Source organism: Antechinus flavipes, chromosome 6 (assembly GCF_016432865.1).
Source record: "Antechinus flavipes isolate AdamAnt ecotype Samford, QLD, Australia chromosome 6, AdamAnt_v2, whole genome shotgun sequence".
NCBI classification, from domain to species: Eukaryota; Metazoa; Chordata; class Mammalia; order Dasyuromorphia; family Dasyuridae; genus Antechinus; species Antechinus flavipes.
In genome coordinates this window covers 251,399,786-251,466,239 of record NC_067403.1, presented here as the reverse complement: position 1 = coordinate 251,466,239, position 66,454 = coordinate 251,399,786, and the positions used below count along the sequence as shown (strand labels likewise).

General features: G+C 36.0%; 2 protein-coding genes across 2 annotated transcripts; both read left to right on the top strand.

The window, feature by feature from the left end:
* The first annotated feature begins 856 nt into the window (after positions 1-856).
* Positions 857-1,855, top strand: LOC127541683 (vomeronasal type-2 receptor 26-like). The gene has a single exon (XM_051966898.1). The coding sequence runs from the start codon at positions 857-859 to the stop codon at positions 1,853-1,855; it is 999 nt and encodes a 332-aa protein (XP_051822858.1).
* An 11,137-nt stretch (positions 1,856-12,992) lies between these two features.
* LOC127541681 (vomeronasal type-2 receptor 26-like) lies at positions 12,993-37,022 on the top strand. The gene is made up of 6 exons (XM_051966897.1): positions 12,993-13,031; positions 14,081-14,265; positions 17,264-17,555; positions 32,387-32,605; positions 33,584-33,707; positions 36,046-37,022. Exons 1-6 carry the CDS (start codon positions 12,993-12,995, stop codon positions 37,020-37,022), a joined length of 1,836 nt encoding a protein of 611 aa, XP_051822857.1.
* Positions 37,023-66,454: the final 29,432 nt, after the last annotated feature.

The window sequence follows — 66,454 nt, the reverse complement described above, 5'->3', positions numbered from 1 at the left end:
TTTGGGCATCCACTCTCATTCCAATTCCTTGCCACTACAAAAAGAATTGTTAAAATATTTTTATACATGTGGGTGGTTTTCTCTTTTTCATGATCTTGTTGGGATACAGACACAGTAGATCCACTGCTGGATGCACAGTTTTGATAGCTTTTTCCTCATAGTTCCAAATTGCTCTCCAGAATGGTTGGATCAATTTACAACTCCACCAAAAATGTATCCGTGTCCCAGTTTTCCCACTTCCTCTCCAACATTTATCATTTTCTTTTCATGTCATCTTAGCCAATCTGTAAGATGTGAAGTGGCACTGCAGAGTTGTCTTAATTTGGATTTTTCTAATCAATAATGATTTAGAGCATTTTTTTGTATGATTAAAAATGGTTGTAATTTCTTCTTCTGAAAATTGTTCATTTTCTTGGACCATGTGCCAATTGGAGAATGGCTTGTTTCTTTAACCTTACATTCAGAGAAATACAACAAAAAATCTTTTTAACCTAATTTTTAAAAACCAACTCTTGACCTTCCTCTATGGTATCAGTGTTTCATTTCTGTTCTTAAAGTATTGGACTGTGTATAAAAAGACCCTTATGGACTCATTGTAAGGGGTTTCAAATTAATGGATTGCAGGGAGTTTGAATTTTTGTTTAGCAAATCTGATATGAAATAAATAATTTCAACACATTATTTTATCTATATGTGGAGAAACAAAGAAACTGAAATGTATCTTTATTTGATTCCGCCTTTAGAACATTTTTCCCTTGTTACTTAGGAAGGAGTCCAAAAATGAGATGGGGCTCAGTATGAAATGAATAACACTGTGCTTTATAGCAGACAAAAATCTGGTCATCTGGGATATAGCATGATTTTATTGTTATTCACAGATGCAGAGGAGTGCCTGCAGTGCCCTGAAGATCAATATCCTAATAGGGAAAGAGATCGCTGCCTCCCCAGGACTGTGACCTTCCTGGCCTATGAAGAACCTCTGGGAATGACTCTGGCCTGTGCAGCCATCTGCTTCTCCCTCCTCACTGTGTCAGTCTTGGGGATCTTTCTGAAGCACAGAGACACCCCCATAGTCAAAGCCAATAACCGCAGTCTCAGCTACACTCTGCTGGTCTCCCTCAGCCTCTGCTTCCTCTGCTCCTTGCTCTTCATTGGCCATCCTACCACAGCCACCTGCCTGCTGCGCCAAACCACATTCGCAGTTGTCTTCACAGTGGCCGTTTCATCCATTTTGGCTAAAACCATCACTGTGGTTCTGGCCTTCAGGGCCACCAAACCTGGGAGCAGGCTCCGGAACTGGCTGGGATCCACACCATCTTACTCTCTCATTTTCACCTGCACCCTCATCCAAATGTGTCTCTGTGGCATCTGGCTTGGAACATCCCCCCCGTTCTTGGAGCTGGACATCCACTCTGAGCCTGGCTCCATTATCATCCAGTGCAACGAGGGCTCCCTCCTCATCTTCTACTGTGTCCTGGGCTACATGGCCTTGCTGGCCTTAGCGAGCTTCACCATGGCTTTCCTGGCCAGGAACCTGCCAGACACTTTCAACGAAGCCAAGTTCCTGACCTTCAGCATGCTTGTGTTCTGCAGCGTCTGGATCTCCTTCCTGCCCTCGTACCAGAGCTCCAAGGGCAAGGCCATTGTGGCCTTGGAAGTCTTTGCCATTTTGACCTCCAGTGCTGGGATTCTCACTTGCATCTTTGCTCCGAAGTGCTATGTGATCCTTCTAAGAATAGAACAAAATACTCGGGGGATACTTAAAAAGAAAGCAACTCCCTCAGAAGCCAGGTCTTCTAAAGCTCGCCAATCACAGTCAAGGAGCTCCTTTGATCCAGTCATAATAAAATGTTAAAGGCTTCTCATTCATTTGCCTCTGTTTTCTCTGATATTCACCATTGGTTTTTATTTCAACATAATAGCCTTTTGCAAGCATTCTATTGCCTGATGTAAGAATAAAGGTAGAATGGGATCGCTTGTTATTTTGAATTAGTTTACAGATAGCAGATTATATGTGAATGACATTTTTCAATATTGCTGGAAAATAATTGTGGAATTTAAGTAAATGACTGTTTGCTTTCCAAGCCTCAACTTTAATAAGTTCATCCAGCATTCTGAATCATTGATGTGTTGCTTGGAAAATTAGAACTTTAATTTCCCCCCAGTTTGCTTGAATTATATTGTTAACAAATATTTCTGAGTGAATTGAACCTATCTATGATAGAAGATTTATGGGAAAATGGTAATTATTTTGCTGAGTTGAATGGTTTCTAACTAGTGAATATGGACTCGAAATTATTTAGCCAATCACTTTTCCATTAATTAATGAATTGTAGAGTGATCATTGGATCTAGAAATCTGTTCCAAAGCCTTATTATTTCCATCAAATACATCTTGTAACAATAGCTTGGGCATATAAGTAGTTGATTGCCATGGAATAATAAAAATGAGACTGTAAAAATGCAGGAATAATACTAGTCTTTTCTTTCTTCAAGAAATGGCCTTCAACTAGAATATTTTAGTGGTCATATTATTTATTCGTTGTATCACCTATTATTACAAACTCTGAGATCTTTGAATATATATCCGGGTTTAGATACTTCTAAGGAAAATTGATGGCTGAAATTCTGTGACTTGCTCTTAAAAAAAAAAACAAAACACCACTATGACTACCAACAACAAGGTATAGGATGTAGTATTTTATGTAAATGCACTAATATTTGTTCAATAAAAAAAAATTTACAAAAATTCCCCTGCCAAGATCTCTTCTTTCTTTTCTTTCTTTTTTAAAATGAATATTCCATTCAAAAGCAATAGGAGATTCCCCAGGTTGATAATAGAGAAATTTACAAATCAGCGCTCTTCTAGAAATAATATAAAACAAAAGTAAAACTCTGAAGAGAAGAAGGACAAAAATTCAAGAACTGATTCCTAGGTAATTCTAGAAACTGTGTCTAAATTTAGTGTCCCCAACCTGGCATTCCAGACATTCTCAGAACTCTTGGATCTCCTCTCCTCTCATTCCCAAATATGCCACAAACCTACAATTCTTTTGCCTTCTACACATTTAGAAACTTTTGAACTCAGTTCTTTATGCTTTCTTGACAGGAAATGAGTGTCATCTTACTACCAGACCAAGTGGAAAATATGTCCTGCCATGAATCTCTAGTTCCAAATTCTCTTTTCTAGGCCAGAAAATACTCCATTCCCATTAGCCAGGGAAAACCTTAATTGTCTTACTTTCAGAAGTAGACCCATACAATTTCCCATCCCTGTGTCAATGAGGTTTAACAAATCAAGGTTGATCAAGAAGAGGACAAAATGTGTCTATCACTTTTTACAGATGATGTGATTTTTTTTTCCTAGGAAACTCTAAAAAGTCAACTGAAAAACAAATTGAAATAATGAGTCATTTCAGCAAAATGGCAGGATAGGAGATAAATCCATAAAAATCACTAACAATTCTGTTTGTCAATCATCAAATGATGTAGGAAGCTAGAGAAAGACACATTTTTTGTTAATAACATTATAGACTGTACAAAACATTTGAGAGTCTGAGAAAACTCCTCACACAAATACAGAAAGAATTAAGTAACTGGATAAATTTTAATTGTTCATGATTAGACCAACCAAGATAATTCAGTAAAGAGAACACTTTCATTAATTCATTTATGATGTGATATTACCAGAATATGAAGTAAACTTGGGCAGTTTGATTGATATGTGAGTAAATAAGTAAAGGTCACACTAGGAAAATCAGTTTAGAGATTATCAAATATTCAAATATCTAATACTATTTAAACCTAATTCATCTGAAGAAATATCTGATCTGGAATGTGAAGGGAAATGTGAAAGAAAATGTCAAGAGAAAAGGGAAGGAAAGAAATTCACAAACCTCAAACCATATTTTCAACTATACAAATTGAAATGATTTGATATTTGTTAACAATAAAAAGGTAAATCAATGACATAGGGAAAGGGAGACCCAAATTCAATTGAACTTGGTAAAACTCAGCTTTTAAGGGTTGAATGTAAAGAAGTCTGAGCCCTCCAGAACTGACACTTTGGAATTTTGGGTCAGGAAAAGACTTTTGACAGTCTCTGGAACAGTAAATGACAAATATATCAATTGTTCCAGAAATCAATTGAGATTATTCAGTACAAGGTCAAATATTGAAGCAGAATCTTGAAAAATCAGTGTATACGATGGAAAGATTGAACTCACTGGAACAGATGCTGCTATAGAGCAATATTGTAGTCGAAAAGAAAAGTACATGGGAGAGAAGAAGATGGACGGATAGTATCATGGAGACAAAGAAGAATTTGGGCAATCCTTGAGAGATAATGGAGGAACTTCCGGCCAAGATGGCGGAGAGGAAATACACTGTTGTGTAACCTCCGTGTTTTTCTCTCACTATTCATTTCATTTCATGCCTCTGAATTAATGCTCGACTGAAAAAAAAACATACAATTACTTACCAAGAGAAACCATCCTTGAGACTCGTCAAGAAAGGTCTGTTTTTGCGCGAGGGCGGCGACGGTATTTGAATCGGAAGCAGTCTGCGGGCAGCAGCTGCAGCGAGAGCACAGATAGCAGCTCAGAGCCGAGTAGAGCGGAGAGGGGGTGGGGCGTGATCGCAGCCGTCTCTGCGGGGAGAGCTTTGCTACAGGATTAGATACTTTGCTCCGGCAGCAAGTCAGCAGCCCAGCAGAGAAGCTAAAAACACCGGGGGTGAAGAATACAACCCCAAACAGCTGGAGTCTCTCGGGACCTGGCCACCCCTCCCCCACAGTGTCTCAGCCCGCTCGGATCTCAGAGCGCTCGGATCTCAGCGCGCAGGTGCCATAGCACAGTAGGACCCGTGCCTCACGAATACCCTGCCCCTCCCCCAAAGAAAGCAGCCTCCATTCAAGGGGTTTTTTTCCTTCTGTTTCTTTGATAGTTTGTCTTTGATAATTAGACAGAATGAGCAAGAAACTGAAAAAGAATTTAACCCTGGACAGCTTTTATACAGATAAAGAGCAGACTCCAAATCCTGAGGAGACTAAAAACAAACAGTCTCCAGGTGAATCCCCAAAGGAGGAGATCATATGTTCCTCAGCACAGATGAATCTCATGGAGGAAATTAAAAAGGCTCTCACAAGGGAGCTAGAAGAAAAATGGGAAAAGGAGAGGGAGGCTTGGCAAAAGAGCCTGGAGAAGTCAGTTAAAGAGAGAGTGGATAAAGAAACCAAATCCTTGAAAAATAGGATTGGTGAACTGGAAAACGAAATTGGCGAAATGGAAAAAAATTCCACAGAACAAAAGAACTCAATTAGACAATTAGAAAAAGATCTTTAAAAAGTGAGTGAAGAAAATACCTCACTGAAAATCAGGGTCGAACAATTGGAATTGAATGACTCGAGGAGACAAGAAGAATCAGTCAAGCAAATCCAAAAAAATCAAACAATGGAAAAGAATGTGAAATACCTTCTGGGGAAGAAAACAGACCTGGAAAACAGATCCAGGAGAGACAACCTGAGAATCATAGGACTTCCAGAAAAGTATGATGAAAAAAAGAGCCTGGACACTATTTTCCAGGAAATTATCAAAGAGAACTGCCCAGAAGTCATAGAAACAGAAGGTAAAATAGACATTGAAAGAATTCATTGATCCCCTACTGAAAGGGATCCTAAAATCAAAACACCAAGGAATATAGTGGCCAAATGCCAGAACCCTCAGGCAAAGGAAAAAATACTGCAAGCGGCTAGAAAAACCCAATTCAAGTATCAAGGAGCCACAATAAGGATCACCCAGGATCTGGCAGCATCCACATTAAAGGATCGAAGGGCCTGGAATATGATATTCCGAAAAGCTAAGGAACTTGGTATGCAACCAAAAATAACTTACCCAGCGAGATTGAGCATCTTTTTCCAGGGAAGAAGATGGACATTCAACGAAATAAGGGAATTTCATCTATTTCTGATGAAAAAAGCCAGAACTTAACAAAAAATTTGATCTACAAGCACAGAACTCAAGAGAAATCTAAAAAGGTAAAGATTAATCTTGGGAACTATATTTCGGCTATAAAGATGTATAAAGAATACATGTATACCTTGTTCTAGAAACTAGATGTGGAAAGGACATTGTACCAGAAAAAAGGGAAAGTGGGGGTACTACATTTCATAAAGAGGCAAAGAAAACCTAGTATATCTGAGAGAAAGAATGGAGAGGGATGAATATAGTGAGTATTTTACTGCTTTCAGAATTGGCATTAAGAGAAGAATTTTAGACATATTCAATCTATGGTAAAACTTCTCCCACCTCATTGAAAAGTAAGAAGGGAAAAGTGAAAAAGGAAGGAATAAGCTAAGTGGAAGTGAATACGGTAACTGGGAGGGAAAGGGGCAAGTTGGGGGGGGGAACTCTAAAGGGGGGGAAATACTAAAAAAGGGAGGGCTGTGAGAAGCAAGTGGTGCTCACAAGCTTAATACTGGGAAGGGGGGTAAGGGAGTAAGAGGGGAGAAAAGCATAAACCGGGATTAACAAGATGGCAAGTAATACAGAATTGGTCATTTTAACCATAAATGTGAACGGGGTAAACTCCTCTATAAAGAGGAAGCGGTTAGCAGAATGGATTAAAAGCCAGAATCCTACAATATGTTGTATACAGGAAACACACCTGAAGCAGGGTGATACATGCAAGTTAAAGGTAAAAGGTTGGAGCAAAACCTACTATGCTTCAGGTGAAGCCAAAAAAGCAGGGGTAGCCATCCTGATCTCAGATCAAGCTAAAGCAAAAATTGATCTAATCAGAAGAGATGAGGAAGGGCACTATATCTTGCTAAAGGGTAGAATGAATAATGAAGAAGTATCTATATTAAACATATATGCACCAAGTAGTGTAGCATCTAAATTCTTAAAAGAGAAATTAAGAGAGCTGCAAGAAGAAATAGACAGTAAAACTATAATAGTGGGAGATCTCAACCTTGCACTCTCAGAATTAGATAAATCAAACCACAAAATAAATAAGAAAGAAGTCAAAGAGATAAATAGAATACTAGAAAAATTAGATATGATAGATCTCTGGAGAAAATGTAATGGGGACAGAAAGGAGTACACCTTCTTTTCAGCAGTTCATGGAACTTATACAAAAATTGACCATATATTAGGACATAAAAACCTCAAACTCAAATGCAGTAAGGCAGAAATAGTGAATGCATCCTTTTCAGACCATGATGCATTGAAAATTACATTCAATAAAAAGCCACAGGAAAGTAGACCAAAAAATAATTGGAAACTAAATAATCTCATACTAAAGAATGATTGGGTGAAACAGCAAATTATAGACATAATTAATAACTTCATCCAAGAAAACGATAATAATGAGACATCATACCAAAATGTATGGGATGCAGCCAAAGCGGTAATAAGGGGAAATTTCATATCTCTAGAGGCCTATTTGTATAAAATAGAGAAAGAGAAGGTCAATGAATTGGGCTTGCAACTAAAAATGCTAGAAAAGGAACAAATTAAAAACCCCCAATCAAACACTAAACTTGAAATTCAAAAAATAAAAGGAGAGATCAATAAAATTGAAAGTAAAAAAACTATTGAATTAATTAATAAAACTAAGAGTTGGTTCTATGAAAAAACCAACAAAATAGACAAACCGTTAGTAAATCTGATTTAAAAAAAGGAAAGAGGAAAATCAAATTGTTAGTCTTAAAAATGAAAAGGGAGAACTCACCACTAACGAAGAGGAAATTAGAGCAATAATTAGGAGTTACTTTGCCCAACTTTACGCCAATAAATTCGACAACTTAAATGAAATAGAAGAATACCTCCAAAAATATAACTTGCCTAAATTAACAGAGGAAGAAGTAAATATCCTAAACACTCCTATCTCAGAAAAAGTAATAGAACAAACTATTAATCAACTCCCTAAGAAAAAAACCCCAGGACCAGATGGATTTACATCTGAATTCTATCAAACATTCAAAGATCAATTAGCTCCAATGCTAAATAAACTATTTGAAGAAGTAGGGATTGAAGGAGTCCTATCAAACTCCTTTTATGACACAGATATGGTACTGATACCTAAACCAGGTAGGCTGAAAACAGAGAAAGAAAATTATAGACCAATCTCCCTAATGAATATTGATGCTAAAATCTTAAATAAAATATTAGCAAAAAGATTACAGAAAATCATCCCCAGGATAATACACTATGACCAAGTAAGATTTATACCAGGAATGCAGGGCTGGTTCAATATTAGGAAAACTATTAACATAATTGACTATATCAACAACCAACCAAACAAAAACCATATGATCATCTCAATAGATGCAGAAAAAGCATTTGATAAAATCCAACAGCCATTCCTAATAAAAACACTTGAGAGCATAGGAATAAAAGGACTTTTCCTTAAAATAGTTAGGGGCATATATTTTAAACCTTCAGTAAGCATCATATGCAATGGGGAAAAACTAGAATCTTTCCCAGTAAGATCTGGAGTGAAACAAGGCTGCCCACTATCACCATTATTATTCAATATTGTATTAGAAACACTAGCCTCTGCAATAAGAGTCGAGAAAGAGATTAAAGGAATTAGAGTAGGCAATGAGGAAACCAAACTATCACTCTTTGCAGATGATATGATGGTATACCTAGAAAACCCCAGAGATTCTACTAAAAAGCTATTAGAAATAATTCATAAGTTTAGTAAAGTAGCAGGATACAAAATAAATCCCCATAAATCCTCAGCATTCTTATACACCACCAACAAAATCCAAGAGCAAGAGATACAAAGAGAAATTCCATTCAAAATAACTGTTGATAGCATAAAATATTTGGGAATCTACCTACCAAAGGAAAGTCAGGAATTATATGAGCAAAATTACAAAAAAGTTTTCACACAAATAAAGTCAGACTTAAATAATTGGAAAAATATTAAGTGCTCTTGGATAGGCCGAGAGAATATAATAAAGATGACAATACTCCCTAAACTAATCTATTTATTTAGTGCTATACCAATCAGACTTCCAAGAAAATATTTTAATGATTTAGAAAAAATAACAACAAAATTCATATGGAACAATAAAAAGTCGAGAATCTCAAGGGAATTAATGAAAAAAAAATCAAATGAAGGTGGCCTAGCTGTACCTGATCTAAAATTATATTATAAAGCAGCAGTAACCAAAACCATTTGGTATTGGCTTAGAAATAGATTAGTTGATCAGTGGAAAAGGTTAGGTTCACAAGACAGAATAGTCAACTATAGCAATCTAGTGTTTGACAAACCCAAAGATTCTAAATTTTGGGATATGATTTCATTATTTGATAAAAATTGCTGGGATAACTGGAAATTAGTATGGCAGAAATTAGGCAAGGACCCACACTTAACACCACATACCAAGATAAGATCAAAATGGGTCCAAGACCTAAGCATAAAGAACAAGATTATAAATAAATTAGAGGAACATAGGATAGTTTATCTCTCAGACTTGTGGAGGAGAAAGAAATTTGTGACCAAAGATGAACTAGAGACCATTACCGAATATAAAATAGAAAATTTTGATTATATCAAATTAAAAAGCCTTTGTACAAACAGAACGAATGCAAACAAGATTAGTAGGGAAGCAACAAACTGGGAAAACATCTTTACAATTAAAGGTTCTGATAAAGGCCTCATTTCCAAAATATATAGAGAACTGACTCAAATTTATAAAAAATCAAGCCATTCTCTAATTGATAAATGGTCAAAGGATATGAACAGACAATTTTCAGATGAAGAAATTGAAACTATTACCACTCACATAAAAGAGTGTTCCAAATCACTATTGATCAGAGATATGCAAATTAAGACAACTCTGAGATATCACTACACACCTGTCAGATTGGCTAAGATGACAGGAAAAAATAATGATGAATGTTGGAGGGGATGCGGGAAAACGGGGACACTGATGCATTGTTGGTGGAGTTGTGAACGAATCCAGCCATTCTGGAGAGTAATCTAGAATTATGCCCAAAAAGTTATCAAACTGTGCATACCCTTTGATCCAGCAGTGTTTCTATTGGGCTTATACCCCAAAGAGATACTAAAAAAGGGAAAAGGACCTGTATGTGCCAAAATGTTTGTAGCAGCCCTGTTTGTAGTGGCCAGAAACTGGAAAATGAATGGATGCCCATCCATTGGAGAATGGCTGGGTAAATTGTGGTATATGAATGTTATGGAATATTATTGCTCTGTAAGGAATGACCAGCAGGATGAATACAGAGAGGCTTGGAGAGACCTACATGGACTGATGCTAAGTGAGATGAGCAGAACCAGGAGATCATTATACACTTCGACAACGATATTGTATGAAGATGTATTCTGATGGAAGTGGATTTCTCTGACAAAGAGACTTAACTGAGTTTCATTGGATAAATGATGGACAGAAACAGCTACACCCAAAGAAGGAACACTGGGAAATGAATGTGAACTATTTGATTTTTGATTTTCTTCCTGAGTTATTTTTACCTTCTGAATCCAATTCTCCCTGTGCAGCGGGAGAACTGTTCGGTTCTGCAAATATGTATTGTATCTAGGATATATTGCAACATATTTAACATATATAGGACTGCTTGCCATCTTGGGGGGGGGAGGGAGGGAGGGGAAAAAACGAAACAAAAGTGATTGCAAGGGATAATGCTGTGTAAAAATTATCCTGGCATGGATTCTGTCAATACAAAGTTATTATTAAATAAAATTAAATTTAAAAAAAAAAAAAGAGAGATAATGGAGGAGAGAAGGAGTTGGTGTCCTGTTGTCTGAGTCACAGAATGAGACACAACTATATAACAATAACAATATCCACCACAATAGTAACAGTATCATGGACAAAGTAATTGAACTAACTTTTAACAATTTTCTTAAGACAAGATCACCTCAACTAGTTACATTTACGAGTGAATCCTGCTTTGTGGGTTTTTGTTGTTGTTGTCCTTTTGTTGTTGGTGGGTGTTTTTCTGTTTGGGCAGGAGGCAGAATTGTTTGTTTTTAGTATTTGTGAGGCCAGTTGAGATTAAATGACTGGTCTAGAGTCATACAACTAGAAAATGCCTGAGGCCACGTTTGAAGTCAGGCATATGAATCTTGCTGTTTCCAGGATTATGGTGGCCCCGTGCTGCATTTTTATTATTGTATTGTATTTTTTATTGTATTTTATTAGTGGAAGAAATGACACTTTAAACATGAGGAGGTAGGGAGTCTTAGGGTGCCTGCCTCATCAGCTCCTTTTCCTGTTCATTTCAGGTACAATGGAGTTGAAATTGCTACTGAGTCATGTGTCTATTTCTCCTGATTTTGTCCATGGAGTAGTGTAGGGAGCAAGATTGAGAAAGACAGTTAAGTTGTCATGTTGGAAATTTTCCTATTATTTATAACCCAGGTACCATAGCCAGACAGGTAGGAAGTGCTAAGTGACTGAAGCAGGTTTGAACTCAGGTCCTTGTGACTCCAAGAGCAGTGCTCTATCCATTGTACCATTCAGCTGTCTCCTATAAGTGAATTCTCTTATAATTCTTTAGAACAATTTACCACAATATTATATGATGAATTTGAAAAAAATGGATTAAAAAGCTAAACAAAGGGGTTTTGTGACACAAATATCATTTTGATCCCACAACTAGACAGAGTAAAGAAAGATTTAAAAACCAAAGATTAATAAAAAGATCATCATACCAAAGTTCATTAATTTTTTTCAGTGCTATATGAATGAAATTTCCAAAGTATCATTTTATGGAGATTAAAACAAAATCACATAGAAATCATCTGGAACAACAAAAGCCAAGAGTATTCAGACAATCCAAAGGTCAAAAAAAAACTATGAAAGCTAGTTTTGCAACAGCAGATTATAAACTAGATGATAAAGTAGTAGTGGCTAAGAAATAAAGTACTAGCTCAGAGGACTAGATTAAAGACACAATACACGTATTGTATGTATTACACAATACAATCTAAGGACGTTGGTAATCCAGAATATATACAGACTAAGATATATATACATATATATATATACAGACTAAGATATATATATACATATATTTTTGCTTATGTATATATTTGCACCAAATGTCTTTGAAGAACATCTCATTTCATAAAAAAATAGGGAACTGAACCAAATGTACGAATATAAAAAGTATTCCTTAGTTAATAAATTGACAGAAGATATAAATAGGCAATTTTCAGGAAAAATAAAGTTATTGCTGGTTACCTGAAAAATTATGTAAATTATTATTAATTAGTGAAATAAATATTAAAATATTTCTGAGACATCATTTTCACTTTCCCACCCAACATATACAATGATATTTTGGTGTGTGTGTGTGTGTGTGTGTGTGTGTGTGTGTGTAGGAGTGTATGTAAAAAAGAATAAAAGGTAACTTTTCCGAGGTCCATATAATATTTTTCTTTACTATCTTCAACAGTTAGATCAATTTTCAAATCCCTGCCTATTCTACCTATTCTTGGGACTTTTCTAGATCAGGAATTGGCTTAAGTATTTGACTTAATTTCTCATTATAGATATACACTTAGAAATACATATAATGTTTAATAAATAATTTGAATTCACACTGATTTTCATTAGGTTAGCTTAAAATTTGCTGGACTAAGTGTTTTTAAGAAATTAAATTGATTTTAAAAATTGAATGAGAAGGATAGTGGAAAAAATGCCAAAATAAATGTGGCCTAAAGAACAAAGTATTGGGAGAAGATTCTTCAGCTTAGAAAAACAAGGATGAAAAAAATTCTTTGAAAATTAGAAGACAATAAAGAACAATTTCTCTATGACACTAATGAATTTGAAAATAAAACTAATAAATATAAAATTAGAAAAAATATATATTTCAAAACAACTAACCTTTAAGACATTGATGAAAGAAGGCTTAAGCATCATTAGTACACCAGAAAACTGACTAAAATGGTTTCTGGACATTATATTTCAAGGAATTCCAATCAGCCAAAATGGCAGAACAAAGAGAACAGTACAGCAAAGTTCTTCTAGTATGTCCCTTCAAATATCATTAGAATAATCCCTCAAATTAAATTGTCCATTGGGCTGGTCAATGAAATCTTAGAGTTAGGGATTTTTTCCCAGGCTAGACCAGTTAGACCCTGGGCTGGGGACTGACCCAGAAAAAAGCCTCACCAAGTGTGGGTCCAGGATACACCTGTGACTGAGCCTGTAGCAGGTATAGGATCTCAGAACTCAGGTCTGTAAGAATATCTTGCCTTTTCTCTTTGTGAAATTGAAATCAAATTTCTGCCCAGGTTTATTTTTCTTTGAAGTTTTCTTGAAGATGTTTTCAAATCATACTCTGTGTCTGAAATTGTGTCCTGAATAATCCTTTCAAAATAATTGCTCTTTCTGAAAATATTCTTTTTTATCATTCCTTCTTACCATCTAACAATTCACTTTTGATTTAAAGATCTGTTCTTAAGGAGGGAATTTCTAGGTTGAGCTAGCATGTAAAAGATAAAAGAGTATTTTGGGCATTTCAGATCCCATCAAAGCTACGAAGGTTCCAGAGACAGAAAACAAGCAAGGAAGTTCCAAAACTTTTTTTTTTTGTTAAGTTTGGAATTTTTTAAGATGAAGGACACAGGTGCAGAATTGCTGGGCTAGTTGGTCCTTGGAGAAACTCACTCTCGGACTCTGGTCAAAATATTTGTTTGACTTACACCCAAGAGATGAGAAGAACCACTTTTCCTTATTCATCTACAGGGAACTAGATGAATAATATCCAGGAGGCAAAAATGTCAAATAAATATGTCCTGCTCACTCAAACGTTTGCCTTTATCCCAAATAGCGGTTCACTTCATGTCTCACATTCTGCTTTCCCAAGGAGAAGAGAATGTACAAAGCTTGAGCATCTATTAAAAAAGACAAATGTTTAGCAATAGAGCATGTGCCTATTGATGCAAGAACTATGGCCTCCAATCACCTTATACTCCCCTAATCCTTAGCTCTTTAGAGATCTGGAATATTGACCATGGGCTTGGGGAAACTGAGACTCTCATCCTCTTTATTATTTGTATTTCTGATTTTGCAGATTTTCTTATCTGAGTACCAGATGGTCAAGAATCCTTGTCACATAGAAAGACGTTTCAATCCCATGTATAGAAAAGAAGGGGACCTAATCATTGCTGGATTCCTCTCCCTTTTTGTGAAGGTAGAGATTCAAGTGAACAAATTATTCTTCCAAATATGTCCCTTCAACAGTTATGCACAACAAACGTAAGTAGTTACTTTCCCACCCTCCCTAATATAGGCAATATTAATCCATATTTCTTATTGACTGCTTTGTTGGTAGAGTTGTGTTTTCTTTATTCTCAGAACTTTGGTTAAAGCAAAGATGTGGGTTCAAAATTGACTAGAAATCTAATATTCAAGCAGTTGATAAATGAAAAGTGTTGTTAATGTGCAGTGCAGCAAACAGAGAGAGACTATTCACCCCTATTCTATATGGCATTATAAACCAGCACAGATTCATCTCCAGAGGACAAAAACTCACCCAGTACAAGGAGGGGTGAAACACATTAGGGAGGTCCTACACTCAAAATTGGAGTTTAGGTATCAAAACTGTGTTCTCTAAGAATGGACATGGTTAAGACCTGATTACTTGTTCCAAATAGGGGAGGAAATGTTCACAGTTGTGTTCATATGTGATGAAAATCTCAAGGTCATTTATGGATACTTGACTTGGGTGAGATTTGTGTAAAGATATTTCTGAATTATAACAACATGAAACGGGGAAGGGGAAATCTAACATTCATTATCTTAGGCATCAGAAAACAGAACAAATTCAGAATACTGCATTGGGTTCAGTTTTATCTAATCCAAAGCTTCAAGCCTTATCTTCCCAACAGAGAGCTGCTAAAGGAAAGGAACAACATGGCTTATCTTTATTTAAAAAGTTTGATGGGTGTTAGGACCATTTGATTTAATGATTCCTATTGATGTTTTACCAATATCAGAATAATATGACAGCACATCAAAAATATCAAACAATATGAACTTTACAATATCAACAAGTGCCATGTATCTCAAACTACTGACAAGATCCAATACTTGTACTGAGGTTTTTCCTCATTTTATGTCTAGTAAATATAAAGTATAGGGCAATTTTTGACATTTGTTTTCCCTTGCCATTTTTGTGACGTTTTAAATAAAACCAAAGGGACCGCTCAACCACTTTCTATGTTCCACACCCCATCTCTCATCTTCATGCTTTTGTCAATGCTGTCTCCCATTGTAGGAATGGAATCTCTCCGAGGTTCCATATCTCAGAATTCCTTTTCTCATTTAAAATTCAATTCACTTGACATGAAGATGTTCTTGCTCTCCCAGAGCTATTGATGACTTTCTCCAAATCATATTTTATCTTCTTTGTTGCAAATATCTGTTTCAGATAGTGATACATTTTCTTTTCTGGCCAAAAGAAAAGAGCTGTTTTTTTCTTCTCTCTTTTGTCTTTCTATCCCTATGACTTTCAAATGCCTGAAGTCTAATAGGAGATCTCATCAATTCTAGTAAGCTCATTGGCATGAATTCTTAAACATTTCAACATCTACTCCTTGTGAACTCTAGTTTCTCTCTTCCCATTTACTACATTGAGTTGCAGATCATTTCTTTTGCTATTCTTCTTTATGATAATGGCCATCTCTCCTGACAGTGGTGATTAGTTTCTTCTCCTTGGTACCGTATTCTCTCTAGATTTTAGGGACTGTTTTTTCTCCTTTTTTGTTTCTCGTTTTTTTGTTCTCCTCCTTTTTTTGTTTTTCTTGTTTGTTGTTTTCTTGTTCCTCCTTCTTTTGATGGAGCCTTTTGAGATCACACTGTGCAGCTGTAGTTATACTTCATCAATGTGTCTAATCCCTTCCACTACTTCTTTTGATTATCTTATCAGTTCCCATGATTTACTTAGTAGCTCTATGTGGATGTTTTTCAGATTTTTCTATCCTGATCTAAACTCTCTGATGTCTTTACAACTGATATCATCAATAGCCTCTCAGATATCTTGAACTAAATGCCCAGGAGACATCTTAAGTTCAGTATATCCAAAATATAAAGCATTATTTTTTATCGCTAACCTCTCCATACTCCTATTTTCCCTCTTACTGTAGAAGGCAATACCATCCTTTGATGCCCTTTAGCCCTCAGCCTAGGACTGACCATAAATTCTCCCTTATCCCTCACCATATCTATTCATGATTGTCCCAAGGCCTGTCTCCTTCAGCTTGGCAATGTCTCTTACATATATAGCTCCCTGGCTGGCCCTCTCTTTTTCTGCCTCCCACAGTCACTGGGCCTCTCTGTTTCTGTTTTTCTTTCTTTGTGTCTCTATCAATTTTCTATCTTTCTGTCTCTGATTATAAGCTGTCTTTCCCATTAAAATATCATCATTTTGGAGATAGGATTTTTTTTCCCTTCTTTTTGTATCCTGACTACTTAGCACAATACCTAGCCCAGAGCAGTGTTTAATAAGGGTTGATTGATTGATGATCTGGTTCTCAATAATCTATCTTCGAAGAGAGGAAGAATATTTCCTTGCTTGAGTAAGGGAGAAGGATAGACTTCAAGGCCAATGAATATGCTGTGAAAATCTCAGCTTTGACTAAAGTAGCTATTTCAGCTAGAGTCAAGTTAGTACTGAATCGTGAATCTTTCAGTATTACCCATGACATGGTCATGAAATCTTTTGAAATATATGTCTTCTACTTACAATCCAATATATAATTTAAAAAATCATTGTAAGGCATCTAGCAGATATATTACCAATAAAATCATGTATTCTTAGCTAACATGTTTTGCATGGTAATCTCCTCATTGCAATCTGAGAAACAGAAGTCCTTTCTATTTTTCTTGAAGATAATCAGTGAGCCAGTCAGAATTCTTTTTTCAAAATGAGACATATTCTAATGTCTAAAGTATATCCATCATTTGCGTGTTTGTGTGTGTATGTGTGTGTGTGAATGTGTTTGTGTCTTAATGTGTGTGGTCTTGAAAGAATCTTACAGGATATAGTTCAAGTCTGTCATATTACAATTGTGGACACTGACACTCATGGTGGTGAAATGATGTGCTCAGGACCACAATTTTAATCAATTTGGGGGGCAGGATTTAGGATAGGAATTTCTGACTCCTTATCTGACACTCTTCCTACTACGAAAATTTGCTGTTTCTTTGAATATAGAGTTTTTCTTTTTTTTTTCAATTTTCCCTCTCACTTTAGGTCAATGTTCAAACAATATCACTATTTCCTTGCTCTTCAGTATGCTGTTGATGAGATCAACAAGAACCCCTATTTGCTGCCCAACAGAACTTTGGGATATCAGTTACTCAATAACTTCCATCTGGAGAAACTAGCTGTGGAGAGCTCCTTAATATGGCTATCAGGGAGAGGTCCCATTATCCCCAATTATAGCTGTGATAAACAATCCAATTCTGTGGCTGTCATTGGAGGGATGTCTGCTACACTTTCCATGGCCATGGCCACCATTCTCGAACTGTATAAAGTTCCACAGGTAAGAGAAACCAATACAGTCACTCATTTTCAATGTCATCTTTATATTTAAAGCAGCAAATTCTTTATAAAATGTTATGGTGTAGTATCAATAAATCAATAACCAATTATTAAGAAGTCCTCCAACATGTTCTGACAAAACATGATAAAAAAAAAGGAGGAAACGGTCCTTTCCATCTGGGGAATCATTCTGTATGCTAGGTGAGGTGATGGTCTGATGATTTTGAGCCAAGGAAAAATCTAAAGATGACTACACTTCACCTTTTTATACTTGTATAAAACTCTGAAGATTTTAGATAAAAGAAAAGATTTCTTTTTTCTCACTTCCAAAAATTCCCATGGAGAGGTCTCTCTTCCTTTTCATTTTGAAATTGATTTCTGTATTTTCCCTAAAAGCATGAAGCACTACTACTTGTCTTCATCAGTATGTACTAATAAAGAGCATCCAATTCTCTGTTCACTGAGATGTTCCAATCAGGGAATTCCTTGGGAAATATACCTAATAGTGATTATAGGGCCTATAACATATTGGGATTGCTTTGGATTTCTGAAGTGCTGAGAACCAAGCATTTCATAAATGATCTTCACACATTCTTATTGTTATTGCGAGCAATGTATTCCTTGTTCTGCTTGTTTTGCTCAGCATCAGTTCATGTAAATCTTTCCAGGTCTTTCTATAGTTAATATTTAATATAGATGTTAATATACTAAATGGTACAGATAGCTTTGTACTATTTTTGGTGTACTTTAAATTGCTCTTCAAACTGGTTGAATCAGTTCACAATTCTACCAAAAGCCTTAGTATCCCTATTTTCTACATCCCCTCTCTTATGTTTGTCCTTTATTCCTTCTCTCAGCCAATTTAATAGCTTTATGGTAGTATTTCATCGTTAGTTGAATTTACATTTCTTTAATCAATGAGAGGATACTCACTAAGCATACTACAGTGAGAACCATAGATAATTTATTTAAAAATGTATTTGCTTTCTCACTGGGGGTATAAGAAAGAGCCTTTTCATAATTTCTCTACTGAAGGAAAAAAAATTGCCATGAATGTGGGTCATATTTTATACATTTTAATATGAATCCAAACCTATTATATTATATACTATAGGATGGGAAAGTACTGTTGTCCTATCTTCCCACTTTATGGTATGAAGCATGTGGGAATTAGGCAATATTTTGTCTCTCTTTTTTGTTAATTTATTTGTTTTTAATACATATTATTTCTGAATCATGTTGGGAGAGAAAAATCAGAGCAAAAGGGAAAAACAATGGGAAAGATTTAAAAATAGAAAAAAGAAGTGAACATAGCATGTATTGGTTTACATTTAGTTTCCTTAGATTTTTTTTCTGGATGCAGATAGGATTTTATGTCCAAGTCTATTGGTGTAATGCTGCTATTTTAGTTTTCTGGAGGTCTTTGGGCAGCCTTCCTTTCGGCAGAGTAATCACCACAAGAATAGTCAGGTAGTAAAGTCCAAAAGTCTTTATTGTCTTCTTCACTAGGGGCTCCACTAGTTTTCTGGAGGGCCTTCAGACAGGAGCTGAACTTAGTGGAAGAAATGCAGGAGGCCAGGCCAGCCAACATGAGATGGAGTTGAATTTGGTCCAGTCCTTGCTGGCAGTTATATACTCCATTATCATAGTTGTGAATCTTGTGGACTAAGTACATGTACCGAATTAGAGAACTATTAAGCATCATGCTAAACTAGATAACCATTGTCTTTATCAAATCCACCGACTTAGCACCTTGTTTCAAGTTCAGAGTTCTGGCCTATAACATATTGGGATTGTTTTGGATTTCTGAAATGCTGAGAACCAAGTGTTTCATAAATGATCTTCACACATTCTTGCTGTTATTGTGAACAACGTATTCCTTGTTCTGCTTGTTTTGCTCAGCATCAGTTCATGTAAATCTTTCCAAGTCTTTCTATAGTCAGCTTGTTCATTATCATTTTTACAGAACGATAATATCCCATTACCTTCCTGTACCAAAGTTTATTCACCCTTTCCCAAGGTGATGGGAATGCACTCTTATTCCAATTCTTTGTTACCACAAAAAGACCTGCTGCAAACATTTTTTTGCAGATGTAGCTTCTTTTTCCTCCTTTATAATTTCTTTCATATAGACCCAGTAATGGTACTGCTGGGTCAAAGGACATGTACAGTTTTATAGCCCATTGGGCATAGTACAGATCACTCTGCAGCATAGTTGGATAACTTTACAACTCCACAACTAAAGCATAAATAACCCAGTTTTCCCACATCCCCTGCAATACTTATCATTCTCTTTTCCTGTCATCATAGCCAATCTGAGAGGTGTGAGATGGTACTGTAGAACTATTCTAATTTTCAATTCTCTAATCAATAGTGATTTAGAGCATTTTTTCATATAATTATAAATGGCTTTAATTTTGACATCTGAAAATTGTTTGCAATGTTAGCATTGCCTGCTCTATTCAGGAAAGAGTCTGGTTTCCTAGAGTTTGGCTTTTGAGCTGGAACTGGAAGTTGCTCTACTGATTTGCTCCTCTACTGTGTCATAACTGAGCGTATTAGTGGCTGATTTGCGGTGATTCAGCTCCTCTCACTGGCTTTCCCACAATCTATCTAACCTAGACAGAACGCCTCTTTCACCCTAGTGAGACTGACCTTTTTTGAAGCTTTTTTAGTCCATTTAAACTGGAGAGTGGTTTCATTCCATTGGATTCTGTTCAGACACTTTTTTTTTATTTAATAGTTTTTGAGGAAACTGAGAGAGCTTGAGCAGCTTCTTTATTTTGAGGAAACTGATAGAGCTTGAGCAGCTTCTTTACACTTCCATCTTGCCTCCACCATCTGGTACAAAAAGAAAAACAATATTTTCTGAAACACTTGGCCTGAAGGGTTTCATCTCAAAAAGCCAAGAGTTTGCGAATCTGGATGGGGATATGTGTTATGAGCCAGAACTTAAAAGCAGGTGCTGTCAGTGGAATTGATAGAGACTATAATGATCTAATTTATTTTTTTTCCTTTTTATATTTTTATTTTACTTTGAGACAGTTAGTATTGTCAGAATATAGATATACTTCACTTTTTTTTTTGGTATAACTTTTTATTGACAGAACCCATGCCAGGATAATTTTTTACAGCATTATCCCTTGCACTCACTTCTGTTCTGATTTGTCCCCTCCCTTCCTCCACCCCCTCCCCCAGATGGCAAGCAGTCCTTTACATGTTGGATAGGTTACAGTATATCCTAGATAGACTATATGTGTGCAGAACCGAACATTTTTCTTGTTGTACTGGGAGAATTGGATTCAGAAGGTATAAATAACCCGGGAAGAAAAACAAAAATGCAAGCAGTTTATATTCATGTCCCAGTGTTCTTTCTTTGGGTGTAGCTGCTTCTGTCCATCCTTGATCAATTGAAACTGAATTAGCTCTCTTTATTGAAGAGATCCACTTCCATCAGAATACATCCTCAAACAGTATTGTTGTTGAGGTATAGAATGTTCTCCTGGTTCTGCTCATTTCACTTAACATTAGTTCATGTAAGTCTCGCCAGTCCTCTCTGTATTCATCCTTCTTGTCATTCCTTACAGAACAATAATATTCCATAACGTTCTGTAACATACCACAATTTACTCAACCATTCTCCAATTGATGGGCATCCATTCATTTTCCAGCTTCTAGCCACTACAAACAGGGCTGCCAAAAACATTTTGGCACATATAGGTCCCTTTCCCTTCTTTAGTATCTCTTTGGGGTATAAGCCCAATAGAATCACTGCTGGATCAAAGGGTATGCACAGTTTGATACCTTTTTGAGCATAGTTCCAAATTGCTCTCCTGAATGGCTGGATGTGTTCACAATTCCACCAACAATGTATCAGTGTCCCTGTTTTCCCACATCCCCTCCAACATTCTGCATTATCTTTCACTATCTTTCTATCCAATCTGACAGGTGTGTAGTGGTATCTCAGAGTTGTCTTAATTTGCATTTCTCTGATTAATAATGATTTGGAGCATATTTTCATATGTCTATAAATTGTTTCAATTTCTTCATCTGAGAATTGTCTATTCATATCCTTTGACCATTTATCAATTGGAGAATGGTTTGCTTTCTTATAAATTAGAGTCAATTCTCTATATACTTATTTAATTTAGAATGGTGCTTAACAGTTCTCTTGTTCAGTACATGTACTTAATATTTACTATAGTTCTCCAAGATTCAAACCTTCAATAAGAGAGCATATATAAGCTAGGAGCCTCAGCTAGGATTGAGTCAGGGAGATTCAGAAGCAAGAGAATCCAGAGCACTCAGGCCAGAGCTCAAGCTCTCAGAACCAAGGCCAGACTTAAAGACTCTCCAGAAAGCTACCCAGACCTAACAAGGAGATAATAAAGGATCTGGACTATAAGAAATCAATCAGGCCACAGGAAAGGAGACAAGACTTGGAAAGAGAAAATAAAGCATATGGACTTTAATCCCTGGCTGTATTGGTGTAGTGATAACTGAACTAAAACGAAGGCTCTCTCCAGAGACCCCAAGAAAACTTCAACAGAGAATATTACATTTTAGAGTGAATATTACATTTTGGCACCAGAACATGGGGCCAAAAACTTTCATCTGTGACCCAGAAATTTGAATGAGTACACAAATAGACAAGGAAACTTTGTTAAGGACTAAAGTAGTATTTCAACTAATGGGACAGATGTTTAGAAAACAGCATTGTTTTCCTCTTCAAGGAAAATGTGTCAAAATCTTGGTCAGACTGATGAAAAATCAAGGTTTGATTGTAACTTGGGAGCAGATCATTGAACTTTTAGAAACTTTACAATACATATCTCCTTGGTTCTCTAAGGAAAAAGAATTGAATCTTGATGAGTGGAAATTAGTAGGAGAGCAACTATGTCAATTCTTTAATGAAAATTTACCTGATTCAGTTTCCAAAGAAATACTTTATACATATAATTTAATACAACTGGTTTTAGGAAATTATATGAGTTATAGAATAAGGAAAAAGAAGAAAGAGCAGGAGGGGGAGGATCCAAATAAACTATCTGAAAAAGATGAAGAATCAGATAAGAAAGGAGTTAAGTACAATTCTGAGTGTAGTACTTCACAGCAGAAACCATTAGGGCATCCCCCAGCCCCTGACCTACTTCCCTCAATTAACCTTTCATGGGTAGAGGTAGAAGGAGGAAGGGGAGAGGCAATAACACGATCAGCACCACCTATGAAGCAGTCTGTGACAAGATTACAAAATGCCCTGGTTATGGCAAAAAATGAAGGACAGGATGTATCTGATTTAATAAATGCATACTCAGTGATTGAAGAACTTGACTCTTCAGGTCAACAAAGGAGAAGATGCATTCCTTTTGATCTGAAAAAATTAAGGGTTTGAAAAAGGGTTTCACTCTTTATGGGGCTACATCATCTTATGTTAAGATGTTACTAGAGAACTGTTCGGTTCTGCAAATATGTATTGTATCTAGGATATACTGCTACATATTTAACATATATAGGACTGCTTGCCATCTTGGGGGGGGGGGAGGAGGGAAGGAGGGGAAAAAAAGGAACATAAGTGATTGCAAGGGATAATGCTGTGTAAAAATTATCCTGGCATGGATTCTGTCAATACAAAGTTATTATTAAATAAAATTAAATTAAAAAAAAAAAAAGATGTTACTAGAGAGTTTGGCGTATGAAATTTTAACACCCAGTAATTGGAAATCCATAGCAAGGACATGTATTAGAACCTGGACAAAACTTGTTGTGGCTTTCAGAGTATCAGCAATTATGTAGGATTCAAGCCCAACTCAATAAGCAAACTGGAGTTATTATACAAATCACCTTTGACCAACTAGCAGGTGAAGGTCAGTATGCAGAGAATTCAGCACAGATTAATTATCCCCTAGGAGCATATGAACAAATTGTCACTGATACTATAAAAGCTTGGGTACCATCCCCAGGAAAGATCAAGAGGAAACCGTCACAAAAATACAGCAAGGTCCCAATGAACTCTTTGCAGATTTTGTGGGACATCTGCAAACAGCTATCACCAGAACCATTGGAGAAAATGCAGCTATAAGAATTATGATCAGACAACTGGCTAAGGAAAATGCTAATGAGATTTGTAGAAGAATTATATGGGGACTACACAAAGATGCTCTTTAGAGGAGTTCATAAGTTGGGGTGCCAAAGTGGGCACAAGTGCTTATTATACCCAGAGTATGATGAACATGGGATGACAGAGACCCTCCTGGCAAGGGACTTCTAGAAAAAGTCATTGATGTTTTCAATGTGGAAAAACAGGATATCTCAGAGCCCTAAGAAGGCAAAGCAATAGAGAGGACAGGGTGAGAGAAGACCTAAAATGCCACAAGGACTTCCACTGGACCTCAGAATGTAGATTGACCCAGGGAAATGAGAGGCAAGGTCCAGCTCCAAGATATCATACAAAATTCAGGTGGGGCATGATGGCAGCCAAAGGTACACCTTTAGAAGTTCAGGGCTCTGGTGTGATCAATCAGTCTACAAAAAAATCATGTGGCAGAAAGGAATTAAATGATCTATCAGCCAAAAAGCAATCAGATGACAGAAAGGGATTATAATTGTGGAGAATGCAGGCTTTTTAACCGAAAAGAAGGGCAGTGTTCAGTGAGAGCAGGTCCAATATAATGAGCAGCTCCAATGTAATTGCCAGATGATGAGAAGAGATTTAGAAAGTAGTAAACAGAATGGACTAGATAGGTTAACTGCTTGGGAGAAAGCATCTGTTTGTATTAATACAGATGGAGAAGGAATCAGATGGGTGCCAACAAGCAACTGGAAAGAGACAAAAAAAGAAAAAACCTCAAAACAAAGGAGAAGACCTAAGAACAAAATCTGCAGGAATCATTGGATTCCCTAACAGAGGATAAGACTATTGCAGGATTTTGAAACTTGCAGGAATTATTGGATTCCTGGAGCATGAAGTAATGGACAATAGATTCCTTTTGCACTATTTCTAGGACTTATAAAGATGTATAATTCCTCATGTTGATTCATGTTATTTGTTACATCACTACTAGACTGTGTTACTTTGTGCTTATGTAATTTATGTAATTATGTGTAATACCTCTCATATTGATGGATTTATGTATACCTATTTTAAGAGTGAGCCCCTTCAAAAACCTGCTAATCTGATTTGATTTCCCATTTCCTTTGGTGTTTTTAACTCCCTTCCTGAGATGCCAGGGAGGGCATTATCATTTCGTTTTTTGGTGTTTTCACCCATTTTTGAGCAGTCAAGAAAGGCATGTTTGCCTTCTTTTTTGGGGTTCCTCCCCCCCCACTTGAGAATTATCCCCTAGGAGTATATGAACCTCCTTGAGAAGTCAGGGAGGGTCATGACCACCTATGTTCTAAAGCAAAAGAAAGCGGGAGATATTATGGGCCAGAACTTGAAAGAAGGTGCTAAATCAGTGGAATTGATAGAGATAATAATTATCTAATTTAGCATGGTGCTTAACAATTCTCTAGTTCAGTACATGTACTTAGTACTTACTATAATTCTACAAGATTCAAACCTTTGATAAAAGAGCATATATAAGCTAGGGGCCTCAGCCAGGATTGAGTCAGGGAGATTCAGAAGACAGAGAAGGGAAGAGGGAGTTCAAGCTCTCGGAACCAATGTGTGACTGAAAGGCTCTCCAGAAAGCTGCCCAGCCCCAGGAAGGAGATAATAAAGGGTCTGGAGTATAAGAAAGCTAACAAGGCCACAGGAAAGGAAACAAGACTTGGAAAGAGACAATAAAGGATTTGGACTTTAAACACTAGCTGAACTTGTGGTGATTGCTGAACGAAAATGAAGGCTGCTTCCAAAGACCCCAAGAAAACCACCCATAGAGAAGATTACATTTTAGAGGGAATATTCCAAATATCCTCAATGATTGGATTACTGGAGAGCTATTTATAATCAGATTTCAGCACTAATTATTTTATGACATTCTTAGAAAACTGGAGCTGAATGGTATAACCAAGACATAGTGCCTATGAAATTTTTTCCTGCCTCCTGGACAAATTGCATGATTGAAGATCTCATACAAGGTCATTTTTTGTTGTGTTTAGAGAGTAGAGATTAAAGTATTCATTGGATGTGGAGTGAACCATTGCTTATCTCAGTTTTTACTAAAAAGTACTAAGAACTCTTACAGAATTCTTATTCATAGGGTATCACTAATGTCGAATTCCACTCTTGGCAGTAGATTTCCCTATGAGGAGTTCTCCATTTCCTATTCCTTAATGATTTTGATATAGAGAACTTTTGCTCCTAGAACAAGTTCTCAGGCACATTTTTTGTTTTCAGAGAAATAAAATTCTCCCTATAATTATAAGAGGAGGCAAATGTATAATATAGAAAATCTCAGGAATATAATTGTTGATATTTGAACTGGAAGAGAAGATGACTTAGAGAAGACATGTAACTATGCTTCACTATTTAATTAACAGCTTTATGCAGAGGACACAAAAATGTTCCACTTGAATTTCCAGAAAAGAAATAGGAACAAAAAGACAATGTTCCAAAGATACTGATTTCGCCAAAAAGTTAATCAAAAAATATTCTGTCTTTCAGTCAAGTTATCTAAAAGGGGTAAAGACCTTTTTGGAGAATTTTTCCTCCTTGCAATGTTTCACGCAGAAACTTAGAAAGTACTTGATAGAGACAATGGAAAAAGGATTCTTGGATGGGAGCAGTTTCAGATTTTCCTTCCAACTTTTCCATTCCATAACACCATAATTTTGTGATCTAAAACTATAAATTAAAATTTACAAGCAAATCATCTGCTCTGTGAAACTTATTAATAGCTGTTTATTATACAAATATGAAGGCCAAATTCCTACAGTGAAGGAACTCATTGTCTTCTTTCTGTTTCATTTAGATTAGCTGTGGTTCATTTGATCTTCTATTGAATGATAAAGTTCAGTATCCTTTTGTATATCAGATGGGGAAAGAGCAATCTGCTCTTCACCTGGCATTTATCCAATTGATGCTGCATTTTGACTGGACATGGATAGGACTGCTTGTTTCTGATAACCCAAAAGGGGAAATGTTCTTCAAGGATCTGAAAGAAGAAATGATCAGGAATAATTTGTGTGTGTCTTTTAAGGAAACAGTGCCTAAAAACTTTAGAAACAGAGAAGATTTTGACCTATTTTCTAGAATTATTTCATCATCACCAAATGTAATGTTCATCTATGGAGATACTGATTCCCTCCATGAACTTTTCAGTGTATTGATGTCTTATAAACCTTATGGAAAGTTGTTGATTACCACATCTTCTTGGGATTTTTCCATTGATACAGATTTAGACCAATTTCCCACTTTTCATGGTACAATACTATTTTCTCATACCCAGAAGGAGATTCCTGGTTTTACAGATTTTGTAAGAAGCCTGAATACAAGTGTGAACCCTGAGGACATTTTCCTAAAATCTTTCTGGGAGAGTGTCTTTAAATGTAGATTTTCCAAAAAAGGTGATGTAGAGATGTTCTATGCTTTGTGCTCAAAAGGTTTTTCTTTCAGAGATTTACATTCATCTTTTACGAACATTGACATCGCCCTTCTGGAACTGCTTCCAAATGTTTACAATGCAGTGTATTTAGTGGCCCATGCTCTCCATCAAATACTCCATTCTGAGGTAAAGGAGGTATCAGACCTTGGGAGACACCTAGATCTTCCTTGGAAGGTAACATATCTCTTCAAAAATTGGGCTTAGCATAGGCTACACAACATTCTCTTGTTAAAGATTTGTTCTAGAGAGGATGCAGTGATGATTTGAGGTATTCCTTTATATATTTTTTCAGGTTTTTCCCCTTTGTGATTACATGTAATTCTGGGTGGAAACAATGAAATTACTTCAGATTTATTTATTTCAAATTTTATGTCACAATTTTTTAAAAATAATTTATTTAATAGTTTCCTCAGTTACACTTTAAATAATTTTTGTTTGATTTTTAAACTTTTGAGTTCCAGATTCTCTCCATTATTCCCACTCCAGTTCCTTGTAAGAAAAGATATGTGAAATTATGCAAACTATTTCTATAAAAGTCATGCTGTGAAAGAAAAGAGATTTCTTGATTTAATTAAAAACCTGACAAAAATAAATTGAGACATGGCAAGAGAAAGAGATACACATATAGAGAGATATAGAGACAAAGAGAACAATAAAAAGAGCAGGAGTGATAGAGAGACAAAGACAGAGAGAGGGAGAGAGAGAGAGAAAGAGAGAGAATATACAAAAATCTGTATTCAGACACATGACACAGTCATTTTCTTCTCTGGGTATGGAAAGATTTTTTAAAATCACATTTAAGAAACATCTGACACAGAAAGAGCATGGCTGACAGTGAAACTGTTGAAGTAGCTTTGAAATCTTCAGGAATGATTGGATTCAGTAACACAAGACGAGACTGTTTCAACAGGAATCATTGGATTCCTTGAGATGAAAAATTGTTGATGAGACTATTGCAGTACTTCAGAGCTTACAGGAATTATTGGATTCCTGGCACATGAACTAATGGACAATAGATTCATTTTGGACTATTTCTTGGACTTATGGACATGTATAAATTCTCATGTTGATTCACGTTATTGGTGACATTACTACTAGTCTGTGTTATATTGCTATGTGCTTATGTATATTATGTAATTATGTGTAATGCCTCCCATATTTTTTTCCTTTTTTAAAATTTTCAATAATAATAACTTTATATTGACAGAATCCATGCCAAGGTAATTTTTTTTTACAACATTATCCCTTGCACTTGTTTCTGTTCTGATTTTTCCCCTCCCTCCCTCCATCCCCTCCCCTAGATGGCAAGCAGTCCTATATATGTTAGATATGTTCCAGTATATCCTAGATACAATATATGTTTGCAGAACCGAACAGTTCTCTTGTTGCACAGGGAAAATTGGATTCAGAAGGTAAAAATAACCCGGGAAGAAAAACAAAGATGCAGATAGGTCACATTCGTTTCCCAGTGTTCTTTCTTTGGGTGTAGCTGCTTCTGTCCATCATTTATCAATTGAAACTCAGTTAGATCTCTTTGTCAATGAAGTCCACTTCCATCAGAATACTTCCTCATACAATATCGTTGTAGAAGTATATGATGATCTCCTGCTTCTGCTCATTTCACTTAGCGTCAGTTCATGTAAGTCTCACCAAGCCTCTTTGTATTCATCCTGTTGGTCATTTCTTACAGAACAATAATATTTCATAACATTCATATACCACAATTTACCCAGCCATTCTCCAATTGATGGGCATCCATTCAATTTACAGTTTCTAGCCACTACAAACAGGGCTGCCACAAACATTTTGGCACATACCTGTCCCTTTCCCTTCTTTAGTATTTCTTTGGGATATAAGCCCAATAGAAACACTGCTGGATCAAAAGGTATGCACAATTTGATAACTTTTGGGGCATAATTCCAGATTGCTGTCCAGAATGGTTGGATTCGTTCACAATTCCACCAACAATGCATCAGTGTCCCAGTTTTCCTGCATCCCTTCCAACATTCTCTATTATTTTTTCCTGTCATCTTAGTCAATCTGACAGGTGTGTAGTGGTATCTCAGAGTTGTCTTAATTTGCATTTCTCTGATCAACAATGATTTGGAACACTCTTTCATATGAGGGGTAATAGTTTCAATTTCATCATCTGAAAATTGTCTGTTCCTATCCTTTGACCATTTATCAATTAGAGAATGGCTTGATTTCTTATAAATTAGAGTCAGTTCTCTATATATTTTAGAAATGAGGCCTTTATCAGAACCTTTAACTGTGAAGATGTATTCCCATTTTGTTGCTTCCCTTCTAATCTTGTTTGCATTAGTTTTGTTTGTACAAAGAATGCCTCCCATAGGGGATGGATGTATGTACACCTTGTTTCATACCTGTTTCAAGTGAGCCCCTTTAGAAATCACTAATCTGATTTGATTTTGTATTTCCTTTGGTGTTTCCATCTTTCTTGCTGAGATGTCAGGGAGGGTGTGATCACCTTCTTTTTATGGTGTTTTCACTCCCTTTTTGAGCAGTCAGGGAAGGTGTGATCACCTTCTTTTTGGGGTTCTCACCTCCTTGAGAAGTCAGGGAGGTCATAACCATCTATGTTCTAAAACAAAAAAAAGCAGATGTTAGAATCCTAGTGTTACTTCAACGTGAAACAAGATGATAACTCAAGGGAGATGTTAGAATCCTAGTGTTAACTCAATGGAATTGATGCAATGCTTGTGTTCACACCTTTAGAGAGCTCATATAAGCAAGAAGTATTTAAGTACTCATTGGAGTTCACACTTTCGGAGATTTCAGGGTTTAATATGAGATATTCAAATTCACACCTCCTTTAATCCCTGCCTCCAGAAGGAGGAGACAACCTTTGAGAGATCATATATAAAGAGGCTCTTAGCTTTGGGTTAGTTAGTGACTTTGGAACATTGCCAGGGGTTGGAGGGGAACAATCTGGGACGAAACCCATAAGCCTCTCTTGAAGGCAAGAGAGATTCATTCCATTTTCCACCTGGCTGGCTGGTGGCTGAAGGACAAACCGTTGGATTTGGAGACATTCGGAAGGAGCTCTTGGAACCAAGCAGAGAGATAAGCCAAGAAAACTAACCAGGCTATTTTGAGGAAGCAATAAACTTTTTATTGAACAAGCAAATGCATTTTTAACACCTGGCTACATTTGGGGTGATTATTGATCTGACCTGATACTAGAGCTACCTCCCCAAGAAACCTGCTTGCAGATAGAACCAACCTTTATATTATATTTCAAAGAAGAAGAACACCACACATTCTTTAGCATATTCATGGATCAGTGTACTACTGAGAACAGCTGGTCATCACAGAACATTGCTATTACTGTGTATATAGTACATTTTACTTTGCTTGAGTCTGTGGAGGATTTTCGAACATTTTTTTCTGAAAGCATCCTGCTCATCATTTCCCATACAACAATAATATTACATGAGAAACATATACCAAAATTTATTCAACCATTTCCCAATTGATGGACAATCCCTCAATTTTCTTTTTTATATTCCATTTGCATTTCTTACTTAATGTACTCAATTTGAAAATTTGTAGAAGTTGGCTTTCGTCTATCCAGCTCTTTGTTTTGTAGGAGAAACCCAAATCTGACTGCTGTTCTAATTCTATTTTGCTTAATTACATTGTCTTTTCATTTCCTTGGACAAATTTGACTTGCTTTGTATATATAGGACTTATTTGGAGAACACATTACAGGTCTTCAAAAATGTGACAGACTTTGGCCTCTTTCCCATCAGTGGTTAAAGCATATGTTTGTATTATGATGTTGAACAGTTTTCCTTGGATTCCAACAGATACCATCCTGTTATTTTTGATTTAAAAGCCAAGTACTTCGTTCCTCACCTTTTTATATATGATAATGACTACATCATTTCTTATAGGTGATTCTTTTCCACAGTAATATATGTGATGATTACTAGAATTAAACTTTGCTACCAAATTTTCTATAACTAAAACTCTCCTCTCTCTCTCTCTCTCTCTTTTTCTTTCTGGCTCTCGCCCTCTCTCGTATGTGTGTTTTCAAGAAAAAATTATGTCTGTGGGATTTGGACTTAAAAGAAAGATAAGTGCTGCAGAACTGATTCTATGGTATAATAGTGGTGCTGGACAAGACTTTAGAAAGACTCTTGGTCGACCAGGGGATAAAATCAGTCAATACTTAAATTAATCCCCACCGTTCACTGGAAATTCAAACCCTAAAGCAGTTTAAACCTTTGTCCACATAATATGAAGATGGGACCTACTGGCAAAGACCCTGTTGTTAGAAATGATTGAAAGTAAAAGGAACAAAGAATGGTACAGTTTAAGATAGATAGTGTCATGGAAATGATTAATATTAACTTGAACAGACTTTGAGATATAGTAGAGCATAGCAGGGTAAGGTAGTCTATGGTCCATGGGGTCATGAAAAGTCGGACAGGACTTAATGACTGAACACCAAATGTGTACTAGGAATTCTGCCCAATTAGATTATTTTTCTTTTCCCTAAAATAATCAGGTCTTACCATTAAATTTCTCAGTGGCAACAATGTAGATTAAATTTCTGTTTTTCAACCTTCTCATTCTATATTTTGTAATTCTCTGCGAAATTTTCTTGAATATTTTCCATTGACCACTGAAAACCACAACCTGAATATACATTTTATATATAATTACCTTATCATAGATGTCAATCTTGTAGAACTATATTCAGTACTATGTACATGCACTGAAATAGAGAACTATTAATCACCATGCTAAACTAGATTAACATTCCTTACCAATTCTACTGAGTTAACACCTTCTTTCAAGTATACTTCTCCAGAATACTAGCCTTTACAGGAACTGGTTTGAATCACCTCATTATTGAGGAGAGCCAAGACCATTAGAATTGATCACACAGTCTTCTTGTTGCCTTGTTCTTGTTCTGCTCATTTCATTTAGCATCAGTTCATGTAAGTCTCTCAAAGCCTCTCTGAAATCATCCTGTTGGTCATTTCTTGCAGAACAATAATTTTCTATAACATTCACATACCACAATTTATCTAGCATATCTGTAGAAAATAATTGGGTGCCGGTTTTGTTATTTTTCATTTGTCCTTAGTTTTCAAGTTTTCTAGAGTTCAGAAACTCTAAGAGAAGGTCAAAAATGAGAATGACAACTTTTGGAGGCTCCAGATTATGAGCCTGTTTTCCACTGATAGTCAATCCTGGGACATGGGCACAATTCTTCTTTCCACAAAGAATAACAATCACCTGTTCTTTCTTTCAGATCCACCACTTTCTGAAATTCATCAGTTCTGTCAATAATTCCAGTGATGGGTCACATAAGGATGGAGTCCAGGTGGATGCTGAGACATATGATATACTCAATTATAAATCCTTCCCTGACCAGATAGAGACGTTGGTCAAAGTGGGTGAAGTGCATCCTCTTGCTCAGAGATTCATCATTAAGAAAGAAGACATAGATTGGCCAGAAGATTTCCATCAGGTAAGGAGCCAATGAAGATCAATGTTATCACTTTGTCTCTTTCGTTTCCTGGACACTGGTTGTTTCTTCACTGGTACAATGATGTTTCCAGATAGTGGAAATGTGTGCGATAGGCTATTTATATCCACTAGAGTAGACAACAATTATCCCCCAAAGGCATTTATTTACAGATGATTACTCAATATCTGGATTTGTATAGACAAATAATTTAATCTGAGTTTGTATTTGAGTTGGGTACAGTTGTACAAAGCTGTGTTTTATTTTAAAGACACAATGGCTTTAGAGATTTTTAATATAAATGTTGCAGCTATAGCCTCTGCTGATATCAAACATGTATTTCTATACAATTCCATCTGTGTATATATAGATCAATTCCACCGCCCCTTTACAATAGTGCCAAGAACAGATTTCAAATATCAGCCTGGGAGAGAATAAGATTAGCCTGTAAAATCACCTGATTCATTGATTCAATCAAGCACTAATTGTGCAATTCGTTTATTTTGGTACGTATTCTCTAAAATATCATTCCCTGAATCATTCTAGGTAGAATGTTTGAATTTATGGAAACACAAAAACCCAAAACTTTCAGGGGTTAGAAATTAATAAAATATATTTCCTCTTGTACGGTCAAAAACATGTCAGCATTGCCAATTCTAAAATGGAATGATGTTTAGAGTTAAAATGGTACTTGGGAAAAACTAACCAACTAGATATTACAATAAAAAAATAGCAAGGACCTTGATTGTATCCACTGGTTAATTTGTGTGGATTCATTGGGGATAAGATGATCTGAATTGGAAGATGAAGATACAAGTTTTCCATTGAGAATTACGTCATTCTTGTCCTGCAGAATTGCAAATACTTTATTCTACCTGTCTTCCATAGGAGAACCTTGAAATCTTAATTTCCTCAATTCATCCATCTTTCACCAGTTGTTTTTTCAACAACATTTTCTCCCTTTCTCTGCTGGAAATATAGACTCCAACTTCTATGTGCAATCTGAAGTGTGGCCCTGGATTCCAAAAGACAGCTCTGGAAAGCCAGCCCAGGTGTTGCTATGCTTGCACCCCATGTCCTAAAGGGACAATTTCCAACCAGACAGGTGGGTTCCTAAAGATAAATTGCCCTTCTTCCAAAGTAATGGACATTCTCATTTGTTAATCTTAAACTGGTGTGCTTTGTATTTGGCAAAATCACAGTAATTTCTGAGTTGAAATAACATTGCATTTATTCAATCCTCTTCATTCAATGTGCTTTGTGATCATTCTTATAATTAGAAGCTTACCATGTCCAAGATACCCAAAATCTGTCGAAGCAGAATCCATCAGGATTTTACTACCATGGGAATCCCTAATACTTCCTTGACCTTGCAGCCTAATTGGAATCTTCCCCATTCCTGTAGGAAAGCTTAGTCTAAAACTTAGTTTTAAACTTCTTCCCTCTTAACAGAAAAATTAAAAAAAAATATTTTAATTCTAAAAACTATCCAAACACAGATGCTTTTGGTTTAAGGGCAGAAGTCTGGTCTCTGGATTTAGTCTTATGAAAATATCCCTTGGCATAAGTTTGATCAGAGTCCTCAAGGGAGATTATTTGAAAGATTTGTTTTCTGGAGGATGGAGTCCCAATTCAAGAAAACTTGGCTCACAAAAAAATGAATAAAAATTGATCATCCTCAAAGTTATCTCGGTGTCAAAGCTGATGAGACCTCATTCTGATTTGCTTTGTATTTGATATTGATCAATAAAACAGTATGTTTGAAAGCTTGCACTTTGGGGGATTTTTTTGGGGGGGCGAATTTTCTTGGTCTTCTATTTTGTGTACATAACACTTACGCTTTAAGTCAGTCCTTTGGAGTTTGATTTTTATTCTCATTTTACTTACTTCGTTATGGTCAAACTCCCAAAATGGACTATTTTTCACCTTATTTCAATTAGCATTTCTTTTTTTCCAATCACAATTATTTTTCAGAATACAATGTGTAGTATTTATTATGAAGACTTTATTTTTAATAATAATAGCTTATCACTTGTCAAAATACATACAAAGATATTTTTAAACATTCATTCTTGTGAAAAAAATATCTTGTGTTCTCAATTTTTCTCCCTCTTTCATCTCTCTTTTTCCCTAGACAGCAAGTAATTCGATGCAGTTTAAACATGTGCATTTTTTCTCAAAACATGTCCCTATTTATTATGCTTCACAAGAAAATCAGACCAACAGGGAAAAAATAAGAAAAAAAAACCATGGAAAGAAATAATGACAAAAAATGGTGGAAATACTATGTTGTGATCCACATTCAGTCCCCATAATCCTCTCTCTGAATGTAAATGGCTAGACTCTCCATCACAAGTCTCATTGTTGAAAAGAGCCAAGTCTATCACAGTTGATCATCACATGGTATCTGTTTCAGGGTGCAGTGTTCTCTTGAGTCTACCTACTTCCCTTTGCATCTGGTAATAGAAATCTCTCCAGGCCTTTCTGAAATCAGCCTGCTGATCATTTCTTATAAAACAATAATATTCCATTACATTCATATATCATAATTTGTTTAGCCACTCTCCAACTTTTGGGCATCCTCTCTCATTCCAGTTCCTTGCCACTACAAAAAGAAGTGTGAAAATATTTTTATACATGTGGGTGATTTTCTCTTTTTTATGACCTCTCTGGGATACAGACACAGTAGATCCACTGCTGGATGCAGAGTTTTGATAGCTTTTTCCTCATAATTCCAAATTGCTCTCCAGAATGGTAGGATCAATTTACAATTCCACCAAAAACATATTAGCATCCCAGTTTTCCCTCTTCCCCTCCACTATTTTCTATTATCTTTTCTAGTCATCTTAGCCAATCTGTGAGGTGTGAAGTGGTACTGCAGTTGTCTTAATTTGGATTTCTCTAATCAATAGTGATTTTGAGCATTTTTTTGTATGACTAAAAATGGTTTTAATTTTTTCTTCTGAAAATTGTTCATATTCTTGGACCATGTTCCAAATGGAAAATGGCTTGTAGCTATAACCTTACATTCAGAGAAATTCAACAAAAAATCTTTTTCACCTAATTTTTAAAAAGCAACTCTTGGCCTTCCTCTATGGTTTCAATGTTTCATTTCTGTTCTTAAAGTATTGGATTGTGTATAAAAGGACCGTTTTCGACTCATTGTAAGGGGTTTCAAATTAATGGATTGCAGGGAGTTTGAATTTTTGTTTAGCAAATCTATGATATGAAATAAATAATTTCAACACATTATTTTATCCATATGTGGAGAAATGAGGAAACTGAAATGTATCTTCATTTTATTCAGCCTTTAGAATATTTTTCCTTCTTACTTAGGAGTCCAAAAATGAGATGGAGCTCAATATGAAATGAATAACAGTGTGCTTTATAGGGGACAAAAAGTGATCAATCTGGGATATAGCATGATTTATTGTTGTTCATAGATGCAGAGCAGTGCCTGCAGTGCCCTGAAGATCAATATCCTAATAGGGAAAGAGATTGTTGCCTCCCTAGGACTGTGACCTTCCTGGCCTATGAAGAACCTCTGGGAATGACTCTAGCCTGTACAGCCATCTGCTTCTCCCTCCTTACTATGCTTGTCCTGGGGGTCTTTGTGAAGCACAGAGATACCCCCACAGTCAAAGCCAATAACCGCAGTCTCAGCTACATGCTGCTGGTCTCCCTTGGCCTCTGCTTCCTCTGCCCCTTGCTCTTCATCGGCCATCCTACCACAGCCACCTGCCTGCTGCGCCAAACCACATTTGCAGTTGTCTTTACAGTAGCCATTTCCTCCATTTTGGCTAAAACTATCACTGTGGTTCTGGCCTTCAGGGCCACAAAACCAGGCAACAGGCTCCGCAGGTGGCTGGGATCCACAGCATCTAACTCTCTCATTTTCACCTGCACCCTCATCCAAATGTGTCTCTGTGGCATCTGGCTTGGGACATACCCTCCCTTCCTGGAGATGGACATCCACTCTGAGCCTGGCTCCATTATCATCCAGTGCAATGAGGGCACTCTCCTCATCTTCTACTGTGTCCTGGGCTACATGGCCTTGCTGGCCTTGGCGAGCTTCACCGTGGCTTTCTTGGCCAGGAACCTGCCAGATACTTTCAATGAAGCCAAGTTCCTGACCTTCAGCATGCTTGTGTTCGGTAGCGTCTGGATCTCCTTCCTGCCCTCGTATCAGAGCTCCAAGGGCAAAGCCATTGTGGCCTTGGAAGTCTTTGCCATTTTGACTTCCAGTGCTGGGATTCTCGCTTGCATCTTTGCTCCCAAGTGCTATGTGATCCTTCTAAGAATAGAACAAAATACGCAAGGGATACTTAAAAAGAAAGCAACTCCCTCAGAAGCCAGGGCTTCTCAAGCTCGCCAGTCACAGTCAAGGAGCTCCTTTTATCCGGTCATGAGAAAATGTTGAAGTCATCTCATTCATTTGCCTCTGTTTTCTCTGATATTCACCTTTGGTTTTAATTTCAATATAATAACCTTCTGCAAGCATTCTATTTCCTGATGTAAGAATAAAGGTAGAATGGGATCACTTGTTATTTTGAATTAGTTTACAGATAGCAGATTATATGTGAATGACATTTTTCAATATTGATGGAAAATAATTGTGGAATTTAAGTAAATGACTGTTTGGTTTGCAAGCCTCAATTTTAATAAGTCCATCCAGCTTTCTGAATCATTGATGTGTTGCTTGGAAAATTAGAACTCCCTCCAGTTTGCTTGAATTATATCGTTAACAAATATTTTTGAGTGAATTGAACTTATCTATGATAGAAGATTTATGGGAGAATTTTAATTAATTTGCTGAGTTGAATGGTTTCTAACCAGTGAATATGGACTCGAAATTATTTAGCCAATCACTTTTCCATTAATTAATGAATTGTAGAATGATCATTGGATCTAGAAATCTGTTCCAAAGCCTTATTATTTCCATCAAATACATCTTGTAACAATAGCTTGGGCATATAAGTAGATTGCCAAGAAATAATAAAAATGAGACAATATAAATGCAGGAGTAATAATAGTCTTTTCTTACTTCAAGAAATGGCCTTCAACTAGAATATTTTAGTGGTCATATTATTTATTCGTTGTATCACCTATTATTACAAACTAACACTTCTTTTGTTTTTCTGAGATCTTTGAATATATATCCGGGTTTAGATACTTCTAAGGAAAATTGATGGCTGAAATTCTGTGACTTGCTCTTAAAAAAAAAAAAAACACCACTATGACTACCAACAACAAGGTATAGGATGTAGTATTTTATGTAAATGCATTAATATTTGTTTAATAAAAAAAAATTTACAAAATTTCCCCTGCCAGGATCTCTTCTTTCTTTTCTTTCTTTTTTAAAATGAATATTCCATTCAAAAGCAACAGGAGATTCCCCAGGTTGATAATAGAGAAATTTACAAATCAGCGCTCTTCTAGAAATAATATAAAACAAAAGTAAAACTCTGAAGAGAAGAAGGACAAAAATTCAAGAACTGATTCCTAGGTAATTCTAGAAACTGTGTCTAAATTTAGTGTCCCCAACCTGGCATTCCAGACATTCTCAGAACTCTTGGATCTCCTCTCCTCTCATTCCCAAATATGCCACAAACCTACAATTCTTTTGCCTTCTACACATTTAGAAACTTTCGAACTCAGTTCTTTATGCTTTCTTGACAGGAAATGAGTGTCAACTTACTACCAGACCAAGTGGAAACTATGTCCTGCCATGAATCTCCAGTTCCAAATTCTCTTTTCTAGGCCAGAAAATTCTCCATTCCCATTAGCCTGGGAAAACCTTAATTGTCTTACTTTCAGAAGTAGACCCATACAATTTCCCATCCCTGTGTCAATGAGTTAAGTTTAACAAATCAAGGTCTTTCTGAGGATCAAGAAGAGGACAAAATGTGTCTATCACTTTTTACAGATGATGTGATTTTTTTTTTCCTAGGAAACTCTAAAAAGTCAACTGAAAAACAAATTGAAATAATGAGTCATTTCAGCAAAATGGCAGGATAGGAGATAAATCCATAAAAATCACTAACAATTCTGTTTGTCAATCATCAAATGATGTAGGAAGCTAGAGAAAGACACATTTTTTGTTAATAACATTATAGACTGTACAAAACATTGGAGAGTCTGAGAAAACTCCTCACACAAATACAGAAAGAATTAAGTAACTGGATAAATTTTAATTGTTCATGATTAGACCAACCAAGATAATTCAGTAAAGAGAACACTTTAATTAATTCATTTATGATGTGATATTACCAGAATATGAAGTAAACTTGGGCAGTTTGATTGATATGTGAGTAAATAAGTAAAGGTCACACTAGGAAAATCAGTTTAGAGATTACCAAATATTCAAATATCTAATACTATTTAAACCTAATTCATCTGAAGAAATATCTGATCTGGAATGTGAAGGGAAATGTGAAAGAAAATGTCAAGAGAAAAGGGAAGGAAAGAAATTCACAAACCTCAAACCATATTATCAACTATACAAATTGAAATGATTTGATATTTGTTAACAATAAAAAGGTAAATCAATGACATAGGGAAAGGGAGAACCAAATTCAATTGAACTTGGTAAAACTCAGCTTTTAAGGGTTGAATGTAAAGAAGTCTGAGCCCTCCAGAACTGACACTTTGGAATTTTGGGTCAGGAAAAGACTTTTGACAGTCTCTGGAACAGTAAATGACAAATATATCAGTTGTTCCAGAAATCAATTGAGATTATTCAGTACAAGGTCAAATATTGAAGCAGAATCTTGAAAAATCTGTGTACACGATGGAAAGATTGAACTCACTGGAACAGATGCTGCTATAGAGCAATATTGTAGGCGAAAAGAAAAGTACATGGGAGAGAAGAAGATGGACGGATAGTATCATGGAGACAAAGAAGAATTTGGGCAATCCTTGAGAGATAATGGAGGAGAGAAGGAGTTGGTGTCCTGTTGTCTGAGTCACAGAATGAGACACAACTGTATAACAATAACAATATCCACCACAGTAGTAACAGTATCATGGACAAAGTAATTGAACTAACTTTTAACAATTTTCTTAAGACAAGATCACCTCAACTAGTTACATTTACAAGTGAATCCTGCTTTGTGGATTTTTGTTGTTGTTGTCCTGTTGTTGTTGGTGGGTGTTTTTCTGTTTGGCCAGGAGGCAGAATTGTTTGTTTTTAGTATTTGTGAGGCCAGTTGACATTAAATGACTGGTCTAGAGTCATACAACTAAAAAATGCCTGAGGCCACGTTTGAAGTCATGCATATGAATCTTGCTGTTTCCAGGATTATGGTGGCCCCATGCTGCATTTTTATTATTGTATTGTATTTTTTATTGTATTTTATTAGTGGAAGAAATGACACTTTAAACGTGAGGAGGTAGGGAGTCTTAGGGTGCCTGCCTCATCAGCTCCTTTTCCTGTTCATTTCAGGTACAATGGAGTTGAAATTGCTACTGAGTCATGTGTCTATTTCTCCTGATTTTGTCCATGGAGTAGTGTAGGGAGCAAGATTGAGAGAGACAGTTAAGTTGTCATGTTGGAAATTTTCCTATTATTTATAACCCAGGTACCATAGCCAGACAGGTAGGAAGTGCTAAGTGACTGAAGCAGGTTTGAACTCAGGTCCTTGTGACTCCAAGAGCAGTGCTCTATCCATTGTACCATTCAGCTGTCTCCTATAAGTGAATTCTCTTATAATTCTTTAGAACAATTTACCACAATATTATATGATGAATTTGAAAAAAATGGATTAAAAAGCTAAACAAAGGTGTTTTGTGACACAAATATCATTTTGATCCCACAACTAGACAGAGTAAAGAAAGATTTAAAAACCAAAGATTAATAAAAAGATCATCACACAAAAGTTCATTAATTTTTTTCAGTGCTATATGAATGAAATTTCCAAAGTATCATTTTATGGAGATTAAAACAAAATCACATAGAAATCATCTGGAACAACAAAAGCCAAGAGTATTCAGACAATCCAAAGGTCAAAAAAAACTATGAAAGCTACTTTTGCAACAGCAGATTATAAATTAGATGACAAAGTAGTAGTGGCTAAGAAATAAAGTACTAGCTCAGAGGACTAGATTAAAGACACAATACACATATTGTATGTATTACACAATACAATCTAAGGACGTTGGTAATCCAGAATTTGATAAATCTAAAGACTCTAGCTTTCAGAATCCAATGCACCATTTGAGAAAATTTGGAGGCCAAACTGGAAGGCAGTTTAGCAAACTAGCTATATATATATATATATATATACACATACATACATATATATGTGTATATATATATACAGACTAAGATATATATACATATATATATATACAGACTAAGATATATATACATATATATATACAGACTAAGATATATATACATATATTTGTGCTTATGTATATATTTGCACCAAATGTCTTTGAAGAACATCTCATTTCATAAAAAAATAGGGAACTGAACCAAATGTAGGAATATAAAAAGTATTCCCTAGTTAATAAATTGGCAGAAGATATAAATAGGCAATTTTCAGGAAACATAAAGTTATTGCTGGTTACCTGAAAAATTATGTAAATTATTATTAATTAGTGAAATAAATATTAAAATATTTCTGAGACATCATATTTCACTTTCCCACCCAACATATACAATGATATTTTGGTGTGTGTGTGTGTGTGTGTGTATGTGTGTGTGTGTGTGTGTGTAGGAGTGTATGTAAAAAAGAATAAAAGGTAACTTTTCCGAGGTCCATATAATATTTTTCTTTACTATCTTCAACAGTTAGATCAATTTTCAAATCCCTGCCTATTCTATCTATTCTTGGGACTTTTCTAGATCAGGAATTGGCTTAAGTATTTGACTTAATTTCTCATTATAGATATACACTTAGAAATACACATAATGTTTAATAAATAGTTTGAATTCACACTGATTTTCATTAGGTTAGCTTAAAATTTGCTGGACTAAGTGTTTTTAAAAAATTAAAATGGTTTTAAAAATTGAATGAGAAGGATAGTGGAAAAATGCCAAAAAAAATGTGGCCTCGGGACTTCCGGTTAAGATGGCGGAGAGGAGGCTCACAGTTGCATAAGCTCCACGCTTTCTCTCACTATCCATTTCATTACAAGCCTCTGAATCAATGCTTGACTGAAAAAAAACCCACAAATAGTTACCAAGAGAAGCCATCCTTGAGATCCGCCAAGAAAGGTCTGTCTTTACTGGAGGGCTGGGGCGGTTTTAGATCGGGCGCAGGCGGCGGGCAGCGGCAGTGAGGGCACAGGAGCAGACTGGAGAGGGGGTGGAGAGTGATCGTAGCCGTCTCTGCGGGGAGAGCTTTGCTACAGGTTTGGATACTTTCCTCCGGCAGCAAGTCAACAGCCCAGCAGAGAAGCTAAAAACACTGGGGCTGAAGAATACAACCCCAAACAGCTGGAGTCTCTCAGGACCTGGCCGCCCCCCCCCTTACCCCCCCTCAGTGACTCAGCACGCTTTGGGATCTCAGAGCGCAGGCGCAGCACAGTCCTGCTAGTGCCTCACTGCTGCCCCCTGCAGTCTGTAGAGGAAGCTCGATAACACACCCAGCCCCCCCACAAAGAAAGACTCCAGTTTTTTCTGTTTTTCTTTGGTAGTTTGTCTCTGATTAATAGACAGAATGAGCAAGAAGCTGAAGAGGACTTTAACCCTTGACAGCTTCTATACAGATAGAGAGCAGACTCTAAATCCTGAGGAGACTAAAAACAGGCAGTCCCCAGGTGAATCCCCAAAGGAGGAGATCGTCTGTTCCTCAGCACAGATGAACCTCATAGAAGTGATTAAAAAGGCTCTCACAAGGGAGCTAGAAGAAAAATGGGGAAAGCAGAGTGAGGCTTGGCAAAAGGAGAGAGAAGCTTGGAAAAGGAGAGGGAGGCTTGGCAAAAGAGCCTGGAGAAAGTTAAAGAGAGAGTGGATAAAGAAGTAAAATCCTTGAAAAATAGGATTGGTGAACTGGAAAACAAAATTGGCGAAATGGAAAAAAATTCCACAGAACAAAAGAACTCAATTGGACAATTAGAAAAAGATTTTAAAAAAGTGAGTGAAGAGAACACTTCACTGAAAATCAGACTTGAACAAGTGGAATTGAATTACTCGAGGAGACAAGAAAAATCAGTCAAGCAAATCCAAAAAAATCAAACAATGGAGAAAAATGTGAAATACCTTCTGGGGAAGACAACAGACCTGGAAAACAGATCCAGGAGAGACAATCTGAGAATCATTGGACTCCCAGAAAAACATGATGAAAAAAAGAGCCTGGACACTGTCTTCCAGGAAATTATCAAAGAGAACTGCCCAGAAGTCATAGGAACAGAGGAAAAAATAAACATTGAAAGGATTCATCGATCACCCACTGAAAGGGATCCTAAAATCAAAACACCAAGGAATATAGTGGCCAAATGCCAGAACCCTCAGATGAAGGAAAAAATATTGCAAGCGGCTAGAAAAACCCAATTCAAGTATCAAGGAGCCACAATAAGGATCACCCAGGATCTGGCAGCATCCACATTAAAAGATCGAAGGGCCTGGAATATGATATTCCGAAAGGCTAAGGAACTTGGTATGCAACCAAAAATAACTTACCCAGCGAGAATGAGCATCTTTTTCCAGGGAAGAAGATGGACATTCAACGAAGTAAGCGAATTTCATCTATTTCTGATGAAAAAACCAGAACTTAACAAAAAGTTTGATCTACAAATATAGAACTCAAGAGAAATCTAAAATGGTAAAGATTAATCTTGGGAACTATATTTTGACTATATAGATGTATAAAGAATACATGTATACCTTGTTCTAGAAATTGATGTGGAAAGGACATTGTACCAGAAAAAGGGTAAAGTGGGGGTAGTACATCTCATGAAGAGGCATAGGAAACCTATTATATCTGAGAGAAAGAATGGAGGGGGATGAATATAGTGGGTATCTTACTTGCCTTCAGAATTGGCTTTAAGTGAAAAATCTTAAGACATATTCAATCTATGGTGAAACTTCTCCCACCTCATTGAAAAGTGAGAAGGGAAAAGTGGAAAGGGAAGGAATAAGCTAAGCGGAAGGGAATACGGGAACTGGGAGGGAAAGGGGTAAGATAGGGGGAGGAACTCTAAGGTGGGGGGAGGGACACTAAAAAGGGAGGGCTGTGAGAAGCAAGGGGTGCTCACAAGCTTAATACTTGGAAGGGGGGAAAGGGGAAAGAAGGGAGGAAAGCATAAACCGGGGTTAACAAGATGGCAAGTAATACAGAATTGGTCATTCTAACCATAAACGTGAACGGGGTAAACTCCCCCATAAAGAGGAAGCGGTTAGCAGAATGGATTAAAAGCCAGAATCCTACAATATGTTGTTTACAGGAAACACACCTGAAGCGGGGAGATACATGCAGGTTAAAGGTAAAAGGTTGGAGCAAAATCTACTATGCTTCAGGTGAAGTCAAAAAAGCAGGGGTAGCCATCCTGATCTCAGATCAAGCTAAAGCAAAAATTGATCTAATTAAAAGAGATAAGGAAGGACACTATATCTTGCTAAAGGGTAGCATGGATAATGAAGCACTATCTATATTAAACATATATGCACCAAGTGGGGTAGCATCTAAATTCTTAAAAGAGAAACTAAGAGAGCTGCAGGAAGAAATAGACAGTAAAACTATAATAGTGGGAGATCTTAACCTTGCACTCTCAGAATTAGATAAATCAAACCACAAAATAAATAAGAAAGAAGTCAAAGAGGTAAATAGAATACTAGAAAAGTTAGATATGATAGATCTCTGGAGAAAATGTAATGGAGACAGAAAGGAATACACTTTCTTTTCAGCAGTTCATGGAACCTATACAAAAATTGACCATATATTAGGACATAAAAACCTCAAACTCAAATGTAGTAAGGCAGAAATAGTAAATGCATCCTTTTCAGACCACGATGCAATGAAAATTACATTCAACAAAAAAGCAGGGGGAAGTAGACCAAAAAATAATTGGAAACTAAATAATCTCATACTAAAGAATGATTGGGTGAAACAGCAAATCATAGACATAATTAATAACTTCACCCAAGAAAATGATAATAATGAGACATCATCCCAAAATGTATGGGATGCAGCCAAAGCGGTAATAAGGGGAAATTTCATATCTCTAGAGGCCTATTTGTATAAAATAGAGAAAGAGAAGGTCAATGAATTGGGTTTGCAATTAAAAATGCTAGAAAAGGAACAAATTAAAAACCCCCAGTCAAACACTAAACTTGAAATTCTAAAAGTAAAAGGTGAGATCAATAAAATTGAAAGTAAAAAAACTATTGAATTGATTAATAAAACTAAGAGTTGGTTCTATGAAAAAACCAACAAAATAGACAAACCCTTAGTAAATCTGATTAAAAAAAGGAAAGAGGAAAATCAAATTGTTAGTCTTAAAAATGAAAAGGGAGAACTCACCACTAACGAAGAGGAAATTAGAGCAATAATTAGGAGTTACTTTGCCCAACTTTATGCCAATAAATTCGACAACTTAAATGAAATAGAAAAATACCTCCAAAAATACAGCTTGCCCAAACTAACAGAGGAAGAAGTAAATATCCTAAACAGTCCCATCTCAGAAAAAGAAATAGAACAAACTATCAATCAACTCCCTAAGAAAAAATCCCCAGGACCAGATGGATTTACATGTGAATTCTACCAAACATTTAAAGAACAATTAACTCCAATATTATATAAACTATTTGAAAAAATAGGGATTGAAGGAGTCCTACCAAACTCCTTTTATGACATAGATATGGTACTGATACCTAAACCAGGTAGGCTGAAAACAGAGAAAGAAAATTATAGACCAATCTCCCTAATGAATATTGATGCTAAAATCTTAAATAAAATATTAGCAAAAAGATTACAGAAAATCGTCACCAGGATAATACACTATGACCAAGTAGGATTTATACCAGGAATGCAGGGCTGGTTCAATATTAGGAAAACTATTAGCATAATCGACTATATCAATAACCAAACAAATAAAAACCATATGATCATCTCAATAGATGCAGAAAAAGCATTTGATAAAATCCAACATCCATTCCTAATAAAAACACTTGAGAGCATAGGAATAAATGGACTTTTCCTTAAAATAGTCAGGAGCATATATTTAAAACCATCAGTAAGCATCATATGCAATGGGGAAAAACTGGAACCTTTCCCAGTAAGATGTGGAGTGAAGCAAGGTTGCCCACTATCACCATTATTATTTAATATCGTATTAGAAACACTAGCCTCAGCAATAAGAGTCGAGAAAGATATAAAAGGAATTAGAGTAGGCAATGAGGAAACCAAACTATCACTCTTTGCAGATGATATGATGGTATACCTAGAGAACCCCAGAGATTCTACTAAAAAGCTATTGGAAATAATTCATAATTTTAGCAAAGTAGCTGGCTACAAAATAAATCCCCATAAATCCTCAGCATTTTTATACATCACCAACAAAACCCAACAGCAAGAGATACAAAGAGAAATTCCATTCAGAATAACTGTTGATACCATAAAATATTTGGGAATCTATCTACCAAAGGAAAGTCAGGAATTATATGAGCAAAATTATAAAAAAGTCTCCACACAAATAAAGTCAGACTTAAATAATTGGAAAAATATTAAGTGCTCTTGGATCGGCCGAGCGAACATAATAAAGATGACAATACTCCCTAAACTAATCTATTTATTTAGTGCTATACTAATCAGACTTCCAAGAAAATATTTTATTGATCTAGAAAAAATAACAACAAAATTCATATGGAACAATAAAAAGTCGAGAATCTCAAGGGAATTAATGAAAAAAAAATCAAATGAAGGTGGCCTAGCTGTACCTGATCTAAAATTATATTATAAAGCAGCAGTCACCAAAACCATTTGGTATTGGCTAAGAAATAGATTAGTGGATCAGTGGAAAAGGCTAGGCTCACAAGACAGAATAGTCAATTATAGCAATCTAGTGTTTGACAAACCCAAAGCCCCTAACTTCTGGGAAAAGAATTCATTATTTGATAAAAACTGCTGGGATAATTGGAAATTAGTATGGCAGAAATTAGGCATGGACCCACACTTAACACCATATACCAAGATAAGATCAAAATGGGTCTATGACCTAGGCATAAAGAACGAGACTATAAATAAATTAGAGGAACATAGAATAGTTTATCTCTCAGACTTGTGGAGGAGAAAGAAATTTGTGACCAAAGATGAACTAGAGACCATTACTGATCACAGAATAGAAAATTTCGATTACATCAAATTAAAAAGCCTTTGTACAAATAAAACTAATGCAAACAAGATTAGAAGGGAAGCAACAAACTGGGAAAACATTCTCACAGTTAAAGGTTCTGATAAAGGCCTCATTTCCAAAATATATAGAGAACTGACTCAAATTTATAAGAAATCAAGCCATTCTCCAATTGATAAATGGTCAAAGGATATGAACAGACAATTTTCAGAGGATGAGATTGAAACTATTACCACTCATATGAAAGAGTGTTCCAAATCATTATTGATCAGAGAAATGCAAATTAAGACAACTCTGAGATACCACTACACACCTGTCAGATTGGCTAAGATGACAGGAAAAAATAATGATGAATGTTGGAGGGGATGCAGGAAAACTGGGACACTAATGCATTGTTGGTGGAGTTGTGAACGAATCCAACCATTCTGGAGAGCAATCTGGAATTATGCCCAAAAAATTATCAAATTGTGCATACCCTTTGATCCAGCAGTGTTTCTATTGGGCTTATATCCCAAAGAAATACTAAAGAAGGGAAAGGGACCTTTATGTGCCAAAATGTTTGTAGCAGCCCTGTTTGTAGTGGCTAGAAACTGGAAAAGGAATGGATGCCCATCAATTGGAGAATGGCTGGGTAAATTGTGGTATATGAACGTTATGGAATACTATTGTTCTGTAAGAAATGACCAGCAGGATGAATACAGAGAGGACTGGCGAGACTTACATGAACTGATGCTAAGTGAAATGAGCAGAACCAGGAGATCATTATACACTTCGACAACGATATTGTATGAGGACATATTTTGATGGAAGTGGATTTCTTTGACAAAGAGACCTGAGTTTCAATTGATAAATGACGGACAAAAGCAGCTACACCCAAAGAAAGAACACTGGGAAATGAATGTGAACTATCTGCACTTTTGTTTTTCTTCCCGGGTTATTTATACCTTCTGAATCCAATTCTCCCTATGCAACAAGAGAACTGTTTGGTTCTGCAAACATATATTGTATCTAGGATATACTGCAACATATCCAACATATAAAGGACTGCGTGCCATCTAGGGGAGGGGGTGGAGGGAGGGAGGGGGAAAAAATCGGAACAGAAACGAGTGTCAATATAATGTAATTATTAAATAAAAAATTTTAAAAATAAATAATTGCTCTTTCTGAAAATATTCTTTTTTTTTATCATTCCTTCTTACCATCTAACAATTCACTTTTGATTTTAAGATCTGTTCTTAAGGAGGGAATTTCTAGGTTGAAATAGCATGTAAAAGATAAAAGAGTATTTTGGGCATTTCAGATCCCATCAAAGCTATGAAGGCTCCAGAGACAGAAAACAAGCAAGGAAATTCCCAAACTTTTTTTTTTCTTAAGTTTGGAGTTTTTAAAGATGAAGGACACAGGTGCAGAATTTCTGGGCTAGCTGGTCCTTGGAGAAACTCACTCTCAGACTCTGGTCAAAATATTTGCTTGACTTGCACCCAAGAGATGAGAAGAACCACTTTTCCTTATTCATGTACAGGGAACTAGATGAATAATATCCAGGAGGCAAAAATGTCAAATAAATATGTCCTGCTCACTCAAACGTTTGCCTTTATCCCAAATAGAGGCCCACTTCATGTCTCACATTCTGCTTTCCCAAGGAGAAGAGAATGTACAAAGCTTGAGCATCTATTAAAAAAGACAAATGTTTAGCAATAGAGCATGTGCCTATAGATGCAAGAACTATGGCCTCCAATCACCTTATGCTCCCCTAATCCTTAGCTCTTTAGAGATCTGAAATATTGACCATGGGCTTGGGGAAACTAAGACTCTCATCCTCTTTATTATTTGTATTTCTGATTTTGCAGATTTTCTTATCTGAGTTCCAGATGGTCAAGAATCCTTGTCACATAGAGAGACGTTTCAATCCCACGTATAGAAAAGAAGGGGACCTAATCATTGCTGGATTCCTCTCCCTTTTTGTGAAGGTAGAGATTCAAGCGACCAAATTTTTCTTCCAAATATGTCCCTTCAACAGTTATGCACGACAAATGTAAGTAGTTACTTTCCCACCCTCCCAAATATATGCAATATTAATCCATATTTCTTATTGACTGCTTTGTTGGTAGAGTTTTGTTTTCTTTATTCTCAGAACTTTGGTTAAAGCAAAGATGTGGGTTCAAAAATGACTAGAAATCTAATATTCAAGAAGTTGCTAAGTGAAAAGTGTTGTTAATGTGCAGTGTAGCAAACAGAGAGAGACTATTCACCCCTATTCTATATGGCATTATAAACCAGCACAGATTCATCTCCACTGAGGGCAAAAACCTCACACAGTACATGGAGGGGTGAAACACATAAGGGAGATCCTACACTCAAAATTGGAGTTTAGGTGTCAAAACTATATTCTCTAAGAATGGACATGGTTAAGACCTGATTACTTGTTCCAAATAGGGGAGGAAATGTTCACAGTTGTGCTCATATGTGATGAAAATCTCAAGGTCATTTATGGATGCTTGACTTGGGTGAGATTTGGGTAAAGATATTTCTGAATCATAACAACATGAAACGGGGAAGGGGAAATCTAACATTCATTATCTTAGGCATCAGAAAACAGAACAAATTCAGAATACTGCATTGGGTTCAGTTTTATCTAATCCAAAGCTTCAAGCCTTATCTTCTCAACAGAGAGCTCCTAAAGAAAGGGAACAACATGGCTCATGTTTATTTAAAAAGTTTGATGGGTGTTAGGACCATTTGATTTAATGATTCCTATTGATGTTTTACCAATATCAGAATAATATGACAGCACATCAAAAATATCAAACAATATGAACTTTACAATGTCAACAAGTGCCATGTATCTCAAACTACTGACAAGATCCAATACTTGTACTGAGGTTTTTCCTCATTTTATGTCTAATAAATATAAAGTATAGGGCAATTTTTGACATTTGTTTTCCCTTGCCATTTTTGTGACATTTTAAATAAAACCAAAGGGACCGCCCAACCACTTTCTATGTTCTACACCCCATCTCTCATTTTCATGCTTTTGTTAATGCTGTCCCCCATTGTACGAATGGAATCTCTCTGAGGTTCCATGTCTCAGAATTCCTCTTCTCATTTAAAATTCAACTCACTTGCCATGAAGATGTTCTTGCTCTCCCAGAGCTATTGATGACTTTCTCCAAATCATATTTTATCATCTTTGTTGCAAATATCTGTTTCAGATAGTGATACATTTTCTTTTCTGGCCAAAAGAAAAGAGCTGTTTTTTTTCTTCTCTCTTTTGTCTTTCTATCTCTATGACTTGCAAATGCCTGAACTCTAATAGGAGATCTCATCAATTCTAGTAAGCTCATTGGCATGAATTCTTAAACATTTCACCATCTGCTCCTTGGGAACTCTAGTTTCTGTCTTTCCATTTACTACAGTGAGTTGCAGATCATTTCTTTTGCTATTATTCTTTATGATAATGGCCATCTCTCCTGACAGTGGTGATCAATCTCTTCTCCTTGGTATTCTATTCTCTCTAGATTTTAGAGACTGTTTTTTCTCCTTTTTTGTTTCTTGTTTTTTTGTTCTCCTTTTTTTTTTGTTGTTTTTCTTCTTTCTTGTTTTTTTTGTTCCTCCTTCTTTTGATGGAGCCTTTTGAGATCACACTGTGCAGCTGTAGTTATACCTCATCAATGTGTCTAATCCATCCCACTACTTCCTTTGGTTATCTTATCAGTTCCCATGATTTACTTAGTATCTCTATGTGGATGTTTTTCAGATTTTTCTATCCTGATCTAAACTCTCTGATGTCCTTACAACTCATATCATCAATAGCCTCTCAGATATCTTGAACTAAATTAGCCCAGGAGACATCTTAAGTTCAGCATATCTAAAATATAAAGCGTTATTTTTTGTCCCTAACCTCTCCATCCTATTTTCCCTATTACTGTAGAAGGCAATACCATGCTTTGATGCCCTTTAGCCCTCAGCCTAGAACTGACCCTAAATTCTCACTTATCCCTCACCACATCTATTCATGATTTTCCCAAGGTCTCTCTCTTTCAGCTTGGCAGTGTCTCTTACATATATAGCTCCCTGGCTGGCCCTCTCTTTTTCTGCCTCCCACAGTCACTGGGCCTCTCGGTTTCTGTTTTTCTTTCTTTGTGATTCTATCAATTTTCTATCTTTCTGTCTCTGATTATAAGCTGTCTTTCCCATTAAAATATCATCATTTTGGAGATAAGACTTTTTTTTCCTGCTTTTTGTATCCTAACTACTTAGCACAGTACCTAGCCCAAAGCAGTGCTTAATAAGGGTTGATTGATTGATTATATGGTTCTCAATAATCCATCTTCTCAGAGAGGAAGAATATTTCCTTGCTCGAATAAGGGAGAAGGATAGACTTCAAGGCCAATGAATATGCTGTGAAAATCTCCATTTTGAATATCTTCCTGCTTTGACTAAAGTAGCTATTTCAGTTAGAGTAAAGTTAGTACTGAATCTTGAATCTTTCAGTATGACCAATTATTGGTCATGAAATCTTTTGAAATATATGTGTTCTACTTACAATCCAGTATATAATTTTAAAAATCATTGTAAGGCATCTAGCAGATATATTACCAATAAAATCATTTATTCTTAGCTAATATGTTTTGCATGGTAATCTCCTCATTGCAATTTGAGAAATGGAAGTCCTTTCTATTTTTGTTGAATATAATCAGTCTGTCAGTCAGAATTCTTTTTCAAAATGAGACATATTCCAATGTCTAAAGTATATCATCGTGTGTGTGAGTGTGTGTGTGTGTGTGTGTGTGTGTGTGTGTGTGTGTGAATGTGTTTGTGTCTTAATATGTGTGGTCTTGAAAGATTCTTACAGGACATAGTTCAAGTCTGTCATATTACAACTGTGGACACTGACACTCATGGTGGTGAAATGATGTGCTCGGGACCAGTTTTAATCAATTTTGGGGGCAAGATTTAGGACAGGAATTTCTGACTCCATATCTGACACTCTTCCCACTATGAAAATTTGCTGTTTCTTTGAATATAGAGTTTTTCTTAATTTTTTTTCAATTTTCCCTCTCACTTTAGGGCAATGTTCAAACAATATCACCATTTCCTTGCTCTTCAGTATGCTGTTGATGAGATCAACAAGAATCCCTATTTGCTGCCCAACAGAACTTTGGGATATCAGTTACTCAATAACTTCCATCTGGAGAAACTAGCTGTGGAGAGCTCCTTAATATGGCTATCAGGGAGAGGTCCCATTATCCCCAATTATAGCTGTGATAAACAGTCCAATTCTGTGGCTGTCATTGGAGGGATGTCCACTACACTTTCCATGGCCATGGCCACCATTCTTGAACTATATAAAGTTCCACAGGTAAGAGAGACCAATACAGCCACTCATTTTCATGTCATCTTTATATTTAAAGCAGCAACTTCTTTATAAACTGTTATGATGTAGTATCAATACGTCAATAACCAATGATTAAGAAGTCCTCCAACATGTTCTGAAAAAACGTGATACAAAAAAAGGAGGAAATGGACCTTTTCATCTGGGAAATCATTCTGTGTGCTAGGTGAGGTGATGGTCTGATGATTTTGAGCCAAGGAAAAATCTAAAGATGACTATCCTTGTAATTCACCTTTTTGTACTTGTATAGAACTCTGAAGATTTTAGATAGAAGAAAAGATTTCTTTTTTCTCACTTCCAAAAATTCCCATGGAGAGGTCTCTCTTCCTTTTCATTTTGAAATTGATTTCTGTATTTTCCCTAAAAGCATGAAGCACTACTACTTGTCTTCATCAGCATGTACTAATAAAGAGCATCCAATTCTCTGTTTACTGAGATGTTCCAATCAGGGAATACCTTGGAAAATATACCTAATAGTGATTATAGGGCCTATAATATATTGGGATTGCTTTGGATTTCTGAAGTGCTGAAAAACAAGCGTTTCATAAATGATCTTCACAAATTCTTGTTGTTATTGTGAACAATGTATTCCTTGTTCTGCTTGTTTTGCTCAGCATCAGTTCATGTAAATCTTTCCAGGTCTTTCTTTAGTTAATATAGGTGTTAATATACCAAATGGTAAAGATAGCTTTGTACTATTTTTGGTGTAATTTTAATTGCTCTTCAAGTGATTGAATCAGTTCACAATTCCACCAAAAGCCTTAGTATCCCTATTTTCTACATCCCCTCTCTTATGTTTGTCCTTTATTCCTTCTCTCCTTTCAGCCAATTTAATACCTTTATGATAGTATTTCATGGTTAGTTTAATTTACATTTCTTTAATCAATGAGAGGATACTTACCAAGCATATTATAGTTAGAACCATACTAACTTATTTAAAAATGTATTTGCTTTCTCACTGGGGGTATAAGAAAAAGCCTTTTCATAATTTCACTACTGAATGAAAAAAAAATTTCCATGAATGTGGGTCATATTTTATACATTTTAATACACATCCAAACCTATTATATTATATACTATAGGATGGGAAAGTACTGTTGTCCTATCTTCCCACTTTATGGTATGAAGCATGTTGGAATTCGGCAATATAACATCTCTCTTTTTTGTTAGTTTATTTGTTTTTAAAACACATTATTTCTGAATCATGTTGGGAGAGAAAAATCAGAGCAAAAGGAAAAACAATGGGAAAGATTTAAAAATAGAAAAAAGAAGTGAACATAGCATGTATTGATTTACATTTAGTCTCCTTAGATTTTTTTTCTGGATGCAGATAGGATTTTATGTCCAAGTCTATCGGTGTATTGCTGCTGTTTTAGTTTTCTGGAGGTCTTTGGGCAGCCTTCCTTTCAGCAGAGTAATCACTACAAGAATAGTCCGGTATTAAAGTCCAAAAGTCTTCATTGTCTTCTTCACTAGGGGCTCCACTAGTTTTCTGGAAGGCCTGCAGACAGGACCTGGTCTCAGTGGAAGAAATGCAGGAGGCCAGGCCAGCCAACATGAAATGGAGTTGAATTTGGTCCAGGCCTTGCTGATTGTTATATACTCCATTATCATAGATGTGAATCTTGTGGACTAAGTACATGTACTGAATTAGAGAACTATTAAGCATCATGCTAAACTAGATAACCATTTTCTTTATCAATTCCACTAACTTAGAACCTTGTAAGAATCCTTGTTTCAAGTTCAGAGTTCTGGCCTATAACATATTGGGATTGCTTTGGATTTCTCAAGTGCTGAGAACCAAGCGTTTCATAAATGATCTTCACACATTCTTGTTGTTATTGTGAACAATGTATTCCTTGTTCTGCTTGTTTTGCTCAGCGTCAGTTCATGTAAATCTTTCCAGGTCTTTCTATAGTCAGCTTTTTCATCATCTTTTTTATAGAACAATAATATTCCCTTATCTTCCTGTACCAAAGTTTATTCAGCCATTCCCCAGGTGATGGGAATGCACTCTTTTTCCAATTCTTTGTTAACACAAAAAGACCTGCTGCAAACTTTTTTTTGCAGATATACGTCCTTTTTCCTCTTTTATAATTTCTTTCATATAGACCCAGTAATGGTACTGCTAGGTCAAAGGACACGCACAGTTATATAGCCCATTGGGCATAGTACAGACTACTCTCCAGCATAGTTGGATAAGTTTACAACTCCACAACTAAAGCATAAATAACCCGGTTTTCCCACATCCCCTCTAACACTTATCATTATCTTTTCCTGTCATCTTAGCCAATCTGACAGGTGTGAGATGGTACTGTAGACCTATTTGAATTTTCATTTCTCTAATCAATAGTGATTTAGAGCCTTTTTTCATATAATTATAAATGGTTTAATTTTGACATCTGAAAATTGTTTGCAAGGTTAGCATTGCCTGCTCTATTCAGGAAAGAGTCTGGTTTCCCAGAGTTAGTCTTTTGAGCTGGGACTGGAAGTTGCTCTACTGATTTACTACTCTACTGTGTCCTAACTGAAGGTAGTAATAGCTGATTTGCTGTGATTAAGCTCCTCTCACTGGTTTTCCCACAGTCTATCTAACTTGGACTGAATGACTCTTTCACTCTAGTTAGACTGATCTTTCTTGAAGTTTTCTTAGTCCATCTTGAATTGGAGAGTCGTTTTATTCCATCGGATTCTGTTCAGACACTTTTTTTTTTTTTGATTTTTGAGGAAACTGAGAAAGCTTGAGCAGCTTCTTTATTTTGAGGAAACTGAGAGAGCTTGAGCAGCTTCTTTACACATCCATCTTGCCTCCACCATCTGGTACAAAAATAAAGACTATATTTTCTGAAACACTTGGCCTTAAGGGTTTCATCTCAAAAAGCCAAGAGTTTGGGAATCTGGATGGGGATATGTGTTATGAGCCAGAACTTGAAAGCAGGTGCTTAGTCAGTGGAATTGATAGAGATTATAATGATCTAATTTAGAATGGTGCTTAGCAGTTCTCTCCTTCAGTACATATACTTAGTATTTACTATAGTTCTCCAAGATTCACACCTTCAATAAGAGAGCACATATAAGCTAGGAACCTCAGCCAGGATTATTGGAGTCAGGGAGATTCAGAAGCCAGAGAATCCAGAGAAGCCAGAGAAGGCAGGCGGGAACGCAAGCTCTCAGAACCAAGGCCAGACTGAAAGACCCTCCAGAAAGCTACCCACACCTAATAAGGAGATAATAATGTATCTGGACTATAAGAAAACCAATCAGGGCACAGGAAAGGAGATAAGACTTGGAAAGAGACAATAAATCATGTGGACTTTAATCCCTGGCTGTACTCTTGTGGTGATTACTGAACTGAAATGAAGGCTCCCTCCAGAGACCCCAAGAAAACCTCAACAGAGAATATTACATTTTAGAGAGAATATTATATTTTGGCGCCAGAACGTGGGGCCAAAATCTTTCATCTGTGCCCTAGAAATTTGAACAAGTACACAAATAGACAAGGAAACTTTGTTAAGGGCTAAAGTAGTATTTTCTTTTTCTTTCTTTTTTTTTAAAAGTAGTATTTCAACTAAATGGACAGATGTTTAGAAAACAGCATTGTTTTCCTCTTCAAGGGAAATGTGTCAAAAGCTTGGTCAGACTGATAAAAAATCAAGGTTTTATTGTAACTTGGGAGCAGATCATTGAAGTTTTAGAAACTTTACAGTACACATCTCCTTGGTTCTCTAAGGAAAAAGAATTGTATCTAGATGAGTGGAAATTAGTAGGAGAGCAACTATGTCAATTCTTTTTTTTTTAATTTCTTTTAAATTTTATTTAATAATAACTTTATATTGACAGAATCCATGCCAGGGTAATTTTTTTTTACAACATTATCCCTTGCACTCGTTTCTGTTCGGATTTTTCCCCTCACTACCTCCACCCCCTCCCCAAGATGGAAAGCAGTCCTATATATGTTAGACATGTAGCAGTATATCCTAGATGCAATATTTGTTTGCAGAACCGAACAGTTTTCTTGTTGCACAAGGGGACTTGGATTCAGAAAGTAAAAATAACCCGGGAAGAAAAACAAAAATGGAAATAGTTCACATCCATTTCCCAGTGTTCTTTCTTTGGGTGTAGCTGCTTTTGTCCATCATTTATCAATTGAAACTCAGTTAGGTCTCTTTGTCAAAGAAATCCACTTCCATCAGACTACATCCTCATACAATAGTTTTGTCCAAGTATATAATGATCTCCTGGTTCTGCTCATTTCATTTAGCATCAGTTCATGTAAGTCTCTCCAAGCCTGTCTGTATTCATTATGTTGATCATTTCTTACAGAACAATAATATTCCATAACATTCATATACCACAATTTACCCAGCCATTCTCCAATTGATGGGCATCCATTCAATTTCCAGTTTTTAGCCACTACAAACAGGGCTGCCACAAACATTTTGGCACATACATATATCAATTCTACAATGAAAATTTACCTGATTCAATTTTCAAATAAATACTTTATACATATAATTTAATAAACTGGTTTTAGGAAATTATATGCATTATAGAATAAGGAAAAAGAAGAAAAAGCAGGAGGGGGAGGATCCAAATAAACTATCTGAAAAGGATGAAGAATCAGATAAGAAAGGAGTTAAGTACAATTCAGAGTATAGTACTTCACAGCAGAAGTAATTAGGGCATCCCCCATCCCCTGACCTACTTCCCTCAATTAACCCTTCATGGGTAGAGGTAGAAAGAGGAGGGGGAGAGGCAGTAACACAATCAGCACCACCTATGAAGCAGTCTGTGACAAGATTACAAAAAGCCCTGGTTAAGGCAAAAAATGAAGGACAGGATGTATCTGATTTAATAAATACATACCCTGTGATTGAAGAGCTTGACTCTTCAGGTCAACAAAGGAGAAGATACACTCCTTTTGATCTGAAAAAATTAAGGATTTGAAAAAGGGTTGCACTCTTTATGGGGCTACATCATCTTATGTTAAGATGTTACTAGAGAGTTTGGCATATGAAATTTTAACACCCAGTAATTGGAAATCCATAGAAAGGACATGTATTAGAACCTGGACAAAACCTGTTGTGGCTTTCAGAGTATCACGAAATATATAGGATTCAAGCCCAACTCAATAAGCAAACTGGAGTTCTTATACAAATCACCTTTGACCAACTAGCAGGTGAAGGTCAATATGCAGAGAATTCAGCACAGATTAATTACCCCCTTGGAGCATATGAACAAATTGTCACTGATACTATAAAAGCTTGGGTGCCATCCCAGGGAAAGATCAAGAGGAAACTGTCACAGAAATAGATCAAGGTCCCAATGAACCCTTTGCAGATTTTTGTGGGATATTTGCAAACAGCTATCACAAGAACCATTGGAGAAAATGCAACTATAAGAATTATGATCAGACAACTGGCTAAGGAAAATGCTAATGAGGTTTGTAGAAGAATTATATGGGGACTACACAAAGATGCTCTTTAGAAGAGATCATAAGATGCTGTTCCACAGTGGGCACAAATGCTTATTATACACAGAGTATGATGAACATGGGAAGGCAGAGTCCCTCCTGGCAAGGGACTTCTAGAGAAAGTCATTGATGTTTTCAATGTGAAAAAATAGGATATCTGAGAGCCCAAAGAAGGCAAAGTAATAGAGAGGACAGGGTGAGAGAACCTATGTCCAAAATGTCACAAGGACTTCCACTGGACCTCAGAATGTAGATTGACCCAGGGAAATGAGAGGCAAAGTCCAGCTCTAAGATATCACACAAAATTCAGGTGGGGCATGATAGCAGCTCATTAATAGTTGTTTGTTATACAAATATGAAGGCCAAATTCCTACAGTGAAGGAACTCATTGTCTTTTTTCTGTTTCATTTAGATTAGCTGTGGTTCATTTGATCTTCTATTGAATGATAAAGTCCAGTATCCTTATGTATATCAAATGGGGAAAGAGCAATCTGCTCTTCACCTGGCATTCATCCAATTGATGTTGCATTTTGACTGGACATGGATAGGACTGCTTGTTTCTGATAACCCAAAAGGGGAAATGTTTTTCAAGGATCTGAAAGAAGAAATGGTCAGGAATAATTTGTGTGTGACTTTTAAGGAAACAGTGCCCAAAAACTTTAGAGACAGAGAAGCTTTTGCCCTATTTTCTAGGATTATTTCATCATCATCAAATGTGATTTTCATCTATGGAGATACTGATTCCCTTCATGACCTTTCCAATGTATTGATGTCTTATAAACCTTATGGGAAGTTGTTGATTACCACATCTTCTTGGGATTTTTCCATTGATACTGATTTTGAAGGGTTTTCCCCTTTTCATGGTACAATACTATTTTCTCATATCCAGATGGAGATTCCTGGTTTTACAGATTTTGTAAGAAGCCTGAATACAAGTGTGAACCCTGAGGACATTTTCCTAAAATCTTTCTGGGAGAGAGCCTTTCATTGTAGATTTTCCAAAAAAAGTGATGGAGAAATGTTCTGTCCTTTGTGCTCAAAAGATCTTTCCTTTAGTGATATACATTCGCCTTCTACGAATATTGACATCGCCCTTCTGGAACTGATTCCAAATGTTTACAATGCAGTGTATTTAGTGGCCCATGCTCTCCATCAAATACTCCATTCTGAGGAAAAGGAGGCATCAGACCTTGGGAGAAACTTAGATCTTCCTTGGAAGGTAACATATCTCTTCAAAAATTGGGCTTAGCATAGGCTACACAACATTCTCTTGTTAGAGATTTGTTCTAGAGAGGATGCAGTAATGACTTGAGTTATTCCTTTATATATTTTTCAGTTTTTTCCCCTTTGTGATTACATGGAATTCTGGGTGGAAACAATGAAATTACTTCAGATTTATTTATTTCAAATTTTATATAACAATCTTTTAAAAATAATTTATTTAATAGTTTCCTCAGTTACACTTAAAATAATTTTTGTTTGATTTTTAAAACTTTTGAGTTCCAGATTCTCTCCATTATTCTCACTCCAGTTCCTTTTAAGAAAACCCATGTGAAATTATGCAAACCATTTCTATAAGTCATTCTGTGAAAGAAAAGAGATCTCTCCACTTAATTAAAAAAAAAAACCTGACAAAAACAAATTGAGACAGGGCAAGAAAAAGAGATACACACATAGAGAGATAGAGAGACAAAGAGAACAAGAAAAAGAGCAGGACTGATAGAGAGATAGAGAAAGAGAGAGAAAGGGAAAGAGAGAGAGAGAGAGAGAGAGAGAGAGAGAGAGAGAGAGAGAATATAAAACAATCTGTATTCAGACACATGACACAGTCATTTTCTTCTCTGGGTATGGAAAGATTTTTTAAAATCACATTTAAGAAACATATGACACAGAAAGAACATGGCTGACAGTGAAACTGTTGAAGTAGCTTTGAAATCTTCAGGAATCATGGGATTCTGTAACACAAAATGAGACTTTCAACAAGAATCATTGGATTCCTTGAGATGAAAAATTGTTGATGAGACTATTGCAGTACTTCAGAGCTTCCAGGATTTATTGGATTCCTGGCACATGAACTAATGGACAATAGATTCATTTTGGACTATTTCTTGGACTTATGGACATGTATAAATTCTCATGTTGATTCACATTGTTGGTGCCATTACTACTAGCCTGTGTTATATGGCTATGTGCTTATGTATTTTAAGTAATGCCTCCCATGTAGATGGATTTATGTACACCTTGTTTCATATCTGTTTCAAGTGAGCCCTTTTAGAAACCCGCTAATCTGATTTGATTTTCTACTTCCTTTGGTGTTTTCATCTTTCTTGCTGAGATGTCAGGGAGGGTGTGACCACCTTCTTTTTATGGTGTTTTCACTGCTTTTTTGAGCAGTCAGGGAAGGTGTGATCACCTTCTTTTTGGGGTTCTCACCTCCTTGAGAAGTCAGGGAGGTCATGACCACCTATGTTGTAAAACAAAAAAAAGCAGGAGATGTTAGAATCCCAGTATTAACTCAACTTGAAACAAGGTGATAACTCAAGGGAGATATTAGAATCCTAGTGTTAACTCAATGGGATTGATACAATGCTTGTGTTCACACCTTTAGGGAGCTCATGTAAGCAAGAAGTATTTAAGTACTCATTGGAGTTCACACTTTGGGAGATTTCAAGATTTAATATGAGATATTCAAATTCACACCTCCTTTAATCCCTGTCTCCAGAAGGAGGAGTCAACCACTGGGAGATCATATCTAAAGAGGCTCTTAGCTTTGGGTTAGTTAGTGTCTTTGGAACATTGCCAGGCGTTGGAGAGGAGCATTTTGGGAGGAAGCCCACAAGCCCTCACTTGGAGGCAAGGGAGATTCATTCCATTTTCCACCTGGCTGGCTGGAGGCTGAAGGACAAACCTTTGGTTTTTGGGACATTTGGAGGGAGCTCTTGGAACCAAGCAGAGAGATAAGCCAAGAAAACTAACCAGGCTATTTTGAGGAAGCAATAAATTTTTTATTGAACAAGCAAATTAACTTTTAACACCTGGCTACATTTGGGGTGATTTTTGATCTGAACTGATACTAGGGCTACCTCCCCAAGAAACCTGCTCGCAGATAGAAACATCATTTATATTATATTTCAAAGAAGAACACACATTCTTTAGAGTATTCATTGATCAGTGTACTACTGAAAACAGCTGGTCATCACCGAACATTGCTATTACTGTGTATATAGTACATTTTACTTTGCTTGAGTACGTGGAGGATTTTCCAACATTTTTTTCTGAGAGCATCCTGCTCATCATTTCCCATAGGACAATAATATTACATGAAAAACATATACCAAAATTTATTCAACCATTTTCCAATTGATGGACAATCCCTCAATTTTCTTTTTTATATTCCATTTGCTTTTCTTGCTTAATGTACTCAATTTGAAAATTTGTAGAAGTTGGCTTTCGTCTATGCAGCTCTTTGTTTTGTAGGAAAAACCCAAATCTGACTGCTGTTCTAATTCTATTTTGCTTAATTACATTTTCTTTTCATTTCCTTGGACAAATTTGACTTGCTTTGTATATATAGGACTTATTTGGAGAACACATTACAGGTCTTCAAAAATGTAACAGACTTTGGCCTCTTTCCCATCAGTGGTTAAAGCATATGTTTGTATTATGATGTTGAACAGTTTTCCGTGGATTCCAACAGATACCATCCTGTTATTTTTAATTTAATAGCCAAGTACTTCTTTTCTCACCTTTTTATATATAATAATGACTACATCATTTCTTACAGATGATTCTTTTCCACAGTAAGATATGTGATGATTACTAAAATTAAACTTTGCTAAGAAACTTTTCTATAATTATAACTCTTCTCTCTCTCTCTCTCTCTCGCTCTTGCTCTCGCTCTTGCTCTCGCTCTTGCTCTCGCTCTTGCTCTCGCTCTCGCTCTCGCCTTCTCTTGTATGTGTGTTTTCAAGAAAAATTTAAGTCTGTGAGATTTGGACTTAAAAGAATGATAAGTGCTGCAGAACTGATTCTATGGGTCTAATAGTGGTGCTGGACAAGACTTTAGAAAGGCTCTTGGTCGACCAGGGGATAAAATCAGTCAATACTTAAATTAATCCCCATGGTTCACTGGAAATTCAAATCCTGAAGCAGTTTAAACTTTTGTCCACATAATATGAAGATGGGACCCACTGGCAAAGACCCTGTTGTTAGAAATGATTGAAAGTTTTAAGTTTAAGATAGTTAAATAGTATAGTTTAAGATAGATAAAGTCATGGAAACGATTAATATGAACTTGAACAGACTTTGAGATATAGTAGAGCATAGTAGGGCAATGTAGGCTATGGTCCATGGGGTCATGAAGAGTAGGACAGGACTTAATGACTGAACACCAAATGTATACTAGGAATTCTGCTCAATTAGATTATTTTTCTTTTCCACAAAATAATCAGGTCTTACCATTAAATTTCTCAGTGGCAACAATGTAGATTAAATTTCTGTTTTTCAACCTTCTTATTCTATATTTTGTAATTCTCTGGGAAATTTTCTTGAATATTTTCCATTGACCACTGAAAACCACAACCTGAGTATCCCTAATAAATTTCTAGCTGTTACTGAAAACTCTGTTTCAAATCTTCCTCAGATTGAATTATTGTTTCATTATCTTACACTTCGTCATTTTAAAATTTCATTCATAATTTGTTCCATTGAAGTTATTCTCCTTCCTAATTTTTTTCAGGAATGATTTTACCAAAGGTTTAGTTTCATTATCATTTGTATTTGCTTTTATTTTAACCTTGAATTGCATCACTGTGAATAGCAAATTCTCCTTTATTCCTAAATTAACCTTATTATCTACTTCTGAGATTTATATTGGACAATTTTATTTCTCCCTTTTTCCTCCTTTTTATTAAAGCTTTTTATTTACAAAGCATATGTATGGGTAATTTTAAAAATATTGACCCTTGCAAAATCTTCTGTTCCAGATTTTCTCCTCTTTCCACCCTCCCATCTCCTACATGGCAGGTAGTCCAATACATGTTAAACATGTTAAAATATATGTTAAATCCAATATATGTATATACATTTATACAATTATCTTGCTGCACAAGAAATATTGGATCAAGAAGGAAAAAGACCTGATAAAGAAAACAAAATGTAAGCAAACAACAACAGAAAAAGTGAGAATGCAATATTGTGTTCCTCATTTCCCACAGTCTTCTCTCTGGGTGTAGATGGTTCTCTCCATCACTAAACAATTGGTGCTTGTAATGTTCTGGTTAGCTTTCTGGAGGACTTGGAACCAGCCTTTGCTTCAGCAGAGTAATTACCATGAGAATAGCCAGGGATAAATTCCAAAGTCTTTATTGGCTCCTACACAGTCTCTCTCCTTCACTTGGGGGCCTGTCTAGCTTTCTGGAGGGCCTTCAGATGGGACTTGTTTTCAGTGGAGAAATAAAGGAAAGCCATCAGGAGCCTGATCAAAGATGGAATGGTCTCTCCTCCAATCCTTCTTTACTCATATATATATATATATATATATATATATATATATATATATATATATAGCATATATTATATGTATATTAATTATACATAATTATAATATTAGTTATATATTAAAATATATAACACATATACATTATATATATAATTATATTATCATAGATGTCAATCTTGTAGAACTATATTCAGTACGAAGTACATGCACTGAACTAGAGAACTATTAATCACCATGCTAAAAAAGATTAACATTATCTTACCAATTCTACTGAGTTAACACCTTCTTTCAAGTATACTTCTCCAGAGTTCTAGCTTTTACAGGAACTGGTTTGAATCACCTCATTGTTGAGGACAGCCAAGAGCATTAGAATTGATCACACAGTCTTCTTGTTGCCTTGTTCTTGTTCTGCTCATTTCATTTAGTATCAGTTCATGTAAGTCTCTCCAAGCCTCTCTGAAATCATCCTGTTGGTCATTTCTTGCAGAACAATAATTTTCTATAACATTCTTGTACCGCAATTTACCTAGCATATCTCTAGAAGATAATTGGGTGCCGGTTTTGTTATTTTTCATTTGTCCTTAGTTTTCAAGGAGAAAGGAGAAAAAGAGTTCAGAAACTCTAAGAGAAGGTCAAGAAGGAGTATGAAAATTTTTGGAAGCTCCAGATTACGAGCCTGTTTTCCATTGATAGTCAATCCTGGGACATGGGCATAATCCTTGTTTCCACAAAGAATAACAATCACCTGTCCTTGTTTTCAGATGCACCACTTTCTGAAATTCATCACTTCTGTCAATAATGCCAGTGATGGGTCACATGAGGATAGAGTCCAGGTGGATGCTGAGACATATGATATACTAAATTATAAATACTTCCCTGACCAGATAGAGGCGCTGGTCAAAGTGGGTGAAGTGTATCCTCTTGCCCAGAGAGTCACCATTAAGGAAGAAGACATAGATTGGCCAGAAGATTTCCATCAGGTAAGGGGCCAATAAATATGAACTTTATCATTGTTTCTCTTTAGCTTCCTGGACACTGGTTGTTTCGTCATTGGTACCAGGATGTTTCTTACAGATACTGGAAATATCTGTGATAGGATACTAATATCCACCTACTCTTCTTTTTTGCTTTGATCAAAAGAGTTCTATGATTTTCTTTTTTCAGTCCCACTTGCCAATTCTTTCCAGCTAAGTTAAATAATGATCTGAATTATTCATACCAAGAGAATCTTGATGTATCCCACATTACATGAGTAAGTTTGAAAAATAATAATAGGGTACAGCGTAGAGAAAAATTATCCTCCAAAGGGATTTATTTACAGAAGATTACTCAATATCTGTCTTTGTATAGACAAATATTTTAATATGAGTTTGTGTTGAGTTGGGTACAGTTATACAAAACTGCCTTTCATTTTAAAGACACAATGGCTTTAGAAATTTTTAATGTAAATGTTGCAGCTATAGCCTCTGCTGATATCAAACATGTATTTGTATACAATTCCATCTGTGTATAATTGGATAAATTCCATCGCCCCTTTATAATAGTCCCAAGAACAGATTTCAAATATCAGCCTGAGAATAAGATTAGCCTGTAAAATCCCCTGATCCTTAGATTCAATCAAGCTGAACATGGCAATTAATTTATTTTAGTACATACTCTCTAAAATTATGATTCCCTGAAACATTCTGGGTAGAATGCTTGAATTTATGAAAACACAAAAAAAAACCATTCGTGGGTTTGGAAATTAATACAATATATTTCCTCTTGTATGGTCAAAGCCGTTTCAGCATTACAAATTCTAAAATGGAATGAAGTTTAGAATTAAAATGGTACTTGGGAAAAACTAAGCCAACAAGATATTACAATTAAAATATATTAAGGAACTTGATTGTACCTACTGTTTAATTAATGTGGATTTATTGGGGATAAGATGATCTGAAGTGGAAGATGAAGATACAAGTTTTCCATTGCAAATTACATCATTCTTGTCCTGCAGAATTGCAAATACTCTATTCTACCTGTCTTCAATAGGAGAACTTTGAAATCTTAATTTCCTCAATTCATCCATCTTTCACCAGTTGTTTTTTCAACAACATTTTCTCCCTTTCCCTGCTGATAAGATAGACTCCAACTTCTAAGTGCAATCTGAAATGTGGCCCTGGATTCCAAAAGACAGCTCTTGAAAGCCAGCCCAGGTGTTGCTATGCTTGCACCCCATGTCCTGAAGGGACAATTTCCAACCAGACAGGTGGGTTCCTAAATAGAAACTTCCCTTTTTCCAAAGTAATGGACATTCTCATTTGTTAATCTTAAAGTGGTGTGCTTTGTATTTGGCAAAATCACAATAATTTCTGAGTTGAAATAACATTGCATTTATTCAGTCCTTTTCATTCAATGTGCTTTGCGATCATTCTTATAATTAGAAGCATCCCATATCCAAGATATCAAAAATGTGTCGAAGCAGAATCCATCAGGATTTTACTACCATGGGAATCCCTAATACTTCCTTGACCTTGCAGCCTAATTGGAATCTTCCCCATTCCTGTAGGAAAGCTTAGTCTAAAACTTAGTTCTAAACTTCTTCCCTCTCAAGGGAAAAAATTAATAGCAAAATATGTTAATTCTAAAAACTTTCCAAGCATAGATGCTTTTGATTTAGGGGCAGAAGTCTGGTCTCTGGATTTAGTCTAATGAAAATATCCCTTGGCATAAGTTTGAGCAGAGTCCTCAAGGGAGATTATTTGAAAGATTTGTTTTCTGGAGGATGGAGTCCCTACTCAAGAAAAGTTGGCTCACAAAAAAATGAATAAAAATTGATCATCTTCAAACCTACCTGTGTCAAAGCTGATGAGACCTCATTGTGATTTGCTTTGTATTTGATATTGATCAATAAAATAGTATGTTTGAAAGCTTAAGCTTTGGGGGATTTTTTTGGGGGGGAATTTTTTTAGTAGTTTTTCTTTCTCCATTTATTAAATCTTCTATTTTGTTTACATAATTCTTATTCTTTAAGTTAGTCCTTTGGAATTTGATTTTTATTGCCATTTTATTTACATTGTTATGGTCAAGCTCCCAAAATAGACTATTTCTCACCTTATTTCAGTTAGCATTTCTTTTTTTCCAATCACAATTATTTTTCAGAACATAATGTGTAGTATTTATTATGAAGGCTTTCTTTTGTATAAT

What these genes read in the sequence shown, in the direction of transcription:
- LOC127541683 (XM_051966898.1), top strand. Translation starts at nt 857, where the DNA reads ATGATTTTATTGTTATTCACAGATGCAGAGGAGTGCCTGCAGTGCCCT.
- LOC127541681 (XM_051966897.1), top strand. Translation starts at nt 12,993, where the DNA reads ATGGCAGAACAAAGAGAACAGTACAGCAAAGTTCTTCTA. An exon ending in AGTACAGCAAAGTTCTTCTA is followed by an intron (nt 13,032 to 14,080) that starts GTATGTCCCTTC and finishes CTGATTTTGCAG; the next exon opens with ATTTTCTTATCTGAGTACCA. An exon ending in AACAGTTATGCACAACAAAC is followed by an intron (nt 14,266 to 17,263) that starts GTAAGTAGTTAC and finishes CTCTCACTTTAG; the next exon opens with GTCAATGTTCAAACAATATC.